General features: G+C 40.3%; 2 protein-coding genes across 3 annotated transcripts; both read right to left on the bottom strand.

Annotated features, from left to right (window-relative positions):
• Positions 1 to 1,988: 1,988 nt before the first annotated feature.
• On the bottom strand, positions 1,989 to 27,958 carry LOC140738683 (G2 and S phase-expressed protein 1-like). 2 transcript variants are annotated; one of them, XM_073066344.1, is made up of 11 exons: positions 27,834 to 27,958; positions 26,537 to 26,592; positions 24,157 to 24,214; positions 19,445 to 20,060; positions 16,200 to 16,347; positions 9,732 to 10,077; positions 9,048 to 9,128; positions 6,763 to 7,014; positions 6,138 to 6,309; positions 5,801 to 5,914; positions 1,989 to 2,363 (listed from the first exon to the last, which is right to left on the bottom strand). In XM_073066344.1, the coding sequence occupies exons 2-11, from the start codon at positions 26,556 to 26,558 to the stop codon at positions 2,277 to 2,279; spliced, it is 1,896 nt and encodes a 631-aa protein (XP_072922445.1). In that variant the 5' UTR covers positions 26,559 to 26,592; positions 27,834 to 27,958; the 3' UTR covers positions 1,989 to 2,276. The 2 variants fall into 2 exon arrangements, with proteins under 2 accessions (XP_072922445.1, XP_072922444.1); XM_073066343.1 differs by lacking the exon at positions 27,834 to 27,958 and adding an exon at positions 27,630 to 27,708 and having other exon boundaries at positions 9,048 to 9,117; positions 9,730 to 10,077.
• An 8,151-nt stretch (positions 27,959 to 36,109) lies between these two features.
• Positions 36,110 to 50,353, bottom strand: ndufa9a (NADH:ubiquinone oxidoreductase subunit A9a). The gene is made up of 11 exons (XM_073066345.1): positions 50,216 to 50,353; positions 48,484 to 48,654; positions 46,443 to 46,540; positions 45,363 to 45,454; positions 43,950 to 44,091; positions 43,748 to 43,850; positions 41,428 to 41,498; positions 41,241 to 41,317; positions 39,917 to 40,012; positions 36,559 to 36,625; positions 36,110 to 36,363 (listed from the first exon to the last, which is right to left on the bottom strand). Exons 1-11 carry the CDS (start codon positions 50,265 to 50,267, stop codon positions 36,193 to 36,195), a joined length of 1,140 nt encoding a protein of 379 aa, XP_072922446.1. The 5' UTR covers positions 50,268 to 50,353; the 3' UTR covers positions 36,110 to 36,192.
• Between the last annotated feature and the right edge of the window lie 5,148 nt (positions 50,354 to 55,501).

Genomic DNA, 55,501 nt, shown 5'->3' with positions numbered 1-55,501 from the left:
ATTTACAGCCAAATACAACAGATGAATTCCTCCATCAATAACTGTTAGGAATTAACAGTTATGGTACTGTAGAGGTGTTGGTAGTGTTCTAATTTGTTCTGTAGTTTATTCAAATACATAAATTGTTACTCAATTAAAAAGTAATTTTTCTTTTTATATCTTTTAACACTTCAAAGAAATGTCAGCTAATTGGGACAGCTGCTTAATTGGACCGAATGTACTGGCCCCAAATTCGTTACTCAGTACCCAACCAATGAAAGCAAACACGCCACAACACCACCTTTACCACAGTGTCCACTTCCAGGAATTGGAATGTGTTCCACTTAGAAATTGCACCCGAATATCCCTTGATACATCAATACTCCGAGGTTTTACCAATTATTGTGCGCTTTGCTCAAGAATTTGATCTCCCAAAATACACACCTCACACTTATTAAACTTCTTAAGGTTTCCAATCATGTATGGCAGGGGGCTGCTGGAGCAGCATAGCTTGAAGAGCCTACTCTACACTATTTCTAAACCAAATCAATTAAAATTGTATTAAGATCAAGTTTTCAGCACTGATCTTTGCGTGGATCAACCCTTTGCCTGGCTACACACTCAGCTCTAATACACATGTAAAATAACTTGTAAATCTCTTTAATCATATTTGCCAAGAGCATTTCATGGCCCCTTTCAACACTGACTTTTGCTTCCTCCCCCCTTTTTTTTTCAATTCCTAAAGGGCATCAACTCTTTGCACAAGTATACTAACCCAAGTATCTACCCCAACCCCCCACTGACCTTTTACCTCTTCTCTCCTGCCTATCACTTCCCTTGAGTTCCCCCTCCCTTCCCCAATAGCTCACGCTCCTCTTATTGGATTCCTTCTTCTCCAGCCCTTGACCTTTCCCACCCATCTGGCTTCATCTATCACCTTCCAGCCATCCTCCTTCCTCCCCTACCCCCACCTTTTTACTCTGACTCCCCACCCCACTCCTGAAGGGTTCCAACCTGAAACATCAACTGTTTATTCATTCCATAGATGTTGCCTGACCTATCAAGTTCCTCCAGCATTGAGTATGTAATTCAAGTATTTCCAACATTGTTTTTTTAAAGAATAATAAATTTACAATAAATAAAAACAATCAGTTCAATATTTTTCAAAGGCTCAACACATACACAATTAAAATGCCCTGCATTCTTCAACACTTCATGCAGCTCCTGTCAGTAATGCTGAATTAAAACCTTAATTGATTGCCTAAACTTACAATCACTCAGTAGGTCAGTGAAGCACATGTGGAAAGAAATCCATTAACACTTCAGTTTAAAGATTCACTTTCACTGCAAGGCTAGCAAGTTCCCAGCATTTTGTTGAAGGACCAGGTCTTGAATTCAATGTTCCTCCAATTGCTAGTGGTAACCCTTCCTACAAGTGATCTCATCTTCAAAGACAAAAACTATGCAAAACTCAGAATTCCACCATCTTAAAGACATCAATATTTCTTCATTAATGATAGTGAGATTTGAACTGCAATTCCAGGAATACCCAAGCCTCCATCACTATTTCTAGAATATCAAATGCAATTGTCCATACACATTGGCAATGGAAATATTCTTCAATTTCCTTTCTTATAATGTCATCTAACTAAAACATTGAGAGACTTAAAACAAGAAAACAATAAAACTGAGGTATAAATTAGGTTTTTAAACCTCAACCTCTTCAGTAGGACATAGCCTTGGGCAGGGAAGATTCTACAACTTTATCTCATTGACCCAATCTACTGCCTGCAGATTCCATTATAAAAGGCTTGTTCTGTGACTTTCAGCTTCAAAGCCACATCCAAAAATGACAATCCATGACACAGGACCCATTTTCTAAAATGTTTCAGTATCCACTCATGGTCATAATTATCAATTTTATGACCATGTGACCAGTATTTTAACAAAACCCCAAATTTACCACCTACAAAGGGTTGGGTGTATACTGGAAAGACTACACACTCACATTTATTCAGATTTAATTAGACTTTTATTAATGCTTAAAAACAATTATTTTCAAATCAGACAAATTTTATTGAGGATAAATGCACCAAGATTGGATTTAAATGATAGTTCATCTTTAAACCATTTTAAATTGTGAATAAAAATTATTTATATCAATTGTACACAAGACTGTATCAATTTCAGCTCATCGAAAGAAACAAGAACGAGCAGGCTCACGCCAACACAAAAACTCATAGAAAGCAAAACAGTTTGAAGAGACAGAAGCAATTCTAAGTGTAACAGCAACTTTTTCAAAACTTCAGCAAAGGAGAGTTCACATCCACATTTTCTTTGTCCACTGGACTCAACAAAATCAGTGGGGAGCTGAAATCTATAAGCTGAAATAGAAAGTTTTAAACATTGAGTAAAGTCAAAGCAAATCCAGATACAGTCTTCAGAGAATCCTAACGTACAGGAGCTCATTTACACCATTCTGCTCACAGACAAGATATCCCCATCTCCATTTACTCTTCAAATTAGGTCCCTTCAAATTGTGGCCTTCTAATATTCTATAGCAATTCCTGTATTCACCAGCCAGGGAGCTACTTTATTGCAAGTTTTAACTCTTATATGTGGAAAAATAATCCCATTTCCCTGAGTGTTAGCTTTGTCAAATAATTAGTTTATCCAGAATATGTGTATCACTAGGAAGGCCATTAACTGTTCATCCTAATTGCCTTTGAGGTGGTGGTGAGAGCTTCTCCTTGAATAGCTACAATCTGTCTCATCTTGTTCTTCCCACTATGCTGTGTAGAAGTTCTGGGATTCATGCCAGTGACGATGAAGGAGCAGCAAGTTTCCGCTGCCTGGATACTGTGCCACTCTAGTGACACCTGCAGGTGGAAAGTATCCCCATGAGTTCAGAGTCTCCATCCTTGTCATTGGTGTCTGGAGTCTGGACATAACTTATTTTGTTTATTTGAAATACAGCACATCCTTCTGGCCCAACGAGCCCACAGTGCTCAATTGACCAATTAACTTACTAATCCACAAGTATTTGGAATGTGGGAGTAAATCAGAGCACCTGGAAGAAACCCACTCAGTCACAGGGAGGATATACAAAAGGATACCAGCCAAATCGTCAACCATTTACTACTTTCCATAAATGCTGTCTGACCTGCTGAGTTCCTCCAGCGTTTTGTGTGTTCCTTACAGACTGACATAGAATTGAACCTGGTTTGCTTGTGTTTTAATAGTTATGCCAATGGCTATGCTACCCTGTCACCCAACATAAATGCAGAATGTTCTGTAGTTTACATACTGCAAGCACAATATAATGGCAATTGTAATATTAAGGGTGGTGGGAAGCATACCAATTAACTCCTTTATTTACCTACCTGACAGAAAAGAGTTTTAACCCATTTGTTTCAAAAAGGTACATGTTAGAGAAATGTATACAATATACATCCTGAAATGCTTTTTCTTCGCAACCATCCACGAAAATAGAATGCCCCCAAAGAATGAAATACAGTTAAATGCCAGAACCCCAAAGTCCCCCCAGATCCCCTCCCTCCCACAGCAGCAACAATCCCCCTCCCCCACCAGCAAAAATATAGCATCAGTACCCACCACCGAACACTCAAGCATGCAGCAAAGCAACAGCAAAGACACAGACTTGCAGTACTCCAAAGACTACTCATTCACCTGGTATTCAACATACCACAGGCTCTCTCTAATAAGGGAGAAAGAGGCATCTCCGTTTCACAGCGAGAGGGGAGACATAACAAACGTCTCGTCTACTCATCCTCGACTGAACCATCTGATTCAATTACAGCTATTCCAAGGTCACCACTTAACCTTGAGACCTCTTCTCCAAGATCATGACAAAGGTCTGGAGACCAAAGCTATATTGAATACTTCCAAGAACTAACCAGTACTGTAATTTTTAAAGGTCAGCAGAGCCAATTATTTTTATATTATGCTCCCCCCCCCCCAACTTAGAGGTAAAATGTTCATCTGAACTTGCTTGTTACTTTCCAAGATCTGTTAATAATTTCCCTTCAATTCTTCAGCTAAAAGAGCGACTTAAATTGTACTGCCACCCAAGCAATCCTGCTCTTGAAAGACTGCTGGTGGACATCTATTGCTTTCATGGACATCAATGTTTGTGAAAAGTTTAGAATACAGGTGAGTTAGAAACATTGAAAATGACTCTTGAAGTGGGGCATTCCACTTTTTTTGATGTGTTGCCTTTTGCAACTATTCCAATGCTCATTGTCAACCAGTTGTCTTCTTTAATACCCAATCCATTCCTTCCTTTTGTATTGTCAAAACTGTTTGACTGATAATTTGCACAATATTAAAAAAAGAAAATAGGAAGATCAAAGAAAAAATAGAACAAGGAATAAAGCTCGCTAGAAATAGGAATAGGAGACGGCAGATGAATTAAACAGGCATTTAGATCAGTCTTCATTTAAAGATCCCATAAATTACTTTCAAATCAGGAATTGGAATGTAAGGCAAAACTCAGGAAAATGGTTTGGAGCAAATGATTGGAGCCATAGATTAATAAATCTTTGGGTCCTAATGAAGTTCACCACATGATTTTAAAGGCTGGCAAAATTATGTTAAACCATGCATTTTAATTTTCTAAAATTCTGTGGATTTATGGAAGGTCCCCTTAGACCAGAGGTTCCCAACCTGGGGTCCATGGACCCCTTAGTTCAGTGTAAGGGTCCATGGTATAATAAAGTTAGGAACCCCTGCTTTAGACTTGACAAATTACATCTACTATTTTCTAAAGGGAAGGAAATGCATTAAGAAAACCAAGGCCAGGTATCTGAACATCTCACATATACATTTTTATAGACATTATTGCAGGGAATATAGAAAAAAAATGAAGTAATCAGGCAAAGTTAACACAATTTTGCAGAGGGGAAAAAAGGCAAGGATTGTGAAGAATTTCAAAAACATGCATCAAGAGATTTTTGATAATGATGGATTGGAATATAGAATTGTTGACTTTTCTTGTCATTTAACATCATTTTTTTTGTATTTTCATATAATCACTTCTATAAGATTTAGTGAATTTTCCATCAATTGAGCTGCAGTTGCCTCTTTCTGGAAATTGTTTCAGTGGCAGGTATCATTATTTGAATCAAGCCATCTTACTGGTCAACTGTTATCTATAGAATTCTCTGCTATCGGTAGCCTCGTACAAGAACACTACACTGCTTTTAGTCTCGCTCTTTTCCTTCCCTCTTGCCATGCTTCTTCCTCTTGTAACACTTAATAAAATGATCGTAAGCAACAAGTTCTATATCATTCTTAACTTCCAGAGAACCTTTGGATTGCAAGACCATCAGGATCCAACAGCTATGTTACTAGTCCAAAGGCAATATACAAACATACATTTTGATATTTCTATTGGGGGAATTGGAAATATTTCAACCCTCACCCAAATCTTTTACTGTAATTACACTGTTTCCCCCCCATAAAAATACTTAAGCTACAACCTCTCACTATTTTCAGGTTTTTAGTAAATAACCTATTTGTTGCTGTCCTAAATGCCCGTGACGTAACACAGTAGGTAGGTAAACAAGTAAATTCTTTTTCTGCACTAAACAAATAGATCCAATCCTGAATCCTTCAATTTTAAGAGAAATTAGAATATTATTCAAATTTCATCAACTCAAATGAGTGTTTAATAGAACTGAACTAAAAGCATATTGTATAGAATTGTGTTGCTTATACTTAGAAGTCTATGGACGAGTATTGGGCACACTAAATGACAAACCTGCAACAATTCATACAAGATAGAACAAAAATAACTTACTGGTTCAAGAACTTTAACTGGTACAATTCTTTTCTGATCAGGAGTGTTGGAGAGATCAATTAGCAGACGATCTTCAATTGGCCTAATTTTTGTATTAATTTCTACTAGAAGATTCTAAAGTGAGAAAATAACAACACAGATGAAAATAAAACATGAAAATGCTCTACTTGATGAATTATTTCAATAGGCCTGGTAAGTAATTGCAGATTGTTCAATTTACCAAGAATAAAAAAATAGAATTGTTTAAAAAGGGCTATTAAAAGTATTCTGCTTTTTTAAAATCTTTGTTGTTAAAACTGGATTACAAACTGTTGTTGCAGTTAATATGTATAACTACCTCTTTCCCTGGAATTTCAAATACATGTTCCTTGGCTTTGTCTTTGCATGTGGTCTGTGATTTATCAGGGGAGAAATTCAGAATGCCAGGAACCAGAGAAGCAGACATCTCATCTCCAGAGGAATTAGGTGAACAGAGGACCTCGGGCTTCTCAGGTGTTTTTTGTTTACTTCTGGAAGAGGAAAAAAAATATTGACAAGTTAAAAAAATGTCCAAATATTCTAAATTTCCAGTATTACCATATTTACAAATGTTCAGTTGGAGGATATATCCATGTCCAGTTAATCACTATCAATGCTTTTCTCAATGAACAAAGCAGAGGCAGAATCTCAAACTTCTCAGAGTTCATGTATTTTAAATGCATTATAAAACAACAGATATGGCTTAGTGCCCAGAGAAATACTTGGTAGTAAAAGGCATGACCAATCTAGAGGAACTAAAACATAAAATAGAATTCTTCCCTTTACTAACATCAACATTTTTACATAATATTTTCTACCAAGGTTTGATATTCATCAAACTGAACAAAAATCCATAGGCATTTTTAAATTTTAAAAGAATTTTTAAAAAGGCAACTATCCTCCACATGGCCTAAGCATTACAATTTCTATTTTACTTTACTCACCTTTCCAAAACTCTACCATTGGCAGACATGCTACGATTTCGCTTAGACGTGACTTGCCGAGATAACGACCCAAGCCTTGGTTGCGTGCGAGGAGTGAATGCTGGAATACTTGACAACCGACGACTCTGTGGTGTGGGTAAACCAGATAATGGCCTTGTGCCAGGAGTCATTGAAACTCTTCTCTTTGGAACGTTAGGCGTTTGCAGCATTCCTCTAGCCAGAGTTTTATTTGGAGTACCAGCTGCTATGCCTCTGAAAAAGATTCAACATGAAATGAGCAGGCTATAAACTAAAAAGGAACCATCTTAATGCAAACTTTAATATCTGTTGGCACCTTAGAAACATGGCAAACATTTCTATATCCTCAATTAAAGGGGCAAAACTGAACAAAAAAAAATCATTTAAAAGTGATTGCAGTTTTTCTTTTGAAGTCGCATTTGTAAAATTGCAGCCACAGAACATTTCTTGGACTTGGTTAGACTTGGTTTCTATAATTCAGTTGACAGTCTAATGGAATGTTCCTTCAAATATATAGATAGAGACAAAGCTATAATTGATGCATTGGCTACAAATGGGTAGGCTGTAGAGTGCAAAAGATAAGGGGCTACAGGTTAACATCTGCAAGAATGTAGTGACATGCAACAGGCTCAGAGAATGAGCACCGGGGTGGGGGGTAGTGGGGGTTTGAAATGAAGTGAAGCAGTCAAAAAATTATTCTTGGTTGCCTCTAATTCCAACTAAATTGAAAAGTGAACTAAAAACAAAGCAAGAATACATAGCTATACTCTCCGCTTCTACAATACCCCAACCCACGTGGCAAATTATCCCTACTAAATGCACAAGACAATATACAATACAGACAGAAAAAAGATACATGGCTCCTTTAAAACTACTCAGATTGCCTTAGAGTGCAGAACTCATGAGCAAGGAAATATAATTGCAGCAAAGAATATCAAAATAAATGAAGGCTTTCAAAATAAAAAAAAGGGGATATTGGTGAATCCAAAACCAATTAAATCAGCAAATGAAATAATGGGAAAGTGGCATTTTTGTGTGGCATTGAAGCTAGGCATCAATGAAAGGAGAAAGGCACCAGACAGGTAGTAGTATGTTGAATTATTTCATTGTGGAACTGATGTAAAAGGAATGCAAAAAGGTTTAAACTACATTCAAACAGAGGAAAGCAAATCAGGTAGGTGTTCCAGAATAGTGAGGCATTGCCATGAGAACATGCAAAACAAAAAAGGGAATGGGACCTACCAACAGTTTATTAGAGTAGCGATGCAGGAAGATGGATTTTGATTCAACCCCGCCCCTCAAAATGCTTGGAACAAAAAGCAACTCATCTAGGAATGAACACCTGACAGGACACACGTGCAGATTCAAGTGCTGAAGCAGATGTAGAGCAGTGAATGCCTTCAGGAGACATCATACTTTCCAATATAATCATTCATCAATGTCAAAGTGAAAAAGTAAAAGATCCTCTGATGGAGATAACAGCATAGGGTACAGACCCCATTGCTGAAACAGCTCTGGGTATAATCTGACATCAAATTCCAGTATAAGAAACACAATTGAATAAATGCACCTTTGAGATCCACATTTTTATCTAATCACTGTAGATGTTAAGGGGCATAATGCAACAGTCAAATCTCATATTGCCATGTGAAAAGTTTGGGTTATTTTGACGGGGCAAGGTCACAGCCATAGATTTGAACGGCAGCAATACAGACTGGCAAGGCAGAGATTGGAAGTGAATCAATAGCTTCTCAATGTATTTTGAGAAGCTTAAGGGTGATTTTACAATGTCAATTTAATACTCAACTAATACAAAAGCTAAAGCCAAAACTAAATGAGGTCAGAGGGCCTGTCCCCACACTGTGCATCTCTAATAACCATCGTGGCAGCATCAGAAGAATGGACATGGGCAATTTCCAGTCAGGTGCTCTGGTATCAATTTATCTCTAGCATTGTTCATTTAAGCATCTGTCCCCAAACCAGGTCACAGGAGGGAGGAGAAGCCCAACCCTATTCCAGACACACAAATAAAACAAACTAAAGTGGCTTGATTGCTATGTGGAACTTGTGTTACAAGAGCACTAATATTCATTGTGGAAAAACAAGCCTGAGCTTGGGTGCAAAGCCACATGTTGTTTTACCAATGGCAGTGTAATGACTGACTGACTTTTAGAAAAAATTTTTTAACACACAACATTCACGAATCTTTAATCTGAATAACATGCTTGCATTAGCAGCCTACCGTTAATACAACAGGATGCAATTACCTTTCAAATTCATGGCACACTGATGTCTTCTTCAGTTCAGTTATTTTTGATCTTGTTCCAGGTGATGGTACTTGGAGATCAAATTTTTAAAATGTAAAAATGTTGGTTTAGCTCAAGTGAATAACACTTCTGAAAACTTTTTTTAAAGATTCCAGAATACACAAAGATCTTTCTAAATTTAATTATACAAAAGCCAACATCCACAAGTTTTAAAATATGCAAATTTTCTTAATTCTGCATACCACCGAGTTGTACCAAAATAGATTTCCTTTGAGGTCCATTTTCCCATGAAAAAGATCTCAAATCTGATAGTACAGATCTACTTTCGCCTCTTTTGATTGCCCATTGTAATATGCAAGTACAAAATTCTTAAGCCTTCAATCAGAAAGCACAAGCTGCAGCATTCAGATGCAAATCAAATACTAATCAAGCAAAAAAGTCTATTCTAGCAAGTTCAAAAGAGTAAGACGAGAGATCATTCTTCTCATTTCATTCCCACCATTTGAATTTTTCACTCAATCATTTGTATTTCCAACAGTGCACAATGTCAAAGCAGTGACATCTACTTGTGATGCCCAAATATTCAATACAGTTGAGAATGAAAAAGCAGGCACAAAGGTACACAAGAGCCGATTAATAAGCTAGCAAGATGTAACTATTTCAGACAATAGTTTATATTTACCACTGGACTTCTGCAGGGGCTGTGGAAACGGCTTGGCCTTTGAGCATTGATCTTGTCCAGGCACATTTCCAGCTTTGCTTGATTTTACTGGTACATCAGACTTCTTACTAGCTGTTGAGCCAATTCTCTGCAAGCTTTCTCTACAAGGTACAGTCTGTGTTGCTGGCCCTTGCCGATTCACTTTTCCAGGCGTGGAGAGTTTAGAAATACTTGGTGGTTTTATTAATTTGGTGCTTTGAGCACCGGTTGCACATGTAGAATTCGAAAGCTTGCTTTTTGGTACAGCAATTCTGCTGGTTTTTGGGGCTGGTAGTTTTGATGTTTTCAAGGGCAAGTTTAGAGATAATGCTGCAAAAGAAAATGCAAGAGCAGTATTTTAAACCTAGAAATAACTACTTATTTTGCAGAAAAGCAATTAACTACTGTAGATGCAATATAGACAGAAAATACTGCAAACACTCAGAGTTGGCAGCATCTGCACAAAGAGAAACATTAACATTTCAGGAACAGCAGTTTTTTTTAGAACTGATGGAACCAGAGGTCCATGAGCCGGTAATCAGAATCAGAGGTGGAGAGGGTCAGTAACTTTAAATTTCTGGGAGTCACCATCTCAGAAAACCTGTCCTGACCAATCATATAATTGCAAATAAAGCACAACAGTACCTCTACTTTCTCAGGAGTCTGTGGAAATTTTCCACATGTTGTCAAAAAAGCTTGGCAAACTTCTGTAGATGCATAGTGGAAAGTGCTGACTGGCTGCCCTCACTATGGCCTGGTATGAGAACACCAGTGCCTTTGAGTGGAAAATACTACAAAAGGTAGTGGATTTGGTCCAGTACCACACGGGTAAAACCCTCCCAACCATTGAGCACATCTACATGAAATGCTGCCGTAGAAAAGCAGAATTCAAAGATCCTCACTTCCCAGGCCATGATCTTTTCTCACTACTGCCATAAGGTAGAAGGTACAAATTTCTCAGGACTTGCATCACCAGGTTCAAGAATAGTTACTACCCCTCAACAATCAGGCTCTTGAACAAAAGGGGACAATTACAGTCATTTAAGGACTCATTGTTATTTCATGCTAGTTATTTATTGCTATTTTATATCTGCATTTGCACAGTTCCTGATGGTTACAGTTACTGTTCTATAGATTTGCCAAGTATGCCTGTGAAAAATCTCAGGGTTATATGTGGTAATATGCATGTAGAAGAAGAAGAAATTGCCTTTCTTACGAGAGAACATAGGCCATCAACTTTTGCTGTTGATGTTTTTGTAGCAGGCAATTTCTTTTTACGAGGTCAAGTTGTTAGCTCGACGCTCAACCCAGCATAAATGGAAAGCGTGCACGGGAGCTGGCTGTATTTGAACTCGGGACCTTCTGCCCCAAAGTCCAGCACCGATGCCACTACACCACCAGCCAGCCAATATGCATGTACTCTAATAATAAATTTTACTCTGAACTTCTGAAATGCAAAGCATTCAACCACAATGCTGGTACAGAAAATGACAAAGTTTGATATGTAGCTATCAGAACCATTACAAAACAAGAAAATAATCCAACAGTTAAGTTTGTTTCCTTGTTTACAAATATTGAAATGCAAATAAATGGGTCCTCTTGTTGGGAGAAGATGTTCCCTCAACACCATTTCTCATAGGCAGTAATTGGTAAGCAATTCACTACCAGGAGAGCACCAGGGAGTAGGTACTTGCAACAGGTTCTGGGACTATACAAGGCTTGAGAGCAAGTACTTAACATTGTTTTATTGGCCCCAAAAAATTTAAAACTGCCGAACAGTTAGACAATAGACAAGGCACAAAACAAATGTCTTTGTTCTTACCATGTGGTGAGAAAAGTGAAAGGTGACATTTGAGTGATTATTATTGTGACCACTATTTTTGAACTGGTTTTCTGAACTAATTATTGGTAGACTAAAGTAATCAAAAGTGGACATAATGAAGACTCCACCAGTGATCCTCTAAATAGAAATAATTTCCCACAGAAGTTATTTATGGAACACTTAAACAATGTAGAATTAACAAAAGTTATAAGAATAACCCAAATTATGACTTGAACTGGCTGTAACTGACTAGAAATAGCCTAATTCAGAAAAACAAAAAGGAATGACATCCATTTGGGAGATGAGCAATGAGGTCATGATACCTGTAGCCTTGGGTCAGTCAATGAAAGATTGACATAAGCCAGCTGGATCCATCATAACAAATGAAACTGAAGTATAACAGAATAGAAATAAAGAGGAAAAAGAATAAAAATGAAAGGTTAGAAGTGAGAGCTCAGGAAACAAACTATTGCAAGGGAGGGCCCCAATCCAGGGACAAGGAGAATATGAATCAATAGTCTGCCCAACAGAAGATTCCCCATTTCAGTGCTACAAGCTGACGAAGTTGTACAGAAGGAACAAGAGAATTCAGCGACCCTTAACTGACCCAAGTCAATTATAATTCTGAATTCTGTGGTCATTTACCTAACCCAAAGTAAATGTATTACCAAGGTACATGAATTGCAACCCTGAGATACATTTTCTTGCAGGCATACTTAGTAAATCCAAGAAACATAATAGAATCAATGAAAAACTGCACCCATGAGGACAGTCTCTGTGCAAATACAAAAGCAAAAAGAAATAATAATAAATAAGCAATAAATATCATGAACATTGAGTGTCACTGAAAGTGAGTCCATAGCTTGCGAGAACAGTTTACTGATGGGGCAAGTGATTCAAGAGCCTAATGGGTGAGGGGTAATAACTGTTCCTGAGCCTGGCAATGAGAGCCCCGAGTCTCATGTACCTTCTTCCTGAAGGCAGCAGCTTGTGGGGTGGGGGTCCTTGATGATGGATGCTGCTTCGCTGTGACAGTGTTCTATGTAGATGTGCTCAGTGGCGGAGAGGGCTGTGTTGTACTAGGACGAATTCACTTCATTTTGTAGAATTTTCCAAGCCACAATGCAACCAGTCAATACCACACATCTTTATAAGCTTGTCAAGTTTTAGATGACACACCTATTCTTAACGAACTAAGAAAGTAGAGGCACTGCCATGCTTTCTTCGTAACTGCACTTGTGTACTGGGTTCAGGACAAATCCTCTGAAATGAGGACACCAAAGAATTTAGTTGCTGATCCTCTTAAATCCCCAATGTAGATTGGCTCGTGGACATCTGGTTTCCTACTCATGAAGTCAAGAATCAGCTCCTCGGTCTTGCTGACACCGAGTAAGAGGTTGTTGTTGTGGTACCACTCAGCCAGATGTTTAATCTCCCTCCAATATGCCGATTCATCACCAGTTTTGATTCGGCCTACAACAATGCTGTCATCAGCAAACTGAAATATGGTACCAGGGATGAGCTTAGTCATAAGTGTAAAGCAAGAAGAGCATTGGACTAAGCATACAGCTTTGTGGTACACCTGTGCTGATGGAGATTGTGGAGGAGATGTTGTTGCTAATCCTAACTGACTGTGGTCTAAAAGTGAAGAAACCAAGGATCCTATTGCACAATGAGGTATTGAAGCCTGGGTCTTGAAAGTTATTTATTAGTTCTGAGGTGATGGGGAGATGCTGAAAGCCCATCACCACCAGGACCAAATGTCATCTCTGAAACATCTTTCCTGTAGCTAACCAGCTTCTCAACAAAACTCACTCAAGTGTAATACCTCTATAGTCCCTGCACAACATCCATCAAATGTTCTTTCCTGATCTCTGTTCGGTTGATAATTGTTTAGTCTGTTCGCATTTGTTTGATTATTGACATTTACGCATGTGACAGCTCTGCTAATTGTTGATTGCTCATGGCTGTTTGCACTGTTGTCCTGTAAATTGTTAGCTGTTTGTGTTGTTAGTTATGGCATTGTCCTGTGTTTTATGCTTGGTACCAAACCCATAATCAATTCTGGCATGTTTCACATACTGGCAATAAAGTGATTTTGATTCTGAATGCCAAGCTGTATTCAATAATGGTCATCCTAATGAATGCATTTGCTTTAAAGATGCCCCAGGGTTGAGTGAAGAACCAATGAAATGCCATCTACTGTTGACTTGCTGTGACGGTAGGCAAATTGATGTGGATCCAAGTCACTTCTCAGGCAAGAATTGATGCGTTTCATCACCAGCCTCTCAAAAGTACTTCAGTGGAAGTGTGTGTCACTGTATCTGTACAATTAAATCCTGCTTGAAGCAGGTGGGTACCTCAGGCTGCTAAAGCAAGAGCTTACAGATATCAGTGAACCTTCCAAGGTGAACAATCAGACAGGAGTATCAAAAGCAGCATTGTTCTACATGGCTTGCACCCCATCTTGTGCAGCTGGATCCTAGACTCCTCATCGGATCACTGACAGATGGCAAGGATGAGCTCCCTCACCCCGCCCCTCAACACAGGTGTCCCCAGGCTTGTGTTCCGAGTCCTCTTCTCTACTGCCTTTACACAGACAACTGTACTGCCACACACAGCTCCAATCTGCTGAACAAATTCGCAGATGACACAACTTTGATCAGCCTCATTTCTAGCAGTGATGAGACAGCCTATAGATGAGAGGTTGACACCCTGACACAGTGATGCCAGGATTACAACCCCTCCCTCAACGTCCAAAACACAAAAGAGCTGATTGTGGATTACAGGAGGAACAGAAACAGGCTCGCCCTGATCAACATCAATGGGTCTGCAGTTGAGAGGGTGAATAGTTTCAAGTTCCCCGGTATACATGTCACCGATAATCTCACCTGGACTGTAGCAGAACAGCTTCTCTTCCACCTCAGGCGACTGAAGTTTGGCATGGGCCTCCCCCAAATCCTCAAGACCTCCTACAGGGGCACCATTAGTGTACTGACTGGCTGTATTACTGCCTGGTATGGGAACTGCACCAACCTTAATTGCTGGGCACTGCAGAGAGTGGCATGGACAGCACAGCACATCTGTGGATGTGAACTTCCCTCCATTGAAGATATTTATAGCAGCAGGTGCAGAAAGGTCTAGAAGATCATCAGGGACACCAGTCATCCCAACCATAAACTGTATCAGCTGCCTCCACCTGGCAAATGCTACCACAGCATTAAAGCCCTTTCTACAAGCCATTAGACTTTTAAAATTACATGTCTGTACATTGCAATGGAGTTATAATGCAAAGAATTTTACTCCCTCACATTATAGGATGGATGCAAGATTTTAAATAAATTCTAAATTCTAGCAATAAGTGGAGTACCAGTTCATCTCAATGAAGAAAATCACAGTAATGATTTTCACAATTTGCCATTATTAATCTGTACCAAGTTACCAATATTCGTTTGGACATGGAGTGGCAAATAGATATTTTAAGGCATTGATTTCCAGGAGACAAAATAGAAGCATGGGTATAACCTGTGCTTAAAGATTCATCATTATTACTATGCCGTGATTTGAGAGATTGGAACAAGAAAGCTTCCTCCTTTTTCAATAGTTTTAGCCTCCATTAGTAAAATTCAGAAGTTTACTCAAACAATTAAATGTTATTAAAATCCTAACTCAAGTTTTAGTACACTAGATTCTTATTATCCATTAACCCATATACTTGCGAAGTCAACCATCTACTTCAAGCGTTTGGCCAAAATATAGCACACTGCACCACAATTGTATCTGTCAAATCTAATTTGCCAAGAGACGGATTGCATTTGATGTCTTGTGCTGTGAGTGGTCAGAGCATGTGAGGATCAGGTGAGTGACTGGGGTTTGGAATGTGTGTCAGGAATTTTTTTTTTTAAATGAGATACAGTGCAGAATAGACTTCTCCAGCCCCTCGAGCCATGCCACTGAGAAACCCCTGATTTAACCCAATATCATCACCAGAAATTTACAATGACCAGTTAGCCTACCAACAGGTAGGTCTTTGGACTGTGGGAGGAAACCTACGCGGTCACACGTAGAACTTGCAAACTCCTTGCAGGCAGTGCCGGGATTGTGCTAATCACTACACCACTGTGCTACGAGTAGGTTTGCTGCAAGATTGCTTATGTTTGTTATGACAAGTGAAATTTACATTGAAATTGTTATATCCTTGGAGGAATTGACTGTTGAAGGTCAACATAACCACAGTTCTGTTGCCAGGCGCACCAGTGGTATCGGAGTTTCTTTTTACCTGTGGAAAGCTGTGTCCCTAACCCTAGCCAAAAATAAAAATTAAAAAACCAGCAATTCCTTTCCCTGCAGCAAAGAGACCCTACAAAGGCTTTAGTTTTAAAATCAAGGCAGAACATCAAAAATGCAACTTTTCGTTATCAGTCTTTATAGTGACAATTGGAAGAAAACCTCAATGCAATAGCTTACTCATCCTCACCCTTGTACACAATTTTAGATTCCTGTGCTTCAACAAAATGACACAGTGAAGCAGAAGTAATATTAAATTAATTTGAGAAACTAACAGGGAGAGATTGCATAGCAGAAGTTTAAGGGAAAAACACTAACTTGTAAAATTGAAAATTTAACTTACATCGGCCAACAGATGGGGAAGTGCGAAGACTGGAATGGATACTGGATGCAGATGATGAAATACGATTGAGAGGCTTTCCTACTGAAGGAGCATCGCTCTTCCTCATGGAACCTGAAGCTTTGGACTCGGGTGGTTTAGGTGGACAGATCTGCAATAAAAATATAATTTTACTTGCCTCAGATACATGCATTACAAAAGGTTTTCTCAAACTACTCTTTCCACTGAGCTGCCTGATCTTCAGCAACTAACAATCGGTAGGGGTGAGGGGGGTAGGGTAGGGAGAATAATTAGTAACCTATTCCAAAGAACTCCACTGTGCTTGTCTTCAATATCTTCCCAGCTGTATAGACCTCAGAAGCAGCTCAACCGAAGTGTACATCATTGCTGTGCAACATTGAAAATATCACACTTGCTAATAAAGGCTGACTAAGCCAAACAGTGCAATTGCACAATTTCAATGTCATTCTGACAGTGTGGGTTTGCATATCATACGGGTCTGACAGGCAGATTTAAAAGTCTATTGCATAAAAAGAGCCCCTTTAACAGCTTAAAGGCACAAATAAAAGTTCTGAGTCATTGACATCTGGGACTACACTTCTGCCATTACTGGAAATAGCATTCAGGTTGCTAGAGGACTCGTGTTTTCAAGAGCAAGGAGGAATGTTCTGAAGCACTTTTCCAGTGATCTACAATGGAGGAAATCCCAGGTTATCCAGTTAACTAAAAGTAGGAGAAATCTCACTGGTAGAAGGTTCATCAATAATCTAAGCAGTATTAGCTGCTCATTGATGCCTGTAATTAAGCTCCAAGCATCAAAGTCTTCATCCACGTGGTGGACCGATCAACCCAATTCGAGAGGCTGGATAAACATGACAATCCTTAACCAACATTATCAGAGCAGCTTGCTGCTGTGCTCTGTCAAAAGCTGAAGTCAATGGGCATTAAATGGAAAACAATCTAGTGGTTGGAGTCATACCTTGCACATAGAAAACAGATATAATTGTCAGATTTTCTCTGTACCTCCCTCTGGAATTGGATCCTTTACTTTCTAACCAGAAGACCACAATCTGTGCAGATTGGTCTAATATCTCCTCCTTGCTGACGATCAACACTGGCACACCTCAGGGGTGTGTGCTTAGCCCACTGCTCTACTCTCTCTACACCCATGACTGTGTGGCTAGGCATAGCTCAAATGCCATGTACGCAGCAGCCGATGATACAACCACTGTTGGACTTCACAAACGGTAGAATGAGGGAATATGAAACAATCTTCAGAGGAATCAGAAGTGGATAGAGTGAGTAATTTCTAGTTCCTGAGGATCTAACCTGCTCCCAACATATCGATGCAGCTACAAAGCCTGCAAGACCGTGACTAGATTCCATTATGAGTTTGAGGAGATTAGGCCTGTCACTCTACAAGTGTACTGGAGAGCATTCTGACAGTTTGCATCACTGACTGATGGAGAGGGGGCTACCACACAGAGATTGAAAGAAGCTACAGAAAGTCTGCTCCATCATGGATATTGGCCTCTGTAGTATCAGCAACATCTTCAAGGAGGGGTGCCTCAGAAAGGCAGCATCCATTATTAAGAACCCCCACCACCCAGGGCATGCATCTTCTCATTGTTACTGTTAGGAAGGAGGCACAGAAGCCTGAAGACACACACTCAGCAAACCAGGAACAGCTTCTTCCCCTCTGCTGATTCCTACATGGGCACTGAATCCATGAACACTACCTCACTTTATTATTTGTTTTTGCACAATTTTTAATATACCCACACAGCAATTGATTTACTTCTTCCCCACATCATACATTTCGTTTTACTGCTGCTGCAAACATAACAAATTTCACCACGTATACCAGTGATATTAAACCTGATTCTGATTCATGCAGTGACCAGCCCCAAGCTTCTTCACCAACGACTACACTCTTATTCCAAATGTCAAAAGTGCAGAGCCCTGCTTATAATGTTTAATTCTATAAACAATTCCTCAGAAAAACCTAGACAACATTCAGAGCTGGCTCAATAAGTGACAAGTTGCACTTATGGGCATTGCTAGCAAGAAAGAACAACCATTCATTTTTGATATTCTAATCTAAAGCCTTTATCATCTCTGAGCCACCAGAGATGATATCATGGTTGGGACAAAGGTGGAGTTAGGTGAGGAGGTTACTCAAAAAAAAAGGCCAGAAAATCAGTTTAATCAACCAAGTGTGTAGTATGGCTACAAGAGTAGATCAGAAGCTTATTATACCAAGACCGCAAACACAACCACTCAAGACACACACATCGGGAACATGATTCTCCTCTTGCCTAGATGAGTGCAGTGTCAAAAACTCTACCAATCCATGTCAAAGCATCCAGCTTGACTAACAGTCCATCAGCCAAACATTCATTCCCTCTACATGGGAAGCAGGGGCCACAAACTCCTAACTACTTGTCCAGGCTGCACCAACTGAACCTCCCAATTTCACCATCTTTATCAAGGAGAGGATACCCCAGGTCCATGGGAACTGCTTCACTTGCACTTTCCCAATATTTGCCCTTCATTGTTGTAGGCCTAAATCCTGGACTACACTGTGCACTACTGAAATCCAACCATAATCAGGGATTTCTCACCCCACCCCAAACCACCACCACTAAGGCAACGCTTTCTTACTGCTGTTATTTGGAAGGTAGTACAGAAGCCTCAGGACTCACCACCAGGTTCAAGAACAGTAATCATCCCTCAACCATCAGGCTCTTAAACTAAAGCGGATAACTTTACTCGCCCCACCATGAACTGTTCCCACAAACTATAGACTCACTTTCAAGGACTCTGCATCTCGTGTTCCGAATACTTGCTTATTTATTATTCTTCTCCTCTGTATTTGCATAGTTTATCATCTTTTGCACATTGATTGTTTGTCTGCCCTGTTGGATGCAGTCTTTCATGATTCCATTATGTTTTTAGGATTTACTGAGTATGCCCACAAAAAACAACAACTAGTCTCAGGGTTGTGTAGGGTGACACATGTACTTTGATAATAAATTTAACTTCAAATAGCTTTACAGGAATAAGAAACAAGCTTATTTTTGGAGTTCATGCAGAACATATTTAATCCTGGGCCTTGCATTCCCATGCACTAAACCATTAAAGAAAACTCCTATTTTTAAGCTTTGCACCCAACCAACAGGTTAACTGTAAATAATAAACATTTTATAGAAAAGTTTGAAAAATTAATACTTCTAAATATGGCTTACTTTTTCTGATGTCATGGGTTTTGTTGGTTCATTTATTGATGGTCGATCTTTTGGAGATTCCTTGAGATTTGTGGTCTCGGTACAAGCAGTAATCTCTTGATTGTTTAAGGAAGAATCAAGAGAGCTTTGTAGGGGCTGCACAAAACAGCGAGTTGCTTGAACAGCAGCTTTCTTCGGTGATTTTACGGGAATGCCAAGAGAAGCCTGTGAATTGTCCTCCTGCTTGTTCCGAATTGCAGGCAGATGAGACTTCAGTGGAGTATTTTGAATGATAGAGGTCATTTTTCTTGGAGAACATGAGCTGGCAATACCCTTTAGAAGGGTTAAGTTTAACTTTGATTCCTCTATAAATTGTTCCACTGCTTTATCGTGAATAATTTCACTTCCCATCGCTTCAGATTTCTCCTTTGCATGATTTTCATAATGTTGTGCTAACAAGTTGGCTTCTCTAAAAACCTCAATAAATTTGTCAGTGTTCAGAGGACTCCAGTTCAAAGTTTCTGTCTGCTGTAAACTTTTCTCTTGCTTGCAATTTAAGTCAATGCCAGCAGCAATACATTTTTCTGTGTGTCCAACTGGTCCAAGAAAAACTTCATCATCCTCATCACTTTTTCCACTAGGAATTAAAAAAAAGACAATTTAGTACTGTAAAGCTATTATCTGTGCCTAGTGCCTTCTGCTTGAAACACAAAAGTTAAACTTCCTCATAAATGTTGTTTAGGTGCAACTTGAGCAGTTATCTTGTCTGTCAGGAAACTATTCTCAAGGTTGTACATAGTATACATACTTTGATAATAAATGTTCACTCATTATGTGCTATGTTCATATGACAAGGGCAATAATGATCTTTCCATGACCATGATTGTTCTTGGCAAATTTTTCTACACAAGTGGTTTACTACTGCCTTCTTCTAGACAGTGTCTTTACATGATGGGTGATTCCAGCCATTATACTCTTCAGAGATTGTCTGCCTGGGATCAGTAGTTGCATAACTAGAACTTGTAATGTGCACCAGCTGCTCATATGACCATCTACCACTTGCTCCCATGGCTTCATGTGACCCTGATTGATTTATGGGATGGGGAGGGGCTAAGCAGGTGCTACACCTTGCCGCAGGATGACCTGCAGGCTAGCAGAGGGAAGGAGCACCTTACACCTCCTTTAGTAGAAATGCATTGCCGCCCCACAACCCAGATAATAAATGCACTTTGAACTTTGACTTTTGAACTTTAACTCTATTCTGCTTCTCCAGACCACGTCCCAGCTGCTAACCTATTCTTGAACTAGATGTCAGGTGTGGCACAGAATAACTTCTGTCCAATCTCTCCAATTCTTATTTCTATGAAGTGCTAAAGAGCTCCATTCTAATTCTGTGCTTAGCACATAGAACATAGAAATCTACAGCATATTACAGGCTCTTCAGCCCACAATGTTGTGCCAGCCATGTAACCGACTCTAGAAACTGCCTTGGATCCTCTCTTCCTTTATCTGTAAGTAAACTAACTGATAGTTTAATAGTTAAACATGTTCTGAGGATCTGGATACAATTTAGAAAGCACTTTGGTTTATTGAGATTTTCCCTTTCAAGTCCCATTTATTTTTTAAAAAAAAATTTTTTTTTTAAACCCTCCATGACTGATTTAGTTTTTAAAGAATGGGACAAGTTGGGTATTAAATGTTTTTGGGATCTGTTTGTTGGGGGAAACCTTTTTTCATTTGAGCAATTGTCAGCTAAATATAGCTTACCCAAAACTCACTTTTTTAGATACTTACAAATCAGACTTTTTAAGATCTCAATTATGTACATTTCCCATAAGCTCAGATAAGAACTTAGTAGACAGTTTTTAGTTTGACACATTTTCATAATGGTTCAATATCTAATATTTATGGTATGTTACTGGAGATGAGGAATATTCCTCTAGACAAAATTAAGAATCTCTGGGAACAAGATTTACAGACATCAATATCCAAATTACTCCAAATTCAGCCTTACCAATGCCAAAATAAAAAAAGAGTACAGAGAAGATTTACTAGAATGTTACCTGGGTTTCAGCTTCATTAATTCATATGTTTTGGACTTGTCAGAATCTTAAAAAATATTGGGAGGAAGTTTTTCCAACCTTTTTCCTTACTTTTTAAAGTCAGTTTTAAGCCTAACACTCTGATGGCCCTATTCAGTATTGTTGCAGGACAAGGTATTAAGCTGAAGGCAACTGATTAACATATTTTGGCCTTTAGCTCTCTTATAGCTAGGAGGACACTTTTGTTTAATTGGAAAGATGTTTTTCCTCCTACTCATGCTCAATGGTTATGCAACTTTATGTTATATTTAGATTTAGAGAAGATTCGTTGTTCAATTTCTGAATTTCATCAAGACTTTCAAACATTGTGGGGACCTTTTCTGAATTATTTTCAAAACTTTTGATTTGTTGTTTAAACTCAGATGTTGACTATTATTAATTTTTATTATATGAGAAGGTAATTTACCTTCTTTTCTCCTTAATAAACAGCTTCGGTCTTGGTAAGGGTTAGATTCTTTATTTTGGGATAAATTAGTATATTTCAATATAACTATTGATTAACTTACATTAATACGGGGTAATGAGATTGTTATTAAGAATAGATATGTCACTGATAGTTTTTAAAAAAAAATCTTTTGACCTTTCATATACACTTTCTTATACTCTGTATTCTTCAATGTAGACACTAATAAAAAACATTGGAAAGATAAGAAAGTGCCTAGGATTTCACAAGCGTATAGACCCCTATTTTTCTAAGCTCCATTGGGTCTTTAAGAGCCTCTTAAAAGACCCTATTGTATCCGCCTCAACCACCATTGCTGGCAGTGCACTCCAAGTACCCATTATTCTGTATGAAAAGTTTACCCCTGACATCCCCTCGGTACCCATTTCCAAGCACCTCAAAACTATGCCCCCTCATGTTAGCCAATTCAGCCCTGGGAACAAGCTTCTGACTATCCACACAATCAATACTTCTCACATACCTATCAGAGCACCTCTCATCCTCCATCACTCCAAGGAGAAAAGGCCAAGCTCACTCAACCTATTCTCATAAGGTATGCCCTCCAATCCAGGCAACATTCTTGTAAATCTTCTCTGCACTCTCTCCATAGTATCCACATGCTTCCTGTAGTGAGGGGACCAGAACTGAACACAGTACTCCAAGTGGGGTCTGACCAAGGTCTTATAAAGCCATAACATTACCTCACAGCTCTTGAACTCAGTCCCACAGTTGATGAATGCCAACACGCCATACACCTTCTTAACACTGTCAACCTGTGCAGCAGCTTTGAGTATCCTATGGACCCAGACCCCAAGATCTCTCAGATCTTCCACACTGCCAAAGAGTCTTACCATTATATTCTGTCTTCAAATTTGACCTACCAAAATGAACCACATCACACTTATTTGGGTTGAACTCCATCTGCCACTTCTCAGCCCAGTTCTGTATCCAGTTGAAATCCCGCTGTAACCTTTGACAACCCTCCAGACTATCCACAACACCACCCAACCTTTGTGGCATCAGCAAACTTACTCACCCACCCTTCTACTTCTTCATTTCTGGATCCACAAAGCAAGGTCTTCATGGATCCCATGCCTCCTTACTTTCTGAAGGAGCCTTGCATGGGGAAACTTATCAAATGCCTTACTGAAATCCATATACACTACATCCACTGCTCTACCTTCATCAATGTGTTTTGTTACATCCTCAAAGAATCCAATCAGGCTCGTAAGGCATGACCTGCCCTTGATAAAGCCATGCTGGACTATACTTAATCAGATTATGTCTTGCCAAATGCTCATAAATTCAATAGTTGAAACACCAATACTTGAAATAAATTAATCCATAATTTATTGCATTTCAAAATAAAGCTAGAAATGATACTAAATATGTACAGCAATTCTTTGGCATCTTCAAGTACTCCAGGAAGATTAGGTACAGGTCATGTACCCTGGTAGGAAATCAGGGAAGAACACAATTCTATTTTTAAGTAGTAAGCCACTAGGTATCAGCAAAAAAAAAAAACAAGCAAACTTACCTCTCCCCCATATCCAATGGCATCTTAACTTGCGGCAGTTCAGAACTAACAAGTATCAACACAAATTTTGCTAGGTTCTAATTTAGCCCCACGTTCCAATCCAAACAGTCTTCCCTTAAGGCACATTCAGATGAGAATTTTCCCTAAAAAAAGACCATTTAGATTGGAGGTTTGGGTTGATGTTGCTAACCTCAGAGTATTCACATAATTTAAATGGATTATTTTGACATTTTGTACACTGGCAGGCAAAGAAGTGAGCCCAATATTTTTTTTTAATTGTAGGTTCTTCTGAAAGAAAATCAAGTTGGCCTACTGAACTTGGCAAATTATTTTCTTCCCAGAAAAGTATCAAAGTTTTGTGATTTCCCGAAAGGAAGACAGACTTAAATACTGTGAAATGGCAAAATAGACTACAGCAGATGTGGGTTATCTGAAATGCAAATATTGCATTTGAGTTTAGTCTCTGTTCACAACCATTATAATTTATCACCAAAACTACTCCCCACCTGAGAACCGCTCAGGAATCACTAAATAGAGCACAATCTTCACCTGCAGTTATATGGAATCTTATCAAGCTTTTTGGAATAAGATAGTCACCATCTTTTTTGTTTGCTTCTACCAAGGCAGACAAAGAAAATGAAAAAAACATTACCTTGCGGGAGATAACAGAACGTCAAAGTCAGAATTCTCCTCAGACAAAAGATTGAAGTCTGAAAATACAAGTTACATTCTGAAGTCATTAAACAATTAAAAGACAAACAGATAGGAACTACAACTTTGAGTTTCCAAAGTAAATCAGTGTCAAATCACAACATAAATCACCAGTAGAAAGCAATATTTATCACTAATTGTTTAAATTAACATGTACAGACAAGGAGTCAGCCATAAAGCCTCAAAGCAAACCATTTTCTTTCCGGCAATCTCTTGACACTCAAAATCAAGAATATCTTGATTTTTTAAAATCTTTTAAAAAAAAAAAAATCACATAATCTGAGAGCCTGTTCTATACTCACTAACCAGTTTCCAGTTTTCCTAACTAATGATAATAGAAGGCCTTTCAGATCCATGTTGCGTCCCAGGGCAGCCAACGAATTACTCTCATACCTCCTCTACTTAATCCATTGTTGCAGTGCAAATTATTTTCTATCATTCATGCCTAACTCTTGATTTCTCTTGCCATTTAACTACATTTATAAAGTTATCCACAACTCCTACCATAGATTTCTTATTTTTCCATATAATTAACTTAATAAAGCAGTTTTAGGTTCATATCCCAGGTTAATAGCCTTAAAAAAAACCACAAATTCCCATTTTATACAATTAAGTTCCTATCCAAGGAGATTAGGCATACTTCCTCCCCCACCCCACCTTACACCACCCTTGACTTGCATCAAGAACAGAAGATAGTCAATGGCAAATTACATTTATATAGCACCTTACCACAGCAAAATACGTATCCCATTAAGTTCAAAATCTGGACAAAAAAAATCAGATCTAACAAAAGAACAATGCTGCTTGATCACAATTCTCCCTTCATTTACCCAAACCAATAAGACAAATTTTTTATTCCTGTTACATATTGGTGATGATCAAGTCCATGGGGTTCTCCAGAAATTCATTTTAGAATATTAGTGTGGTGTGTAACTACCATTTATTCCCTGACAATTAGCTATCGCATCTGTCAGAAAGCCAAATCTTTAACCAGAGTGGTGAATATGTAGAATTTGTTGCCACAGACAGCTGTGGAGGCTAAGTCTTTAAGGCAGAAGTTGATAGATTCTTGATTAGTCAGTGCATGAAGGGATATGTGGAAAAGGTAGGATATTGGAGCTGAGAGGGAAAATGAATTGGGCCAAATGATCTAATTCTGTTCCTTATATCTTATGATTAAATCAGTTGCATTTTTCCCCTTCTTAAAAACTAGTCACATTAATCAGACAACTCCCCAGCAGCCAACAAATTTCCTTGAACAGATTAATTTGTCTAATTTTCCTTAAACTATGGAATCCATTAGACTGCATCTATATTCCCTTTGATTCCAGCCAGCATCTGACTCACAATTAACAATACTGGGAGTACAGAGGTAACAAAATATATTCTACAGACTGCTCTTTCACATCTTTTGTTCCTTGTACCTGGAAATCACTGGAACTTTTGTATTATGAATGATGAGTTTCTTGCTGTCGTACTTTACCTCTACAATCACCCCAACCACCATTTCCTACAGATTTTTAGAAACATTAATCATGGTGGAAAGGTAATGGACTTTCACATATTTGTATACTCTACACTTGGAAATAATAACTATGTGGATGACTAGTTAAACCAGCTGACGAAACTGCACACAATAAACCAGCTTTCTGTCAAGATTGCCCTGGTGTTTTTCAAATGTTAACGTGGAAGAATGCACCCAACACCTCACACAAGGTTGGCTATTCCATACCAGATTAGTACAGATTGTAATGTAAATAAACCCCATAGCCTTCATGACCAATCAATGGACTCAGATCACTGGACCAAGCAAGCCTGGTTCAGTTTCATACTTCTGACTTATTTACTTTCATACTTGCTTAACACCAAGTCCTCCAAGAGGACCAAAACCTTGCATTGAGTTGGAGGCTTGCATGCCTCAGTGACCCAGAGATCTAGGTTGGCTGGAGTCGGGACTTTATGCTTTGGCTGGCTCACCCTTGCCAAACAGGTCAAAGGGTAGAAAACAGACTAAGAGTGGTCCTCTGTGTCCTCCAGCTTCAGGGATTCAACTCAGGGCTAACAACCCTGACTGATTTTTTAAAAATCCAATTGTTGCAGAAACAGCAATGAAGAATCCATCTACATCTGAATGCGGTAGTATTCCTGAGTCTCCACCCAGGATTTGCAGGACTGACAGTAATGAAAATGAAGAGGAAGCTACTGTCAATGAAGCGCTGAACACTGCCAGAGACGGAGGACTCTGGCATTGCTGCCCTAAGTTAGTTAACACCAAGTACAAACCAACAGTTAACACAATAAATGTAAACAAATTTGATTACCATTCTCGCTTGGACAATCCATTTCTTGTATTGTCGATCTCTGCAGCTGGTGAAAACTGAGGTATGAAATTTCAAACAAAAAATATAAATGAACAGTAATAGTGTGTTTTGGGATATTCCAGTGCTCACTTTTCAAAGACACACACATTTCATTTTTACTTTCATAAGTTATTTTGTGTCAAGTTTGTATTGTGCTTTACACGCTGATCTGGAGAAACATTGTCTCATCTGACAGTATTGTATACAGTTAAATAATAATAAACTTGACTTGAGGTTTCTGATAAGATTTAGGGTCAAATTTCCTCAAATCAGAGACACACATTTTCCACAGCAAATGGAGCAAAACAAAATACAGCTATTGGCTATACTGTAATGTAAACAAGTACACATTGCTAACAAATAAGTATTAAAAACAATTATATCAGTTAAAGCCAAAATATACTGAAGGTATATTTAACAAGTTAAAGCTCAATTTTAATTTTATGCTACAGTATTAAAATAATGTACCAGAAAATTTAAAGCCTAAATAGAAGCACACTAAGAATTTTTCTCTTTTGGCACTACTTATTTAATATACTATTGGAATTTATGTTTTATTATGTATTTCATGCGCTGCCGGCAAAATAACAAATTTCACATTTGCCGGTGATATTAAACCCGACTCCGATGCTTGATTTTTTCAGAATCTCCACAACACCAGCTGCGGATCCCTTTGCCACTCCGATCATGTTTGTTTAAACTAATACAATTTTGATTTCAAGAGTCAATTTCCTTTTCTGGTTTGTTTTTAAGCCTCCTCCTCTCCACTCCCCCCCCCCCCCCTACTCCCGCCCACCCATCATTTTCGACTCATTTAAAAGAGATTTCCAACCCACGTCAGGTTAATATCAGAACATTATCTTATTTGCCTTGACGATGAGGTGCAAACAAGGAGCAATGACGACATGTAATCTTTCATTAACAATGAGATATTACGATAAAAGTGCAATTCCCACCCTTTTACATTAGCCTAGTGCTGAACAACCGCACACGCAAGAAAAACTCGATTCTCCTCCAGATTAACGCACTGTTTTAACCTAGTCTTTCTAAACACCTGGGTCGTGCCCAAGGAGAGTATTGTAAACTGCAGCGCAGAACCATCCATCCTGGGTGACCGCCGGCCTGAGATGGAGATAGACAGCGGCTGCCTGCCTTATAGCAGGGGCTACGGCCTTACCGTAAGGCAGCCTCAGACTTGAGGTACAGTCTCTGCTCTTTCCCCCCCTTCTACAACTAACATCTAATCACTCTTACTTACGGCCGCTCAATCCCAAGGTTCACCCACCGCACAAACTACCTCCGCGATGCTTCTAACGCCACGATTTTAAATTCAGTCACAGGACAAAATTGCCTGTCTTTGATTGGCGAGTTTGAACTAAGCCGTTAGCGATGAGGGCTTGCGCCCGCACCGGCAATGCATTTTGGGAGTTGTAGTCCCGCTCTTGTCCTGCGGCTTTCTTAAAGCAATTTTAAATTCAAAAGTTCAGAGCAAATTTAGTATCAAAGTACATCTATGCCACGAATAAGCTGTGCAAATACAAAAATAAAGATTAAAAATATATAATAATAATAATAATAAATAAGCAATAAATATTGAGAACATGAGATGAAGAGTCCTTCAAAATTAGTCCAGTTCAATAATGAGCGAGTGAAATTATCTCCTCTGGTTTAAGAGCCTGATGGTTGAGGAATAATAACTGCTTCTAAACATGGTGGTGTGTGGGTCCGGAAGTTGCTGTACCTTCTTTCCAATAGTAGCAGCAAGAAGAAAGCATGACCTGGGTGGTAGGGATGCTGCTTTCCTGAGAAAGTCAAACAAGGATGATGTGTTCTGTCAGTGAAAGATGACAAAATTAAAGGCTAGGAATTTGATCCATGCAGACATGCTCAATATTAGGGCGGTCTTAACCTATGATAGACTGGGCCGTATCCACTATTTGTTGTGGGCTTTTCCTTTCAAGGGAATTGGTGTTTCCATACCAGGCCATTATGCAGCCAATCAATACAGTCACCACCATACCTAATTAGATGACTGTCAAGTTTTAGATGTCATGCAAAATCTTTGCAATCATCTAAGAAAGTAGAGGAATTTGCCGTGCCTTCTTCATGGTGGCACTTACATGCTGGGCCAAGGACAGATCTTCTGTAATGATAACACAGAGGAACCTAAAGTTGTGGACCCTCTCCACCTCTGATCCCCCAATGAGAACTGGCTCATGGACCCTTGGATTCCTCCTCCTGAAGTCAATCATCATCTTCTTGGTCTTGCTGACATGGACATTGTTGTTGTGGCACCACTCAGCCAAGTTTTCAATCTCCCTCCTATATGTGGATTCATCACCATATTTGATTCAGCCAATGACAGTGGTATATTCAGCAAACTTAAATATAACACTGGTACTGTGTTTACCCTAACAGTCATAAATAAAGGTGGAGATGTGTCTCTACCAAAGGAGGTGTAAGGCACTCCTTCCCTCTTCTAGCCTGTAGGTCATCCTTGGGCAAGGTATAGCACCTGCTTAGCCCCCCAATCAGAGTCAAGTGAAGCCAGGGGAGCAGGTGGCAGATGGTTGTTTGAGTAGCTGGTGCATAATCACAAGTCCTGGTTAAGTGACCACTGACACCAGGCAGACGATCTCTGAAGAGTATCGATAATGGCTGGGACCACCCATCTCTATTTTCTGCGAAGGCCGAGAAAAGTCCATCTCCCACCCCCCATTCTACAGAGGATGTATCGAGAGCATCCTGAGCAGCTGCATCACTGCCTGGTTCGGGAATTGCTCCATCTTGGATCGCAAGACTCTGCAGCGGATAGTGAGGTCAGCTGAGAAGATCATCAGGGTCTTTCTTCCCGCTATTACAGACATTAACACCGCACGCTGCACCTGCAAAGCTAACAACATTGTGAAGGACCCCATACACCCCTCATACAAACTCTTCTCCCTCCTGGCGTCTGGCAAAAGGTACCGAAGCATTTGGGCTCTCATGACCAGATTGTGCAACAGTTTCTTCCCCCAAGCCATCAGACTCCTCAATACCCAGAGTCTAGACTGACATCTACATCATTTATTATTATATTGAAATTTGTCCTCTACTGTGCCTACTGTCTTGTTTATTATTTATTTATTTAATTAATTATTGTACAGCCCTGCACTGTTTTGTGCACTTTATGTAGTCTAGTGTAGCGTTGAGTTGTCTCACATAGTCTAGTGTAGTTTTGTGTTGTTTCATGTAGCACCATGGTCCTGGAGGAACGTTGTTTCGTTTTTACTGGTGTACTGTACCAGCTGTTTATGGTTGAAATGATAATAAAAAGCGACTTGACTTGACTTGACTTGGTCTTGTTAATACACTGCCCAGAAGAAGGCAATGGAAAACCACTTCTGTAGGAAAAGCATTGCCAAGAACAGTCATGGTCTAAGACCATAATTGCCTAGTCATATGACGACACAGCACATAATGAAAGCGATGAGAGAAAGGGACTAACCACACAGCCTTGTGGTGCACCTGTGCTGAGGGAGATGGCATTGCCAATCCTAACCAACTGGGGACTGAAAGTGAAGAAATTGAGGATCCAGTTGCACGAGAAGGTATTGAGGCCTAGGACTTGAAGCTTACTGATTCACTTTGAAGGGATGATAGCATTGAATGGCTAGCTGTAGTCAATGGAGAGCATCCTGATGTATGTATCTTTGCTCTCCCAGTGTTCCAAGATTGCGTAAAGAGCCAATGAAATAGCATCTGCTGTTGAGTGTAAGCAAATTGGAGTAGATCCAAATCACTTCTCAGGCAGGAGTTGATATTTTTCATCATCAAGCTCTCTTAGGACTTCATCACAGTGGATGTAAGTGCTACTGGATGAGATGAGGCAGGATACCAAATTTTTCTTAGACACTGGTATAATTGAAGCCTGTTTGAAGGAGGTGGATTTCACAAAGTTCAAAGTAAATTTATTATTGAAGTACATACACACTATATACAACCCTGAGATTCATTTTCTTGCATGCATGCACAGTAAATCCAAGAAACACAATAGAATTATTGAAAGGCTGCACCCCAAAAGGACAAACAACCAACATGGAAAAGACAAAAAGATGTGCAAATACAAAAGAAAAATAAATAATAATAATAAACAAACAATAAATATCAAGAGCGTGAGTTGAAAGTGAGTCTGTAAGTTGTGGGATCAGTTGAGTGATGAGGCAATGAAGCTGAGTGAAGTTATCTTATCTGGTTCAGACTGCCGAAGTGAGCGATTAAAGATATTGGTGAACACTCCAGCCAGTTGATCTACACAGGTCTATAATACCCAGCCTGGTACCCCCCTCTGGATACTCTCCATGGGCTCACCCTCCTGAAGGATGCTCTCATGTTGACCTCAGAGAATGAAATCATAGGGTCATCAGGGGATATGGGACCATGAAAGTGCCTCCATTTTTTGATGGTTGAAGCCAACTTAAAAGGCATTGAGCTCATCTGGGAGGAGAGCCTTGCTGTCAGCTATGTCAATTATCAATTATCAGATTCCCCACACATCATCTGATGTAATAACAATCACCTTAATTTATCTAATGCCTTTTTCTGCTTAATTTATCTAATGCCTTTAAAACATAATATGATAAGTTTTTATCTGCAATTTGAGAAGGATAAGGGCAGCTCGGAGGTGTCAGTGTTGCAGTTGAACAGGGGAAACTATGGAGCCATGAGGGAGGAGCTGGCCAAAGTTGACTGGACAGATAGCCTAGCAGAAAAGACAGTGGAACAGCAATGGCAGGTATTCTTGGGAATAATGCACAAGGTGCAAAATCAGTTCATCCCCCAGAGAAGGAAGAATTCAAAGGGGGGAAAGGGGCCACAGTGGTTGACAAGGGAAGTCAGAGATTGCATAGCATTAAAAAAAAGGAAGTATGACAGAGCTAAGGTGAGTGGGAGGACAGATGATTGGGAAGTTTTTAAGGAACAACAGAACTTAACTAAAAAGACAATACGGGGAGAAAAAATGAGGTACGAACACAAGCTAGCCAGGAATATAAAGGAAGATAGCAAAAGCTTTTTTTAGGTATGTGAAGAGAAAGAAGATAGTTAAGAACAATGTTGGGCCTTTGAAGAATGAATTGGGTGAAATTGTTATGGGAAACAGAGAAATGGCAGAAGAATTTAATGAGTACTTTAGATCTGTCTTCACTAAGGAAGACACAAGCAATCTCCCAGATGTATGGATGGGCCAAGGACATAGGGTAACAGAGGAAATGAAAACAGATTGACATTAGGAAGGAAACGGTGATGAGTAGACTGATGGGACTGTAGGCTGACAAATCCCCAGGTCCAGATGGTCTTCATCCTAGGGTACTAAAGGAGGTGGCCCTGGAAATTGCGGATGCATTGGTAATCATTTTCCAATGTTCCTTAGATTCAGGATCAGTTCCTGAGGATTGGAGAATGGCTAATGTTATCCCACTTTTTAAGAAAGGAGGGAGGGAGAAAACAGAGAACTATCGACCTGTCAGCCTGACATCGGTGGTGGGGAAGATGCTAGAGTCCATTATTAAGGATGAAATAGTGGCATATCTAGATAGCAGTGATAGGATTGGGCCGAGCCAGCATGGATTTACCAAGGGTAAATCATGCTTGACTAATCTGTTGGGAGTTTTTCGAGGATGTAACCAGGAAGTTAGACGGGGGAGATCCAATGGATGTAGTGTACCTCGATTTTCAGAAGGCATTTGATAAGGTCCCACATAGGAGATTGGTGGGTAAAATCAAAGCTCAGGGCATCGGGGGGGGGGGGGGGGAAGACATTGACATGGATAGAAAACTGGTTGGCAGATAGAAAGCAAAGGGTAGCGGTGAATGGGTGTTTCTCGGAATGGCAGGTGGTGACTAGTGGGGTGCCACAGGGCTCGGTATTGGGACCACAGCTGTTTACAATTTACGTCAACGATTTAGATAGATAGATACTTTATTCATCCCCATGGGGAAATCCAACTTTTTTTCCAATGTCCCATACACTTGTTGTAGCAAAACTAATTACATACAATACTTAACTCAGTAAAAAATATGATATGCATCTAAATCACTATCTCAAAAAGCATTAATAATAGCTTTTAAAAAGTTCTTAAGTCCTGGCGGTTGAATTGTAAAGCCTAATGGCATTGGGGAGTATTGACCTCTTCATCCTGTCTGAGGAGCATTGCATCGATAGTAACCTGTCGCTGAAACTGCTTCTCTGTCTCTGGATGGTGCCATGTAGAGGATGTTCAGTTTTCCATAATTGACCGTAGCCTACTCAGCGCCCTTCGCTCAGCTACCGATGTTAGACTCTCCAGTACTTTGCCCACGACAGAGCCCGCCTTCCTTACCAGCTTATTAAGACGTGAGGCGTCCCTCTTCTTAATGCTTCCTCCCCAACACAATAACATCAGCAAATTTGCTGATGATACTAAGCTGGGTGGCAGTGCGACATGTGATGAGGATGTTAGGAGAATTCAGGGTGACTTGGATAGGCTGGGTGAGTGGGCAGATACTTGGCAGATGACGTTTAATGTGAATAAGTGTGAGGTTATCCACTTTGGGAGTAAGAACAGTAAGGCAGATTATTATCTGAACGGTGTAGAGTTAGGTAAGGGAGAAATACAAAGAGATCTAGGAGTCCTTGTTCATCAGTCACTGAAGGTGAATGAGCAAGTGCAGCAGGCAGTGAAGAAGGCTAATGGAATGTTGGCCTTTATTACAAAGGGAATTGAGTACAAGAGCAAGGAAATCCTCTTGCATTTGTACAGAGCCCTGGTGAGACCACACCTGGAGTATTGTGTACAGTTTTGGTCTCCAGGGTTAAGGAAGGACATCCCGGCTGTAGAGGAAGTGCAGCGTAGATTCACGAGGTTAATTCCTGGGATGTCTGGACTGTCTTACGCAGAGAGGTTAGAGAGACTGGGCTTGTACACGCTGGAATTAAGGAGATTGAGAGGGGATCTGATTGAAACATATAAGATTATTAAGGGATTGGACAAGATAAAGGCAGGAAATACATTCCAGATGCTGGGAGAGTCCAGTACCAGAGGGCATAGTTTGAGAATAAGGAGTAGGTCATTTAGGACAGAGTTAAGGAAGAAATTCTTCTCCCAGAGAGTTGTGGGGGTCTGGAATGCACTGCCTCGGAAGGTAGTGGGGGCCAATTCTCTGGATGCTTTCAAGAAGGAGCTAGATAGGTATCTTATGGATAGGGGAATCAAGGGATATGGGGACAGGGCAGGAACCGGGTATTGATAGTAGTTGATCAGCCATGATCTCAAAATGGCGGTGCAGGCTCAAAGGGCCGAATGGTCTACTTCTGCACCTATTGTCTATTGAAGTGTCTATGGCTCCCATGATGGTCTCATCAGTCAACCTAGTCCTGAGGACCGAGTGTACTTAGATAATAAATCTACTTTGAACTATGAGAACACACAAAGTCTGAGGAAGCCAGTGAGAGGTAGGGCTTGAGGTTGGGGGAGATGGGAAGGAGATGATGTAGGGACTTCAAAGAAGGATATGCAGTTGCATTAGGATGTGTCTGGGAGTGCTTAGCTGTGCATTCACATTATCATCTGGAAAAGATCAGCTTAAGCCCAATAAAAACATGGGTAACGGGAAAGTCAAACAAGGATGATGTGTTCTGTCAGTGAAAGATGACAAAATTAAAGGCTAGGAATTTGATCTCCACTGTGTGTTCTATACTTGCCCTGTAGTATCCACTAAACATTGCTTCCAATTTCAATGGAATTTTAATTCAGAAGCAAAGCACACATTTAGAGCATGCAGAATATGAAATTCTTATCCATCCTTTATTGATTCTATTCCATCAATTTGAATAATTCACAATATACTAGAATTATACTGCTCAGTAACAAATTAAGGGACTGAATAAGATAATAAAAGTATCTGGTATCAAAGAGATTAGGAATTGTGTTCCAAATTGGACACAAAGAGATACATGGAAGAGCTTAGTATTAAATGGATAACTTTCTGGCAAATAGCTAATTTTCTGACACAGGTCACCTAGGAGGCTGTGTTGGGATTTTTGCTTTAATTGGTGTAAGTGATGGCATTATTACAAAGACTAAAATTTCAAAGTGATAACCCAAAATTTGACAATGAAGATGATGAAATTAATAGTTGTAGATTTTGTTGACCTTAGGGGAATAGGCTTGGTGAAATGGCAAGGCATATAGCAGTGTTAATTTAATGTGAATAACTGCATAGTGGTGCATCCTTGGAGAAGTAGCACAGCAAAAGAGTTTAATTTATCTTGTATGAATCCAAGAACAGAGCTTCTCAAGGTTGAACAAAGCAATTATGATAATATATGGGACAGTCAGTTAGTAAGGGCTTTGCAGTTGAAACAACAGTTATTCTAACTCTTTACAAATTATTTGTTACTTTGATTCGATTTGAAACAGCTTTTAAGAAAGATATCAACATTCGAGAAAGGATGGAAATGACATTCATCACAATGACATAGGAATTAAAGGACTGGGGTTACAGCAAGATCGGTGAAACTGGGACTGTTCTGCTATCAGAGAAGGTTGAGGGGAAACCTGATAAGTTATTAAAATAATGCAACATTTATAGTGTTGGATAGATTGGGGTGTGGGGAGTTTCACCCTCCCACCATAGTGAATTTCAGTTAATAATAACATTTAGAGGAGCCCTAGTGGAGTGCATTATACGAAAGGATAATAGCAAGATCAAATGTGGTGACAAATCAGCATTCTGGAAAGATTGAAAATTTGGTTGAATGGTGCCACAACAATTGCCTCTCACTCAACATCAGCAAAACCAGAGATGATTATTGATTATAGGAGGAATTCAGGGGTCCTTGAGTCAGTCATCATTAGGGGATTGGAGGTGGAGGGTTAACTTTAAATTCATCGAGCTTCTTAAAGGACAAAAGACATGCAATAAAGGGAAGCAACTTTAGAGCTTAGGTCCTAAAGATAGTGGAACTACTAAATTAAGGAAATAAATTCTGAAGAGGATGAAATGCAGAGCGCTGACATCTTGGATGGTTTTAAGACTGAAGGAGGGATTTCAGGAGTGAAATTGAAGACTTCTACATCTGAAATTTGGCATAAGGTCATATTTGAAAATGACAGTTAATGCTAAAATATTGGTTTATGAGATTTTTATTAACCAGATACTAGGGGATATAGTTAGATCACAGATCAATGAATGAGAAAATAGGCTCAGGATTAAATAACCTACTCCAGTTTTATAGCCAGTTGATGGATCAAGCCTGTTATCACTGAGAAACAAATTATTGATCCTAAATCAGAGCACCTAGAAAGCACAAAAGTGCAGTATACTCTGAACACAACAATGAAATGGCAATACTGATTCTGTGCCCACGATCCTGTGTACAGCTGGACCGATTGCTTTAACAGCACAGTAAGTGACACCATTGACACCCAAACATATCACAAGTGAATGTTGTGACAAATCAAAGCTACTTTACCCTCTTAACCTTATCCATTTAATAGAGCACAAGGAAAGCAGTTCTATTTATATATTTATTTAAAACCAAGCATTTCAACTTATGTACATTTACTAGATAAGTAGGTGGGATGTCTTCTGGAGAATCAGTAATTCACAGGTGTTGCTGGTTTTGCATGCTCTACGTCAGCGCTATACCAGCGGTACCTGCGATGACGTCGGAGAACTTCAATTGCTTTTTGTTCAATGGGTGTTGGGATAATTCCCAGGTCCTCCAGCCCAGGAAGGTCAGCATACTTCATATCTGTGATGTGCAACTAAAATAAATTGAACAATGTATACGTGAAAATTTGCTAATGGTGATTTCAGACTTCACACTGAAAACTGATTTTTTTTAAAGTTCAAAAAAAAGCTTTCCATATTCTTTTTTGAAATTGCACACTTAAAGAAAGTACAGTTCTGTTGAAAGCATTATTCTAATAATGTGAAGTACGGCAACTGTGCATTCATACCCTGTCCACTTTGTCTCGTGATGTCCACTTGTCAAATGGGCTTAGTTCAAACAGCTTTGCTGCCAAGCTGTCAGGAAAAAAAGAGTAAATTAACAGATTAAAACCACAGAATTCAAACTGATCTAAAACAAAAATCAATACGTACTCAGCAGGTCAAGTAGTTACTGTGGAGAAATAAATAATTAATATTTGACACCATGAAGGGAAACCTCTTCACTCAGAGGGTCATGAAAGAGTGGAACAAGTTGCCAGTGCAAGTGGCGCATGCGAATTCGACTTCAAGGTTTCCATAGGTACATGGACGATAGGGGTATTGAGAGCTATGGGTTGGTTGCAGGTTGATGGGAGTGGGCCATTTAAATTGTTTGGCACAGACTAGATGGGCCAAAGGGCCTGTTTCTGTGTTGTACTTTTCTATGACTCTATAACCTTACTGCAGAACTAAAGTCAGAAGCTGAACATATTCTAAGTAACATAGAAGATCCAAAATTAGAACAGAAAAATGTTGTGACTTATGGTTGAAGAGATGTACAGTCGGCCCTCCTTATCCGCAAATTCCGCATGTGCGAATTCAACCAACCGTGAATCGCGAAAACCCAGAAGTGCTCTTCCAGCACTTGTTGTTCCAGCATGTACAGACTTTTTTCTTGTCATTATTCCCTAAACAATGCAGTATAACAACTATTTTACATAGCATTTATATTGTATTAGATATTATAAGTAATCTAGAGATGATTTAAAGTATATGGGAGGATGTGCATGGGTTATCGTGGATCGGGATCGAAAAAAATCCAAAGTTCTCTTACTAAGTAAGTCAGAACAGGTACATCCGGTATTATTTAGCGTCAGTTAGTCAAACGTTTGCATTCGTACATAGTATATATTTTACCTTTCTATGCATATAAAACACTTAAGAACATATGTTTCAGTGCCAGGCTCGGGAAGTTCCCGAGTTTGATCTAGTGACAGATCGCTATTGAGTGCGCTCTCCACCGTGGCAGGTTGATGTGGAGGATCAAAAACCCAAAACCCAATAATTAAACCACTGTTTAAAGCCTTTCTCACTTTATCCTTTAAAATTGTTCCGATCATTGACTGACATAGCCTAACGCTTTTCCAATGACCGATGGCGTTTCACCTCTTTCCGATCGCTTTACTTCTTCCACTTTATTTTCAATCGTTATCGTGATTATTTTCGTGAACAGAAACAATGCAGATTCAGATCTCTGCCACTGGGTCCTAATGTCCACCGCACTGAGACAGGTTAAATAAGGTCTTGGGTTCTGCTGGGACCTTACCGCATAGAGACAGGTTGAATAAGGGACTTGAGCATCCGTGAAGGGTCCCGGAACCAATCCCTCGTGGATAAGGAGGGCCGATTGTATTAAGAGTTTTCTGGGACTTTAGATTCCTGAGGCTCTGGGACAGAATAAGCTGGGGTTGGGGGTGCAGTGTGTGGGTAACAAGTTGTTCACTCCTATGAAATGGCAGGATTTCACTATTCTTAAAGGGGATTAGCACTAGTATGTAATAATTATTGGCAAGGGGAAATGAGATGCACAAACATGGGGGAAAAGTGGCACAAGTGTAAGGAACCGTCCAGTATTAAGTAAGGTCAGTGCAAGGGAGTCAGCAAAGGAATGCGGAATCTATTATTTCACAATGACAACAAATAGGCTAGATTTAAGCTTTCAGACACATACAACAAATTTCAAAAACCCATAATTTGGTCAGAATGCCTGACCCATTAACAGGCAGTTACTGAGTTGGGCAGCTTCATGAAAGTCACTAACCTTCTGCACACTCAACACATTGATCATGTTGCTCCTTATTGTAAAGCTGAGCTGAGCTCCCATGGACTGGGTGGATTCACCCAGTCCTAGCAATGGGGCAAGTTCCCTCTATCACCAGTCCTGACAGTACTGATGTGAGCCAGTACTCTGAAGGGCAGGCATGATGGCATGGTGGCGTAGTAGTTAGTGTTAACACTTTACAACGCCAGTGACCCAGGTTCACTTCCTGCCACTGTTTGTAAGGAGTCTGTATGTTCTACCTGTAACCACGTGGATTTCCTCTGAGTGCCCTAGTTTCCACCCACCTTCCAAAAGATGGACAGGTTAAAGTTAGTAAGTTGTGAGCATGCTATATCGGCGCCAGAAACATGGCGTCATTTGCGGGTTGCCCCAGTAATCCTCAGACTGTGTTGGTCGCTGACACAAATGACGCAATTCACTGTAATCTTTAGTTATTCAGCTATTCCCTGGTAAATTCAGGACTGGTTACTAGGACTCTATTTTATTACTCTTACTATTTGATACAACTAAAGCTGTAAGCCTTAAATAATATATTTTTACATAAAGAACTATTTTTATTTTCCTGCCTATAGTCTTGTATAACTATGAGGACAAATTTTACTGTGAAATATTTTAGCTGTGCTTGCTTCCATCTTCACATAATAAACTTTAAACTGCATTCATCCTAACTACACCAGTAAACAGGTGTATTCCCTCATAGCATTTAGACCTGTTTCACCATTTCACAAGAGGATTGATTTATGATCAAATTCCATGCATCTGTGTCTTTCCCATATCTCTTTAAATCTTTGGTTAAAGACCTGTTAACTTTGAAGTTAATACTAGTAACTGACTCAACACTGACTGCCATTTGCAGTCCCAAGTTTCAACCTCCCACTGTACGTGTAAGTCATTTCCCTTAGATTACAGTCTTGAAAGTCTGGTCCAATGTTATTACACCCCTCTGCTCCTGGACTCTCCTACCCACAGAGATATTTTCAATCTAATCCCAACCCCCCCCCCCCCAAATCACTGGATGATCTGGGATCAAGAAAAATCAATGATGACCTCTGTTCATTTTTAAATCAACTAACATGCTTGTGTGCTAACCAATGAGATCTTCATTGACTTAAATGCAGATACACCATGACAGTGCCTAATAGTGAATTAAATGGGCAAGTACTTAAATTTGATTGGCCATGGTCAATACCAAGTTTCAGTGAAAATCTCAATTTGTTGCGTTCATTGTTCATGTTTGGTATGCCTTAATTGTGTTAAAATAGTCAGAACTTTTAAAATTATATAGTAGATATTGAAAGCAACACTCACAAAATGCTGGAGGAACTCAGTGGGTCAGGCAGCATAACGTGCTTCAGTGGCACATCAACACCCCTGAGATTCTTAAAGAATTTTAAAAGCATTTCTGTTAATTTTAATTTTATAGGAGAATCCTCTCAACTACAGGCTAAGAGAAAACTGATGAGAACAGACAACTTGAAATTTCGCATTGGGAAATCAATGGACTGCAGTGTATTCTCACATTTTCATCTATTTTAAGTACTTACTGATAGAGAGGTCTTGGCAATGGGTAAGAAATAAATGGTCTATGCATAACAGCATATACATATTCCACAAGGTCATGAAGAAGGTATCGATGGGGCCTGTTAAGTGAAAAAACAAATTTTTAACGTGTGGATACTGAACCAGAAAGAAAAAACTAATTCCCCCCCACCACCCCACCCATACACACAAACAAAAAACGCTGTAAATACTCAGCAAGTCAGGCAGCACCTGTGAGAAGAGGGACAGAATCATTTCAGGTCAAAGACCCTATCAGACAACTCCCTGCAGCTTTGCAAACTTGTTTCTATTTCAGTTCTGACAAAGGATTCCTGACCTAAAACACGGATGCTGCTTCTCATCCCACAGATCAGGCTTGACTGACTGACTGACTGACCTGTGTATTTCCAGCATTTTTACTGGTGTTTATTTATCAATTCATTTCTAAAATTAATCTGAATATCCAAGTTCCCTCCATTTTATTTTAACCAGCACTTCAATGCTTTGTAAAGATATTGGCTCAGACTGCTGGCATTCACATAGAAGCTTAAGTTTTTCATTTCACTCATCTCACACTGAAAGGCAGTCCTCATAGACCACTACAATATTTTATTAAGCCTCTAGAAATTAAATCCAAAAGCTATATAACTGCCTGTACTAGTATGAGTTGGCCTTTACAGGTCACATGGCTCTGCCTGAAGAACAATGTATCTGCCACTACTCTTCTGTTAATTAGCACCTCATCAACCATCACCTAAAATAAATAGTTCTATTCTCATCAATCCTGTATTAAAACTTTATATTCACAGGGTGCGATGGTACAAATATTTCTATTCATCCCAAGCAATTTTCCCTGTCCATGGTTGGCATCACATCCATTTGTGATCTGTGTTGAATTTGCATTTTCTTCCTTTTACCATATAGGTTTCGTCCAGGTGCTCTGATCTCCTCACGCGTATCAAAGGAGTGTGGGTTGTAAGGTTAATTGGCTGCTGTCAATTGCCTGAATGTGTAAAAGATAGAGAATATGGGGCATGTGGGAATACTTTTGTGTATGTCGGGAAGATACAATGGGTTTAGTGTAAATGGGTGGTTGGTGGTCAATGCAGATTCGGTGGGCTGAAGAGGTTGCTCCCATGTTGTATCTCTCTAAGATTCTACAAACATCCCTGAGTAATGGGAACAATGAGCTCCAAAGTTCTGAAGCCATTAATGGAGAATAAATTCGGTGGTGGTGTGTATTTTAGTTGATACTTGGAGGGGGCAGTGGGGAATTGAAATTATGGGCTGGGGGAGCAAGCAGTAAATGTTAGGCTACTAAAAACTTACCCAACTGTAACATATGTTTTCCCACTGGAATTGGGATCTTTAATAGCACTTACAATTGCTTTAGCCACATCCACCACCTATTTAAAACAGAAAAAAAATCTGTACAGTTAACTGAAATAATTAGTAGCAACATAATGACAATCTAAATACTGTAAATGAATCAGAACCTATTTTCTAATGTACATACATATACAGGCTGCTTCACAGTCTTCTTGCCCATAGAAATAAGTGGTGTGGCACGCCCAAACCAACGCATTTCTGGAAAATAAAAATTGCAATGTTCTCTAATTATGTTTTTAAAATTAAGCAAAGGACAAACAAATGTTTCTCATTATGAATACCTGCAATGTACACTATTATTGATTTTTAATAGTACAATGAAGGAATATACAGTATTTCCAAAGGAAGTTCATATTCCACACTCTAATTCAATCCTTACTTTTGTTACTAAATAATTTTTGCTTAAGTTAATTGGCTAGGTTGTCTTCAATGCTGGAAGCCACAGCCAAGTGATATAAACTATTCTCTTATCTTGATTTTAACTCTGTCACCTTTATTACCCTCAGTTTATGTATGGTGATATTATACATTTAATTTTTTTGTATAAACGCAACACACTTAGAGATTTTTGAATTACTCATCATAGTATTAAGATGTGATCTAACCAGGGCTTTACACATAAGAAATATTACCCCCCCCCCCCCCCATTGCACTCTAATTCTTAAGATACAATGGATGGTATTGCATTAATCTTCTACAATTACTTTTTGGGATATTATGGTTTTATATTCACATATACATAAATCTGCTTGGACTTTTGCTCTTCTATGATTTTACCAATTTAAATAACATTCATATATACTGTCCTGACTGTTACTTAAGGGTGAGTGTTGGTGAAGGGATATTTTGTTAACTGGAGAGAGCTGCACCACAGAATGCCTTAATGCCTTAATAATGGATGATCTGATTAAGTGGCTAAAAATGCACTTACACTTGTGCAACAGGAAGGTAGATGAATTTATATTGTACTGCTTAGAAGGTGCACATTAATAAGGATCTGAGAATGTACATTCACCATCACCAAAAGCACGAAGGACAGTTTAAAGAAGAAATTATGAAAGCAATACAATCTTTGTAAATAAGGTCAATGAACACAAAAGCAAGTTATGCTACAATCTTACTTTCTATTGGTAAGGGCTCAGACTGAGCACCAACGTTTAGGGAAAACTAAAGCAGAAGTGAAATAATACCAAAGCTGAAGAACTCTAATCAGGAGAGAGATTGATTTGTCTGTCTTACAGCAAATGGAAACTTAATGCAAGTATTCAAAACTATTATATGTATAGATAAGGCAACTATAAAGGAACTGTTCCATCTGACTTGGGCTGATAATCAGAGATTACTGATTCAAAATAATTAATAGATCAAACTAAAAATGATTTGCCTCCACCCCACTATGTTGAAAGATTAGAAACTTAAGGTTGGTGGGATCAGATTTTGTAAGAAATTTCAAAGGACAATTAGATATGTATTTAAAGTAAACCCTTACCAATTTTTATTGCTGCCTAATATAATGGCTTGGTGTGGCAATTGCTCTGCACATGACTGCAAGAAACTGCGGAGTTGCAGCTACAGCTCAGTACATCACAGAAACCAGCTTCCCTACCATCTACCCAATCTATACTTCTTGCCGCCTCAGTAAAGCAGCCAGGATAATCAAAGACTCCAGCTATCCCAGACATTCTCTCATCTCTCTCTTCCATTGCCAGAAGGTACAAAAGCCAGGAATCATGTACCACTAGGATCAAGGTACACTTCTACCCCTGCTGCATTAAGTGTCTTGACTTACCTGCTCATCGAAAGTCACTTCCCTGTGTAAGGAACACTGCAGCACCCTCCCCCCACTAATTTCCATTTAGCTTATGACATCATGGTGCCAGTAAGGTTTAGGGTTTAAATCTAGCACACAATAGCCATGCTTCCTCTTGGGTTGCTGTGGACCAGGTAGACAATAGGTGCCACAGAAATGGTAGACATGGGGGGGAGGGGGGTGTGTGCTGCAGTGAAGGCTTGAGTGCATATTTTTAGTTAAGTATTTGCCACTGTGTTTATGTTCAGTATCTACACTTTCTTTGTAGCTGTTATGCTTTATTCTGCATTCTGTTACTGATTTTCATTGTTCTACCTTAATACATTGTGTAATGAATTGATCTATATAAACAGTATTGGATGACAAGTTATTCACTGTATCTCTGTACATGTATCAATAAATCAACCAATTCCTATCTGCAGGATTATCTATAAAAATAAGCAGCAGTAATCAACTAAATGGGACTGTTTTTTTAAATGTAACAGATTCATTGCATCAAATGGTCTCCTTCTATGTCCTTTATGGTTTTATAAGAGTTCCAAGAGCTCCACTTGACAAAGTAATACTCCAGATCAAAGATTCTGTCAATTCTATAACTGAGATTCAAAACATCTTAGTGATCCAAAAAGATTCTCACGTGAAAAATAATTTAGGAATTTGTCTTCTCTTCCAAATATTTCAGATGGTTTGATGATGATGGAATCTGGAAACTCTTCTCTCACAGCCATTTCTCCGACAGCCTGACAAAAAAGAATAAAGCAAGCATATTTCCATTCACTCGTACATTTTGCTGCCAATTTCTAAAGACTTAAGTTTTCATAATGCATCATTCTCCTTACCTTTGTTCTTAGGAGCTTTGAAATACTCTTTATGTCAGCATTCAGATGAGAAACATGGATTAATTTTTCAACTCCAGCTTCCTTGGAGGCATGAGCAATGTCTTGTGGAATTTTGACATGTACATCCTCAAACCTGAAGTTACTAAAAAAGGAAGGCATTTAGTAACAAATAGCAAATGACAAACATCTTAAAATGTACTGTTTTTGGTAGTCACTGTTGTCAATTGTGCCCAATACTCCTAAATGCAACATTAGCTGGATGCAGGGGAAAATTCAACCCAATATCTATACAGAATTTGAAGAGGTTTATGCAGGCACTCCTTAAATCTTTATAAGCAGTCTTTATGGTGAAGAATTTTGGGTTGTTCAGGGCACCAAAAGTCACAAGAAGTCTGGTTCAAGAGACCAAGTAGGGTAGGGATAGAAACTGGGCCGATGGTACAAAATCTGTGGTGAAAATCTGTGATGCACGTTCAGCTGAGAAACCATTAGTTCATCTAAGATTGAATGCTAGACCAAAGTGACATGTCATGAAGTTAAGACAGGTATGTGAAGCAGAATTAGATAACAGCAGGGTACATGTTGAGATAATGGTCTCAGATTTGCTCAATATTGAGAAAATGCAGCCATCTTCCTTCATAAGTAAATCAGTTATTTGTTAGCATTATTTTAGTAATATTGAAATTAAACAGTAGATACCGGTGATTCACTTTCAAGGGATATTATCATATATCATACTAGCATATATCCTATCCTCTATGACAGAACAGGGGTAGTTTTTGTCTTTGAGTACAATGGAAAATTTATGGCCAAACTCTGCATTTTTAAAGAGAAGTAGAATGAATGGTCAATTCAGAACTCCCTACCTTGCACTATATCAAAACAACAAAATTACCTCTGCCATAGTACTTTGCCTATTTGCTGTTTAGCTTCAATAAACTGGCTTAATAATTGAGATGTGGATGTCCAGGATAAGATAATGTTATTGAAAACAATCTACCCTGCTGATTTCTCACTAAATAACTACAATGTACAGTATAAACTCTGCTGAGCTTTAAGTGCATGAATTAAGTACATATAATATTAATGTTCAATTATGCAGTATGGGTGTAAGCTAGTAGCAGTTACATTAGTGCAAGGATGTTACTATGGAAATGTTATCTGTTATGAATCAATACCTTGGAGAAAAAAAAGAACTAAAAGACAAACTGTTTTCTTATAGTCATACAAGCTTCATTCTGAGTATACCAATAATTTCCAGATTGCAGAGGACAGAAAACCCATTTTTAATGAATCAGAATCAGGTTTAATATCACCTGCATATGTCATTAAATCTGTTGACATTGTGGCAGCAGAGTCAATATACCCAACATCATACATGAAAATGTCTTACTGTTATAAATTAGCACTTACTGAGTTTCCCACTCCCTTCCAACAAGATTAATAACAACATTGGAACATCCGACGGCTTGTCTCGTTGAATCTTTATCTCTGGGATTCCATTCCTAGGAAAAATCAAATCATACAGTACTGATTAACATTACATTTAAAAATTCAGCCACGCTTTGCAACATCGCAACCTAGCATGTTAACACCCCCAAATCTAAAATCTGAATAGCTCCTTATATGTTTACATTTATAATCTATGTCATTCCCTATTTGAATTCTTCGGAGTGGCAGATTTCATGTGGGATAATTTCAGTACTATTTCAGACCTATCATTATTAATACAGATAAAGATAATTTTGGGGGGAAATATTGAATTTTACATGTGGCCAATGAGTCATTTTACAGAAACAATGGGAAAGACACTCTGGCTCTGAAAACAACCAGTTCCTTAGACAGGATCACTGCCACCTTTCTACACTTTCCAACCACCAAACACTTTAGTTTAACATCTCAACCGAAGGACAGACAGCATCTCCAATAACAATTTTTATTCATTAGGCCATTTAATATTGATAAGCCCCACAACACCTCAAGGCAGTACCATGCAGATGAGCACACACTTTAAGAGCATTTTAAATAAGGAAAGAGAGACAGAGAATTGCACGCAAGGAAATCTGGAGTTTGGCACCTCAGAAGCTGAAGGCCTAAACGTCCATGCTTGTAGTTAAATTTAGGAATAACCAAGGTACCAAAATTAGAGTATAGATACTCTATATGATTTATATACAAGGATTTTATAGCTGTAGGGTTAAGACAACTGGATAATCAGCTTTGATTATGTGCCTCATTCTGTGGAGCTAGAGACTAAACCACAAACTTCTAACTCAAGTAAGCTCAACGAGTTCCACTAGTTGACAATGTAGGTGACTTGCTTACAAATTTCCACTTGATCACTGCTTATTCCATCATAATTTCAACAGAACAGTTGTTTAGCAGGAACAGAAGTAGCACAATAAGTCAATTACGTCAACAAGACTTTAAAACCCCATTAAACTTATCCATGGTATATTGTTATCAATATCTTACAAGAGTAATGAAACTCACTAGAAAAGTCAGCTGTCCAAGATCACCCATGGGTTTGAGATGGTTAACATCATATGGATCACAGCGATATGGGATCACTACTTGAGAGCCAATCCGTCCTAAAAGCAAGGAGGCATTTTAGTATTAAACAAAACTTGTTTATTTTAATGAACATTTGAGATTCTGCAGATGCTGGAAATCTTGTGCGACACACACACAAAATGCAGAAGGAACTCAACAAATCAGGCAGTGTCTATGGAGGGGAATAAACAGTTGATATTGCAGGCTGAGACCCTTCATCAGGACTGGAAAGGTGGGCTGAAGCCATTATAAGGAGGTGGGAGGATAAAGTACAAGTTGGCAGCTGATAGGTGAGACCAGGTGAGGGGGAGGTTGGGATGAAGGAAGAAGCTGGGTAGAAGAGACAATGGGGCTGAAGCTGAAAGAAAATGAAAGGGATTGGAAGAAAGAGGAGGAGGGAAACCTGGGAGAGTTAATGGGCAGTTGAGAGTGGTTAAGAGGGTAACCAGAATGGGGAATGGACAAAGAGAGGAGGATGGAGAAAGGGGGAGATTACCAGAATTTGAAGCAAAAATGTTCATGCATCATGTGGGAGGCTACCTAGGTGGAATGTGTTGCTCCTCCAACCTGAGTTTGGCTTCCTCTTGGCAATGGAGATGGTCATAGACACAAATGTCAGAATGGGAATGCGGTCAAATTAAAACTGGGAGCCACCAGAAGATCCTGCCTTTTGTAGTGGTCAGAGCAAAAGTGCTTGACAAAGTGGTTTCCTAATCTGCATCGTGTTTCACCAATGTACAGTACTGTACAAATGTATATCTATTTAGGGTGCCCTAGACTTTTGCACAACACTGTATTTGTCAACATGGAGCAGAGAGCAATTTTGTGAGAGCAAAGAATGTTGGGAATGGCGAGGGTGGAGTGCCATTGGAGGAGTGTGGGACAGGTACCAGAGAAGGAGTGCCAGTAGGCGGGCAAGGTGAAGTGTTGCCTTGTGAAAGGACTGTTTGGGGCCCTGAATGGTGGTGAGGGAGGAGGTGTAGGGGCACCTGTACCACTTGAACTACTTGCAGAGATAAGTATCAGGAGGGAGATCAATAAGGAGGGATGAGTGGTCAAGTAACTTACGTACAGAGCAATCTCTATGGAAAGTGGAGAGGGGTGGGAAAGATGTGTTTAGTGGTAGGATCCTGTTGAAGGTGGCAGAAGTTACGTAGAATGACGTGCTGGATGTGGAAGTTTGTGGAATGTTAGGCAAGGTCAGAACTCTATCCATGTTATGACAGTGGAAGAATGGCATGAGGACAGATGTGCAGGAAACGGAGGAGATGTGGTTGAGAGCAGCATCAATGGTGGTGGAAGAAAATCCCTGTTCTTTGAAAGATGAGAAAATCTACAGATGCTGGAAATCCAAGCAACACACACAAAATGCTGGAGGAACTCAGCAGGCAGGGCAGCATCTATGGAAAGAAGTAAACTGTCAACATTTCAGGCCAAGACCCTTAATCAGGTCCTGAAGAAGGGTCTCGGCCCAAAACGCTGACTGTTTACTCTTTTCCATAGATGCTGCCTGGCCTGCCGAGTTCCTCTTGTATTTTGTGTATATTACTTTTAGACATTAACTAGTAACTCTGCTTGTGCACTTTGTAAGACACTAATGCAGAAAGTGGGTACACCAAAAATAACCTACAGTTCAGTCTTCTGATATTTGATCTGTTGAAAATAATTGACCATTAAGTCAGTTGTTACCTATATTGCACATGCTAAAAATTTTCTTTGATGACAGCTTTCCTTGATGTGTTAAGTTCTGGGGATTTGATCATCCTTGAAACAAGTACATTTTCTCTCAAGTTGTTATGCAGCACAAAATTCATTACATGGTCTTCCAGCTATAGCAACCATAACAAGAAATCCTTTGAAATGCATTGAGCTTGAAGTAATGTGCTGATGTTTCAGAAAGTCTCTCGGCATAAAAAAAGTCATAAAGAAATATATGTTCTTATTGCCCATCATATCAATAAATGTAAGTGTTGGACCTTACCAAGTCTGTTTACCACATATCGTCCAAGAAATCCAGATGCTCCAAAAACTGTCGCCACGATCCCACTAAAAGATGATCGGCCACCTTTACCAGCGGGAATAACAGCATGATGAGTATTCCGTTTTTGAATTAAAATGGACACTACTGAGTCAAAACCTGGTGACACAGCACCTACAAAAATAATACAAGCACAAGGTTATCTATGTATAGTTCAAAACAGGTACTAGTTAACACATTTAAACACTCTTTAAAACAAGGAGGAAAAAAACACACGACAGATTATATTCATGGTCTTTTAAAGGATTAGGATCTCTACCTTCACAAACTATACCTTGAAGAATCCACATTATCTCTCTCTCAGGAGGAAAGAACCCAAATGGTAGAATCTCTATAGATATTGTGTGGGGAAGAGTGACCAGAGAGTATATACACAGTCTGTGGCAGCGTGTGTGCCTAGCTGTGATACTTTGATGAAGATACAAGGTTGATGAAGGAATATAGTGGTATTCCCCAAGTCTAAGTGTCAGAAGCCAAGATATCTGTTGTGACCTTGGTGCAAGATTACCATTTTGAAATTTACAAATGTAATAAAAATTGGAACAGTGCAAGATACAGAGAGAAAAGTTGGCAAACACACGACAGAAGAAATTTAACATATGGAATTATAAAAAGGTAGAATGAAGACTGAGTGCATGTGAGTGTAAAAGAAAAAAAAAAGGGCTCATTTGTTGTTGCTTGGTGTTCTGCTGGACATTGCGGGTATGCCACGTTGGTGCTAGAATGTGGGCTGTCCTCTGCACAACTTGGGTTGTGTTGGTTGTTAACCCTATCAACACAGTTCACTGTAGGTTTTGAGATACAATGTGATAAATAAACTAATCTGAATCAATGGGGCAAATAGCCTCACTATATACACATTTTATTAGAGGAAGAGGCTAAACATCGATTCCCACTCTGGCAATGGGGGCATCCAGCTGAGAGATTATATACACAGCCTGGTAATCATATGTACCTGGAAAACATAAATGAAACTGTGGCCTGTAAACACTCTGCCAGGAATGGCATGAAAAAAATCCAGTAGAAAAAAAACCCACCCTCCCCTCTTCCCCAGTCTGACCTTTTACCTCTTCTCACCTGCCTATCACCTCCCCTTGGGCCCCCTTCTCCTATAGTCCACACTCCTCCCCAATCCTTTACCATTGTTATCTATCTGGCTTCGCCTGTCACCTTCCAGCTAGCCTCCCTCCCCTCCCCCCCATCTTTATATTCTCGCGTCTTTCCCCACCCTTTTCAGTCCTGAAGAAGGGTCTCGGCCCGAAACGTCGATCCTTTGTTCATCTCCATAGATGCTGCCTGACCTGCTGAGTTCCTCCAGCATTTTGTGTGTGTTGCCCTGGATTTCCAGCATCTGCAGACCTTTTCGCCACAGAGACCAAGCTGTGGGTGATAATCACGTACGTCGGGCCAAAGTACGGACTCCAGGTCGTAGTTCACATGCTTACAATCGACCGAGAGAGCCGGAGGCTGCTGCGGAGCTCGGGGGACAGCGGCGACGATCTGTATGTATCAGAGAAGAGGAGGCCGCCGGTTGTGCAGCCGTCCTTCCCGGGGCTAGGTGTTCGGACAGACCTTAGGGCCATGAGAGAGGATGCCCTTCAAACCCCCAGCTCACGGGGACGATAGACTGGTTTACGGTGGGATACCGGGAGAGGGTGAAACGACTAACACTTACGTGACATTGGAAGGACGCGGTGGCGGACGCCGCCACCCAGCACCGCCGCCATTTTGCATCAGCTGACACCCTGTAGCCAATCACAGCAAAGCAGCGCGCATCCCTAGGAACCACCTCAGGGGAGGTATTGGAAGTGTTCTTCGAGGTGTGAAGTCAATTGGAGCCCCTCGCCTGTCCGCGGAGAGCTTTCGACATGTTCTTCTTCCGGACTTGTAGTGTCTGCTGTTTTTTTTTCTCAAAACAGATCTAATTTACGATGCAGAGCCAGTGCGTTATAACAACTGTGATCCATGGGATCAGCGCCCAAAACACTGGGCAGTTCATCAGTAAGGAGTGCAGTACACCCAGCGTCTGACTATCCTGCATTTGCAGAGTCGGAACTTTGTCCCGAGTCAACTGCACTTAAAACCTTACCAAGGGCTTGGGCTTTGCTTTTACTATTAGTAATGTCCATTATAACTGAGCCAGGGTTTAATATTTTAAATATACGTTTAAAATATCAATGATATTTTAAATACATTGGAGTAGGATTATACAAGAGCTTTGCCAGTGACTGATCAGAATCAAGTGTTTGGCCATTTAAAAAGAAAGTCCTACGCACATAAATATTGCAAGAGTGCCTAAGGCTTTTGCAAGGTACTGTATTTGTCAACATGGAGCGGAGAGTGAGTCTGTAAATCTGGCAGGAGCGAAGACTGTTTGGAATGGCGAGGGTGGAGTGCTGTGGGACAGGTTGCAGTGCCCGGGTTTGGGGGGTGGGGGGGGGTGGTGGCATGGTGCAGACACAATCAACCCTGAGACACCAGACAAGGTCATTCGATTCCACACAATTGGTTTATTGATCAGTACAGAATGTCTCTCTGGTGCTTCCAGCTTCTTCCCCTCTCCCTTCCCCTTTATCCAGCCACGATTCACCTCCCTGCCCCCTTCCCACTCTCCGTCCACAATAGAGACCCTTATCAGAATCAGGTTTATTATATTTATGTCATGGATTTTTTTTGTGGCAGCAGTACAGTGTAATACATAAAATTACTACAGTACTGTGCAAAAGTCTTAGGCACCCTAGCTACTCTGGTCCCAGTAGAGCACTACCTGTGATTCTGGCAGGTGTCAAGCTGGTGGAGCTGAACACCATGATTAGAAGTCACAAGGCAGTTGTGGTGAACTACATATACCTGTCTGGACATGCCCCTCTGCTGACTGCTCCTGTGGCTCCTCCCACAGACCCCTGTATAAAGGCGATTGGAGGCACTGCTCCTCCCTCAGTCTCCAGGATGTTGTGTGGTGGTCTCTTGCAGCTAATAAAAGCCTATTGTTCGCCTCCCGTCTCCGAGAGTTATTGATGGTGCATCAGCAGTGCACCCTAATACCTTCCCCATCACTGTACAGGACTTTAACCATGCCAGTCTGAAGAAGTCAAACAAACCACCACCACCAAATCCCCTTTAGAACTTCTACTGTTGGCATATAGGCAGAGACTGAAGACAGCACCAATGGTGAAGGGAAGTAAAGCAGTATTTGCAGACCTGCTTTGAACCAGTGGATTGGACCATATTTAGGAATTGATCTTTGGATCTGAATGAATATGCCATGGCTAACTTCATAAAAACCTATGTGAATGAGCGTGTGGCTTCAAAACCATACCGGACATAATCAAACCAGAAGCCACGGGTGAACCATGAGATTTGCAGTCTGTCGAGGGGCATTCAGAACTGGCAATGTAGAACTCTGCAGGAAGTCCAGACATGACCAGTGGGAAGCCATTGTGAGAGCAAAAAGTCAATTCCATATTAAGTTAGAGACACCGCCAGATAGATAGCACCTGTGGCAGGGTTCAAATTCAAGTTTACGGTCATCTGACTGTACATCTATAAAACCAAACGAAACATGGTTGCCCCTGGACCACAGTGCATGCACACAACACATAAACCAAAATAGTGCCATAAACATGCATGCAGCACATGTAAACTGTGAACATGCAGTAAACAGCATGCTGCCCTAGTGATAAAACTTCAGTGATGGCAGGGCATTCATTAGTCTCAGAGCCTGAGGGAAGAGGCTGTTACCCAGTCTGGCAGTCCTAGTCCTGATGCTTCTGTACCTCGTTCCTGACGGTAGTGGGTCAAAGAGATTGGGGATTGGGTGGTGCGGATCCTGCACAATAATTTGGGTATGTCACAACTAGGGGAGAGAGAGACACCGGTGATCCTTTCAGTGGTTTTAACTATCCTCTGTAGGGTCTGGCAGTCTGTTACCTTGCAGCGTCGGTACTACAATCATCTCAGTGGTGCTTTTGTAGTAAGTTGTTAGTATGGGCACAGGGAGTCTCACACACCTTAATCTCAGAAAGTGTAGACGCTGATGTGTCTTCTTGACTAGTGGGGAGGTGTTGTGGGTTCAGGTTAGATTGTCCATTATGTGCGCACCAAGGAACTTCGTGCTCTTCACTCTCCCCACAACAGAGCCATTGATGTGCAATGGAGAGTGGTCGACCTGTGACTTCCTGAAGTCCACAATCATCTCGTTTTGTCGTCTCATTCGGACTCAGGTTATGATTTGACAGGATTCTCTATCTCCTCTCTGTATGCTGACTCAGCACTGTTACTGAAGAGGCCGTCATCAGCGAACTTGATGCGATTGTAGCTGAATCTGGCTGTGCAGTCCTGAGCACTCAACCCTGAGGATACCAGTGCTCAGGCTGATGGAGCTTGAGATGTTGCTGCCAACTCCGACTGACTGGGTCTTTCTGTCAAGAAGTCCAAGGTCCAGTTACAGAGAGGGGTGTCAAGTCCTGAAGAGGACAGTTTACCCATCAGCCTCTGAGGGACGATCATGCTAAACACTGAGCTGAAGTCGATAACAGCCTCATCTGATGTGCATCATTTTCGAGACGGGAAAGGACGGAATAGAGGGCCGAGGCTATGGCATCATCAGTGGACCGGTTTGAGCGGTAAGCTAGCTGGAAAGGGTCCAATGTAGCTGGAATGTGGGATTTTATACGATTCATTACCAGCTGCTCGAAGCACGTCATGATTGGAGAAGTCAGTGCCACTGGGTGATAATCATGTAGGCCAGGTACCATTGCTCTCTTGGGCACTAGAATGATGGTAGCAGCCTTGAAGCCTGCAGGGATGGTGGACTGTTCCAAAGAGATGTTAAAAATATCCACTAATACATCTCTTAGCTGATCCATACAGCCCGTCAGCTCCCGATCAGGTATGTTGTCCAGCCCTGCAGCTTTGTGTGGGTTTACCCTGGCTTGGATCCTCCTCAGCTCAGCTGCCGCCAGAGGGACGGGGGCAGGAGGGGGATTTCTTCGACGTCACATCATTCAACTGGTCAAATCGTACATAAATGGCACTCAGCCTATCAGGAAGGGAGGCGTCTCTGTCTTTGCGCTTTGCCTTCCTGATGGCATGGGAAAGCAAGGCTCTTGCTGACCTCAGTCGTCCTGTCCCCCGGTCTGAAGGCAGTGTCACCATCCCTAAGCAGTGAACAAACCTCTGCGGTCAGCCAAGGTTTCCGGTTTGCCCTGGCAGTGTAGTGTAGTGTTTACGTGGCCTGACTTACTGTAAGGAAAAACCTAACAGCACAATAGCAGTGATGCTTCACTCCCTGATTTTCTCAACACCTTTTATGCCTCACTTTCAAAGGGAGAATAACACCACAATGCACGAATCCCAACAGCATCTGGTGGCTCCTTGTTCTCTGTCTTGGAGGACAAAGTCAGAACATCCTTCAAGAGGGCAAGAATCAGGCCCTGACGGTTTATTTGGCTGGGTACTGAAAACATGAGGTGACCAATTGGCTGGAATGACTTCAACCTCTCAGTTTTGCATATGCTGGTTCCCATTTGCTTCAAAAGGGCATCAATCATACCGATCCCCGTGAAGAGCGAGGTGAGATGCTCCAATGACTATGGCCCGGTATGGTTTGAGAGGTTGGCCATGGCTGGATTTAACTCTTCCTTGAGCAAGGACCTCAACTTACTGCAATTTGCCTACCGCCACAATAGTCTATAACAGATGGGAATGTCATTGTCACTCTACTGGGCTTTGGGGCAACTAGAGAATGCAAGACATACATCAGACTGCTATTTATCAATTACTACTCAGCATTCGACAACATTCCATCCCCTCACTACTACTTAAAAAGTTTCAAACACTAGGCCTCTGTTCCTCCCTCCACAATTGGATCCTCAACTTCTTTATCAGGTGATCACAGTCAGTGTGAATTGATAATAAACACAAATTACACTGCAGATGCTGTGGTCAAAGCAACACACAACACGCTGGAGGAACTCAGCAGGTGGGGCAGCATCCGTGCAAACAAGCAGTCAATATTTCGGGCCGAGACCCTTCATCAGGACTGAAGAGGGAGGGGGCAGGGGTCCTATAAAGAAGGTGCGGGGAGGGTGGGAAGGAGAAGGCTGGTAGGTGCCAGGTGAAAAACCAATCAGAGGAAAGATCAAGGGGTGGGGGAGAGGAAGCAGGGAGGGGATTGGCAGGAAAGGTGAAGAAGGAATGTAAGGGGAAAGCACTATGGGTAGCAGAAGAAGGCAGAATCATGAGAGAGGTGATAGGCAGCTGGAAGAGGAGGCAGAGTGAAACTGGGATGGGGAAGGGAGAGGGAGGAAATTACCGGAAGTTGGAGAATTCGATGTTCATGCCAAGGGGCTGGAGACTACCCAGATGGTATATGAGGTGTTGCTCCTCCAACCTGAGTTTGTCCTTATCATGGCAGTAGAGGAGGCCATGTATGGACATATCCAAATGGGAATGTGAAGCAGAGTTGAAGTGGGTGGCAACCGGGAGATCCTGTCTGTTGTGGTGGACGGAGTGGAGGTGCTTGACGAAGTGGTCCCCCAATCTGCGTCGGGTCTCGCCAATGTAGAGGAGGCCACACCGGGAGCACTGGATGCAATAGATGATCCCAACAGACTCAAGTCCGCGAACCCATGAGCACTACTTCATTATTCATCTTTTGCTTTTTTTTTGTAACTTATAGTAGCATCATGTCTTGCACTGTACTGCTGCAACAAAACACCATTCTTCACGATATATGTCATTGATAATAAACCCGATTCTCATTTAGTGGAGCTGTTCCAGCATGATTTAGCTAAGGGCATCTCGAATTTGAACTAACAAGGAAAAGTAGTGGGGGAAACATGGTAACGTAGTGGTTAGCACATTTTACAGTACCAGCTACTCGGGTTTAATACCCATCACTACCTGTAAGGAGTTTGTACTTTCTCCCTGTGACCCTGGGGTGCTCCAGTTTCCTCAC

This window comes from Hemitrygon akajei, chromosome 14, assembly GCF_048418815.1.
Source record: "Hemitrygon akajei chromosome 14, sHemAka1.3, whole genome shotgun sequence".
Lineage (NCBI taxonomy): Eukaryota > Metazoa > Chordata > Chondrichthyes > Myliobatiformes > Dasyatidae > Hemitrygon > Hemitrygon akajei.
Note: the sequence above shows the minus strand (reverse complement) of the source record. Positions and strands in the feature narration are given on the sequence as shown.

Excerpts from the sequence above, each read along its gene's own strand:
- LOC140738683 (XM_073066343.1), bottom strand. The coding sequence starts at position 27,676 with ATGGTTCTGCGCTGCAGTTTACAATACTCTCCTTGGGCACGACCCAG. Across the intron at positions 7,015-9,047 it reads GTGTGCCATGAATTTGAAAG|AGGCATAGCAGCTGGTACTC; the intron begins GTAATTGCATCC and ends AATCTTTTTCAG. Across the intron at positions 6,310-6,762 it reads AATGGTAGAGTTTTGGAAAG|AAGTAAACAAAAAACACCTG; the intron begins GTGAGTAAAGTA and ends TTCCTCTTCCAG.
- ndufa9a (XM_073066345.1), bottom strand. The coding sequence starts at position 50,267 with ATGGCGGCGGTGCTGGGTGGCGGCGTCCGCCACCGCGTCCTTCCAATG. Across the intron at positions 48,655-50,215 it reads CCGCGTCCTTCCAATGTCAC|GTGCTGTGTCACCAGGTTTT; the intron begins GTAAGTGTTAGT and ends TTATTTTTGTAG. Across the intron at positions 44,092-45,362 it reads GGAAGGGAGTGGGAAACTCA|TAACTTCAGGTTTGAGGATG; the intron begins GTAAGTGCTAAT and ends TTCCTTTTTTAG.